At 39.4% G+C, this 72089-nt stretch overlaps 3 protein-coding genes across 4 annotated transcripts in view; 1 reads left to right on the plus strand and 2 right to left on the minus strand.

Moving 5' to 3' along the window:
- zgc:193690 (ATP-dependent RNA helicase DDX19A) overlaps window positions 1-2311 on the minus strand; it is a 12087-nt gene extending 9776 nt beyond the window's left edge. The window contains exons 1-4 of the mRNA XM_031741980.2: window positions 2096-2311; window positions 1887-1950; window positions 1582-1780; window positions 1404-1496 (exon numbers count right to left, since the gene is read on the minus strand). Of these exons, the coding sequence (XP_031597840.1) occupies window positions 1404-1496; window positions 1582-1780; window positions 1887-1950; window positions 2096-2152 (413 nt within the window). The 5' untranslated portion in view covers window positions 2153-2311. The remainder of the gene's footprint in view (window positions 1-1403; window positions 1497-1581; window positions 1781-1886; window positions 1951-2095) is intronic.
- A 5435-nt stretch (window positions 2312-7746) lies between these two features.
- Window positions 7747-37416, plus strand: vwa5b1 (von Willebrand factor A domain containing 5B1). The gene is made up of 21 exons (XM_039604302.1): window positions 7747-7885; window positions 8077-8238; window positions 9282-9501; window positions 9649-9803; window positions 10546-10677; window positions 13481-13605; window positions 16378-16554; window positions 17525-17635; window positions 18887-19089; window positions 20191-20305; window positions 20527-20712; window positions 20963-21164; window positions 23414-23610; window positions 24359-24605; window positions 26399-26692; window positions 27162-27299; window positions 29070-29204; window positions 29806-29877; window positions 30333-30402; window positions 32572-32695; window positions 33472-37416. Exons 1-21 carry the CDS (start codon window positions 7747-7749, stop codon window positions 34102-34104), a joined length of 3837 nt encoding a protein of 1278 aa, XP_039460236.1. The 3' UTR covers window positions 34105-37416.
- A 12402-nt stretch (window positions 37417-49818) lies between these two features.
- mul1b (mitochondrial E3 ubiquitin protein ligase 1b) lies at window positions 49819-55460 on the minus strand. 2 transcript variants are annotated; one of them, XM_031742021.2, is made up of 5 exons: window positions 55307-55460; window positions 53438-53583; window positions 53262-53349; window positions 53046-53166; window positions 49819-51607 (listed from the first exon to the last, which is right to left on the minus strand). In XM_031742021.2, the coding sequence occupies exons 2-5, from the start codon at window positions 53555-53557 to the stop codon at window positions 50878-50880; spliced, it is 1059 nt and encodes a 352-aa protein (XP_031597881.1). In that variant the 5' UTR covers window positions 53558-53583; window positions 55307-55460; the 3' UTR covers window positions 49819-50877. The 2 variants fall into 2 exon arrangements, with proteins under 2 accessions (XP_031597881.1, XP_031597882.1); XM_031742022.2 differs by lacking the exon at window positions 55307-55460 and adding an exon at window positions 55028-55269.
- Window positions 55461-72089: the final 16629 nt, after the last annotated feature.

A 72089-nucleotide genomic window follows, 5' to 3' on the forward strand; every position in this document is an offset into this window, starting at 1 on the left:
TTAAGGTTCCTATATGTAAGGATCTTTTAAAGAGTAATTAAATATTTAAATATTAATAAAATAGTGTAGCTTTTTGGCATAAGGCACCATGAATACAAGTGTGACATCCACACACATCTTTAAGATGAAAAAAGGCAAATGTTTAAAATTTTTCTGCAATAAATAACTTTAAATTGCTGTTAAATAAATCTCTTAGAATATTTATCAAGTTAATTGTTTTGGCACAAATTCAAAAGGAGTGAATATGAACACACAGCTGTGCCAGCACAATGGGCAGCTAGCCAACTAGCATTACCCAGCATGTCTTTTGATAGTGTAATTTTGTAACTGAGCAATTATCAGTATTAAAAATAGGTCTTTTTTTTTTTTTTTTAAATCACTCTGTCCCATGTTTCCCCTGATGAAATGTGTTAGTTTTAAGTTATTAATTGTTGTAATGTAGTAATTTATTTATTTAATATGATTAGAAAAGTGAGAGAAAAGTACATTTAACACAGGACCCCACAGGAACCGTTTCTCAGCCCTACTAGTGGTCAATGCAAAATACACAATAATGTAAACCACCTGAAAAACCACAGTGCACATTTTTTTTTCTGGCCACTGGAAATTATGACTATACGTCCTTTGCTGTCATCTCAACAAACACCATTTGTTGAGATGACAGCAAAGAGATGTCCATTAAAGTGCCATTATTATCAACCTGATAATTTACTGAGAAAAAAAAACTACTATAAATTTTAAAAGAGCACGTAACTGTAACATTTACGAATTTAAAACAGACAGATACTTGGGATTCTCCCCTCAAACAACTTAACTGTTTTCAGTCAATAAATTAAACAGATTTCTCCCTTCGCTACTAAGACAGATGACTAAAAATCTGACTTATTATAGTGTTGCATTTTCTAACTAGTAGTCATTTTCCTTTTCCATTCATTTTTTTCCACTTATCAGGGTCATGGCAGGGCTGGAGCCTATTCAAGCTACCAATGGGCGAGAGGCAGGGTACACCCTGGACAGGTCACCAATATGAGCCAGGGTTAAAACAGCATTAGTCCCATTTTAATTTTGTTTTCAACTGAGTTTGTCATTTTTCACACCGTCTTTGCTCATTTCAGTTTAGTTTTTATTGTTTTGATGTTCGGATACTTGTCAGAGGCAAGATCTATGAGGTTCAGAACAGCAAATACAATAAAACAACACTTTGAGAAGGCAGCTTACTCATTATCACTCACGGCCTCATATAATTAACAAGCATCTCCACCAGAGCCTCACCAAGCTCAACAAATTGGTTAAAAAAACAAACAAACAAACATTAAAAATAAATGGAATTGCCTTGTATCTTTGAACTTCGTTTCATATTTGTATTTGTTGATTTACATGTAGTTTTTTATAAACGGACTTACGGCTGTGCCAACATCATAGGCAAAGCGTTTTCCTGGATCCTGGATGGTCTGTTAAAGCCCATATTGTACACCCCCTTCAGCAACTCAGGCTTCCTATTAAAAAGACAAAAGAAGGTAATTTTATAAAGGTAACACACAGAGCGAACGAGCATGATGGAAGTTTTCCTTGCAGACTCACAGTCTCAGCTCCTCAAAGGTCTTCACCGAGTAAAGTGGAGAGTTGGGGTCCGCCTGCAGGACCTCCACCTGGTTTCGGTTCCTCACCAGTGAGCGGCGGATTAGTTTGTTCAGCAGAGACTGCTCGGCCAGGTTGACTCTCTCCTCTCCCTCTCCCTCTCCCCAGCCTCCAATTTCGGCCTTCCCCGGCATGATATTGCCTACACAGGTGGCAATACCAGCACAAACCATGACAGCGCAATTATAAGTTAGCAGTTAATTTAGTTAGCTGTGATTTTAAGGAGGAAAAACGAATAGTTACGTTACCGTTTATGTCTCCTATCATGTTGCGTGGACCACGAAGCCCACTGACTTTTTTGGAAAAGTCAAGCTAGTGAAAAAAAGACAAACCATGTTTGAAATTTTTTTTGGTGCAAATAACGCAGCAGTGACAGCGAAGTCAGCGTTAAGCTAGCTAGTTAGCCCGCGTTTTGACCCGACAGTTTGGAAGCTGTTGGGTCACCTTTAAAAGTTACCTGTAAGGATGTAGCCTCCTGAACATCCACTGCAGCTGCCCAAGAGTTCTGGGACATTTTCAGGCAGTTTTTGTGTAGGTTTTTTTTTCGAGACGAGCAACCTTTTTTCTTTTTGTGCAAAAGTTTGATGTCAGCATGAGCGATGTGCGTGAGCGCGCCGCTGTCCCGACCTGAACCAACCGCAACCTGCTGCTGGACCACGCGTGTCGCATTCACGAGCGTTGGAACTATTGACTATATTAAAACTTCAGCCCACAGACGCAACTAATCAAAGCAAAAATAAGCTGAGAAGCGGCGCTTTTGCAGCGTCTTTTCGTTTTAAAGGCAATTCTTTGACGTTTCTTTAGGTGAAATGTGTGAGAGAGCTTTTAATGAAGTTCCATCCACAGATAGTTTATAATGTGATAAATATTTCTAGTAACTGTGCCATTTTCATCTTTCTTTCTGTGTGATACAAGAAAGTAATATTTTCCACACGTTTCGAGAAACATTTCGTTTGTTTGTTTTGAACTTTTAACGCTTAAATACAAGTGACGATACATTTACGCACTTTCTGAGAGATACGTGAATGCACCACAATGAACTTACTGACACACCCTTCATAGAAGACGCAACCAATTACTGCGCATCGAAATGTATTTTAAATTTTATCAGTTAAACTGCTAAATGCAAAAATACATCACTTTATAACGTAAACGTGTGTTTACATACGTAATGTTTTAGTGCTAGTTTACTAAACTATTTTAATGTAAATTAACACTAATATTCATTCATTATTTTCCAGCTAAGGTTTGTATTAAAGTTTAAAAATAGATGGCAACGCATTTAAATTTAATTAAGAATGTTTTTTTTTTTTTCACAGACTATGACATATTTTCTAAAGATCCCTGTTAAATTAATGTTAATTTGATCCGTATAGGGTATTAAGGGCACTTAAAGCCACTTAAATTTACATGTTTATATTAAAGGGTTGTTTTCACACAGAAACGACCGTAGAGAGAATCTGCAGTTACCAATTATATGCACTTTGGTTTACAAATTACTTATGTTTTTGATAAATTGATTTCTCGTGAGCCCTACTACAGACTGGCTACCTGTACAGGGTGTACCCCATCACTTGTCCTATGGCAGCTGGGATAGGCCCCCAGTGACCCAGTGGATGAATGGAAGAGGGTGAATGAATGGATGGATTGATGGATGATTTCTCAAGCGTCTTCAAAAAATTTAGAAACCACAGAGAAAGATGTAGCACAAAACCAAAAAATCCCTGTGCCACAACTTTGAAGCTGAAATTAAGGCATTTTTTTTTTTTATTTCTGCTTAATAAACAACGAATTAATGCTTTCATCTTTCTGTCATTTGACAAATTCACTTATCACTTACACTCCAAAGACTTAAGAGGTACAAAATGCATCAAATGTTAATGGAGTTAATAACATGCTTAATTATCTTGTGTTTGTAACCGGTGTGTTCCTGCGTTGTGTCTGACAATGAAAGGTAAAACGAAAGACCTCCAAGTAAATAACTTGCCCCCTCAAGCTCCTATAACCAAATATAAACAGTTGGGACGAGAGTTAGCTCAGCGGTGCCTGTACACATACGTGACACACATGTACTACATATTCACAGCATCTAGTAAGGACAGCGGTAATGATGGTAATAATGAACTAAAACACACAATCAGAAACATCAGGGTGGATACAGATATAATTAATGTTGGAAAAGAAATGACACCAACCTCTACCACAGGGGAATTGTAGAAAAGGGGAGAGGCCAAAGTGGTACCCCAAATTTATAGGGTTGCACCAAAGAAGAAGAAGAAAAGGCTGAGGAGGGCCTCTAACTGATAATGAAGATAATTACAGGTTTGAAGGTCCTAAAAGTCAGGTATACCAGGAACAGTTTGGGGTTTAGAACACATTTTTTGTAATTATAACAATATGTAATTTATGACCCATTTACATGTGTGAGATGGACTATTCCTCTAATTCATGAGTCAGTCATTTAAATAATTTTTCACTGAAATACTAGAGATGGTTTTATCAGCTTCTCAAGTGTGAGGGAGGATTTGCCTATTTTTCTGTATCTTGTGTCTTTAGAAAGTGGCCAAAATAAGCAACCAACATTTGGGATGTTCTGACATCTTTTAGATCAAACAATTAACTGAAGGATTAATCAAGTTAAAAGATGACAGAAGCAGTTTTTATTTTTGCAAAAGAAAAGCTCTGGATTGAAGTGGGGTTTTCCTTTACCATTCATGCCATTTGGATGTGAGAAATAGAGAAAGAGAGGTCGAGAAGCAGATAGAAAGCACGAGGGAAGGGGGGAGGAGGAGGGAGCTTTATTGGCTGCAGGTTAATTCAATTTGGAGGCGGATGTTGAGTTTCAGCCAACCCACCCACACGCACACACGCACACAGACAACGATCTACATGTTTGCTATAGTAAAATGATTTTATAAACACATATTAATTGTCATGGTAACCTCAAGCAGAAAACAGATGGATCAAACCGAGTGATCGCAAAACAGAGAGACAGCCAAACGCCCACGCTGGATTAAAAACATTAAGGGCTTTCCAATCGCACCACAGGAGAGATTCTAGGTGATATGAGGGAGACGTGTAACGCTGTATTTCCCACCTCTCTGCTCCTGGTGTTACAGTACATGTCAGGCACTGATCTCATGTTATTAAAGAGGATACCTAACACACTGTCATCGAGGGCTTGAATGAGTGGGTGGTGCTTTGAATGGGGATGGGAAGGGGGATGTTTGGACCCTGTGTCTCAGTCCCTCTCTCTCTTTCTCTCTTTCTGTCTGTCTCTCTCTGAAACTCCAGCGTCCACACAGTCAAGAAGAGGAGGAGGAGGAGGAGGAAGAGGAGGAGAGAATAAATGAAACAGTTTTTGCAACCACATGTTGCTGATTGAGCCGCTGCAGCAGCTACCCTGTCTTTCTTGTGGCCGCTGCATGTGTAGTTTCCACCACCTGTGGCCACACTCCTATTCCCTCTACGCCACAGAGAGAGAACAAAAAAGGGGCATCTGAGAGAGGTGGAGGAGGAGGATATCTTTCACGACAAGTGGACTTCTGATAGAGAGAAAAAAAAGAGAGAGCGAGAGGGAGCTTGCTGCCAAGTTAACGCAAATGAAAGGTAAGATAATGAGAGATCAAAAAAAAGGGGATCTGCATATCAGATACGTTTTCATGCTGCAGAGTGTCTCTCTGACGGCGCACATCTCAAACAAGCCTGTCATTTGTTTTAAATGAAGAAAAAAGGTCAGCCAGTGGGATGATGATTAAAACTGCCAGTGCTGCGTCTCAGTGTAAACAGACATACTGCGTTTCAACAGGTGGTTTTCCACAGCATCCGCTCTCTGATTCGACACTAATGAGTTCAGAGGACGCTTGCATTTCTGATAGAAAATGTTCAGAGTTGATGGCAAACCCCAGAGCGTGGCAGGAAGATTCATGTGACTGAGTCAACCAGGAGAGAAGCATCCTGGGACTTTTTAACACTAATTACTATAAACTGAGGACGCTAAAGAGAAAGATGCTCACTAAGCGCACTGAAGTGAAGCTTTTTAAATTGACTTTTGAAGAATAAGAACCTTTTCCATGACAGTAATGCTTTATTTCCAATAACTTGTGATTTTATAAATATACGTTGATGTTCATTCTCCTTGTAGTGTTTCTTATATTGACATTTCAATAACAGAAAATGAATCTTTTGCAGTCTTGATTTTTCACTTTCTAATCTATAGAGTGACATATATATATGTGTGTGTGTATTCCTTCTCAGTCAGTGGTTTACTGAGCACATGATGGCAGTGTTGAGACAGACGAACACAAATGCATCTCTCTGACCTTTTCTTCGCCATAAACAACCATGTGGCGCCTTAAAACCTAGTTGGACAATTTCGAATACTGATCAAATCTGTTTTGTGATTCTCACAGGCATCTAATGTAGTCAGAGTGTGTGGAAGTTGTGCCTGAAGTTTGGATTTACTTACCTAATTTTTATACAATTTTATGGTTTGTGTGACCAAAAAGTGCAATCAGCCCCTCTATCACAAATGAATGCACACTTGGAGATGTTACTGGTCAGTCTGCAGGCAAGCAAGCAGAGCTGTCTCTATGGATATTGCTTTCGTCACAATGCTTCCCATCAAGCCTGTGCTAAGCTCTGGTCATGCAGCAGATGCAGACCCTTCACAGCACATAACCAAGATTGCTGGTGGAGGAGACACCATTAACAATGAAGCACAGCCCAAAAGAAACACAATTTTATTGAATACTTACTTAAATAATTAGCAGTGCTGTTTCCCTTTGCGAGTATATTTAAAGCATGTGAAGTTTCTTTTTTCATGTCTCATAGCACACAATACAGTTCCCTGTCTTCTCCAGCTACAGCATATCACTGTTGTGTTGCAAAAAATGATGGTCCTTTAATTCTGTTCTGTTGCTGACCTTTACCTGAAATGTCCTAAACACCTGTGCCAATTTACCTTAGGCTGTGTTTTTGCATCCTATCAAAAAAAGAGAAGCTCCAATCATGTAAAAAATGTGCTGTACTGAACTAACATCTAGGTAGCCCGTTTCAGATCTAGTTTTTAGTAAGAATCTATGATATGTTTTAGTGTTACTGCTGGGAAAGCAAGCAATAAAATATAAGATAAGAACAAAGATAAGAATAGAGAGAACACCAAAGCATTCGAATTTGAGAAATTATTACACAAATATATGTTCTAGCTTCGTATTGGTCAAGTCTTGGCAACTACAACCATATTGAGCCATAGATTTAAGAACATTTTGAATTAATTTCACAAGGCTGCACATGCTAACTAGCAGTATATGCATTTGGTAGTGGCAGTTAGCAGCTAATTGACTTAATTGACTTGTTACTGTTGTAACTAACAGAAGCCAAGTTGCTAAATTTGGTAGCCGTTATTGAGCTTACTAGTTAGAGAGAAGCCAGCTGCATGTCAGGAAAAGCTGGCATGTAATAAAAACATAATGTGGGAAATTCCATCATGACATTAATAATACTAGTATTCTTATTTTCAGCTTTTTAAATTTCAAACCAATAGTTCAGGTTTGAAGTTTGAGGTTTTTCTGTTATATTCAGATACCAATGGAATATCATTACCAGTAATGAAATAGTTAATATAGTTAAGTGGGTACATGTCTATGTACATATACATTCCTATATATTTGCAAACACTTAAGGTGACTTTGTTTTTAAAGTGACTGTAGCCGTAAAATGAGCGTAGAAAGAATAGAGACTTGAATAAAGGTCAAGAGAGGCAGTGGGTGAGGGTCCAGCAATTTCAGTGCAAGGTGTTTAGATTTTCAGCAGCTCAGTAGCCAGATGGTTTGCTGGTAGAAACTGTCCCTAAACATCAGTACAGGAGTATCAAGCAGATCTTGATGCTCCTGTATGAGTCAGTCACATCCATACCTTAATAGGGATTTCTAGCTTCAAATGACCAAAAGGGAGATGTGAAAATGCTAAGCTTCAATATCCATCTATTTTATTACTACATTGCACATAGATATATGTACACACTTACATACCTAATTCTCCTCTTTTGCAAATATTTTATGATTGACAAATGTTTTCTTTTCACACCAGCATCCTAAAACCACCACAATGCCTGGACTCATTAACAAGGAGAACCGGGGCGCTCTGCCACTCAGTGTGTCTGACATCAGTTCCTGTGTCAGGGGTTACACTTTGGCTCTGACAGCTTCTATGACCTATGAAAATATTGAGGATCATGCAATTGAAGGTGAGCGAGACTCATTTGTCACTTCAGTAATTTGATGGCTCACCACTTTCGGCCAATTTAGATTAACCGCATGCTCTTTTAGGCACTTGTAAAATTCATTATTATCGACTGAATAGGAAATGCTTGGTTGGTGTCTCTGGATAAAGCTCTTCCTTATTTTTGTTTTGTGTCTCTCTCTTACTGTCTTTTAGGGATCTTCATTTATCCACTGGAGGAAAATTCTATTGTTGTAGGCTTCGAGGCTATGATATCTAGTCAGATTATAACACTTCAGATCAAAGACAAGGCAAAAATCGACGACTGTTATCTGGATTGCTGCAGCACATCTAATGGAGCTCTCCAGAGTGGCAGCGGTAAGACCAAGCAGCTCTAATCAATACTGTTATATTAGCAAAAGATCAAATGAGATGAGTGAAAGTTAAAGGTATTCAAGTTGAGGAAACCACTGAGAAGCATTACTCCAGTCTGCAACTCCCTGCCAGCTTTGTGGAGTGGTTTAGGCTCATTTATATCTTTGAATTGGTTTCACAGCTGCAATCATAGGGTGTGTTTCGTTATCTTTCAGAAACCCCACAGTTTCCTCTTTGGTAATCCCTACCAGATGATGCCAGAGCAGCTAAAAGCCAGATACTTCCCTCGGGAGCTGGTGGAGACCAAAGCAGAGTAGTTATTGGATTCAAGTCATTAGACCTACAAAAAACAAAATAGGATCAAAATATATCAGTCATGTCACCACAAGGGGTAGTACTTAACCTGTCAGACCGTGTAAAATATGCATGGTACAATATTTGCTTTTGCTCTGGGGGGAGCTTCCTGCAGTCAACAAATGGGCTTCAGGTGCATTAGCATGTATGAGGGGACGCACAATTTACTATGTAACGGTGGATGTAGGATCCAGCTTTGTACTAAGCATGGGAAGTCAGTTTATGCTCCACCCAGCTGCTTCAAGTTTTATCATTCTTTGCTTAGATAACAGAAAAAATTTCTGGTCTCCTTTTTTTCTCCATTGATAATCAAGTGAAGCAAACTGCGTCATTACTTGAATAAAAAAATAGAGATACTGGAACTGACTGACAGGAATTCTTAGATAGACAGTAGTGATTCAATTTTGAAGTAACCCTAAAGATTTTTCTATGCCTAGCATTAGGATTGTGCTTAATGTCCTGTGCTTAGGAAAGGTTTATGTTGCCCTGAAGCTTGTAAAAGGTCAGGAAGTCAAGATTTTATACCTCAATCAATCAGTAGGACTAATTGTTTTAGAAAGAAAAAAGCGATAATTCAAGAAAGTAATTTGTTGTAAGAAAATGGTTGAACAGTTTTGTTTTATATTTTATTCATGCAGGATTGTAGTTACTGTGGTTATTGTTTGAAAATCTGCTGTTTCCCCTTCTAAAAGGACACATAGTGATGGATGAGGATTTTGAGAGGACCGTGTTAGTAGTTAACCTTGGGATCATCCCTCCCATGGAGACGGTCCATATTTTGGTCAGTACCTCCTCCGAGCTTTCCACTCTGCCAAGTGGGGGCATCAGAGTCTCATCTCCACCTGTGTGTACGCCCCGGGTGCAGAGGTCCATCAACGAGGAGCAGGGACTGTCCCCAAACTTCTCCAGAACGTAAGAAAGTTGCAGAACAGCAGAAATCACTGTCTGGTTGGCTTAAGATGGTATATTTCTAAATGGCATCTGGCACTTTAGGCTCTTTAAACTCCAGTTCTCATATTTCTATATGGTTTTAACATATCTATAATTTCCCACTTTTAGGCGGGACAGACAGACCTCTGCTTCAAGTCCTCATGACCAAACTCCCAACACACCTCAGCTTTGGTTGGCTTTACTGCTGGAGGAGGAGGCCATCAACTCCATGGACTATGAGTTTAACTTCCAGCTTGAGATACGAGCTCCCTATCTCCTCGCAGGTCTGTCAGATTTCTCTTATGACAATTTCTTGAAAGTGCTCACATCTGTCTGCAGTAAGAAGCAGCACATTATTATCATTACTGCAGTCAAGTGTGAAAAACGTGTTTGCAGAGATTTGATCTTGTTATATATTTTACCGACTCTTCTAAAAGAGGGGGACTTGGCCTAGCATAGAGTATACAGGATGCTACACAGCTAGCATGGATTTTTTCTAGTACTAGTAATTCTGAAGCTCTCGAATGAGCCTACGAATATTAAAATATCAAGTGGGCACTGGTGTAATGCTTGACTAAATTGTGTTTTTTTGTTTTCTTTTTTTTATTATCTTGGGCTAAACTAAAGTCTCATGAATGAAGCTTCATATTTAATCTACAGATTTGAAATTAGTACAGTTCTCTTATTATGCACTGTAAGTTTTAAAAGAGAACAAATTGACCATATAGTTAATTCAGGCAGGCGACCAAATTAAGCTTTGGACAGTTCTGGCAGAGCCGCTAATCTCAGCCAACATTAGCTGATGGCTCAGCAGGTACCGCTGTGCACATCCATTTGGCAAGTTACAGAGCCCTCTATTTAGGCTGCTGTAGTCTGCCTACAGTTGCAGCACATCTGCAGGCCTCCTTTCATGCTCTATCTGACTTAATATGTTTTGCTACTGATGCATGTTCTGTTCTTTAGTGGCTTCAGTTTAGAGGACTAACAACTTGTTATTTGATCTGCTGTGGATGACGCTCTGCGCAGGTGTGGAGAGCCCTTCTCACGCCATCCGAGCTGATGCAGATCCTCTGGCCCGCTCTGCTACCAGCATTGTAATCACTCTGGCAGACAAGTACACTTATGACTACCCGGTCGTAATCCTCATCTACCCAAGCGGTAAGTCTTCAACTTAAAAACGTACTCGTAGTACAGCCCCGCAATTTTGTTCTTCCACCCTCAAGTAAAAAAACAACAAAAAAAAGTTACTTCAGCTCTGTGAGACTTTTACTGCAGCCCATAATAAGATCAGTGAAAAGGTGATTCACTGCCTCACGTTGTGTTTGTGAGTGCCTCTTCAGGAAAAAGGTCTTCTGTTATTAATGTATGACATGCCAGTAGAGCCAGACTCTGTTGTGTGGGTGGGTATTGTCAGTTTTCTGGTTCTTGTATTTCCCTCACCGTTGTTTTACCCTGCAGTGTGTGTGTGTGGGCCGTTTGTCTCCCAGAGGGAGGAACGAGCCCCGCTCAAACTGATCCAATAGGCCTCTTATGAAGGCTTTGTTCACAAACAGACCTGCGGCCAGAGTCGGGCAATTTAATTCATCTCAGACGAGTGCTGCAGTTTCAATCACAACATGGACGCTCAGCCAGACCAGAGAGATGGAGGAAATTGAGGTGCAATAGGAAAAGAGGAACAGTTGGGTTTCATCATCAGCTTGGTTGATTAATTGCCCAATTGTGTCAACTTATTGCTGAGTTTCTGAAAGGTTCAACCTTTAAATTTAAGGATTTTAATACTTCATGTATTGGAAATTAATATCTGATTTATGACCAGAGAAAAATGCATATTAACAAAAATCATAAGGAATGAAAAAGTATTTCCAAATGTTATTTTCTATCAATACACTGAGCTTATCAGCAGCATGAAATGGATGGATGAAAGGATGGGTCTCTCAACCAAGAAAATATCTAATTAATTGAACTTCCTCATGAATTTTAATGTCAGAAGTTTTCTTTAATAACACAAAAGTGCCTTTCTCTTATTGTCTGCAGAGAGCTATAAAAACATTTTGGGCATTTTAGATATGTTTTAGATATGCTTTTTCAAGACCTGCAAAGTCTCTGCAGAGAAGAAAAATAACAGTCAAAATCCTCAAGATTTGCACAGACGCCTGAGCTCATTTAGCTTTTTTTCTTTTCTTTTTTTTATCTGTCACCTCTCAATCCTAACAGTAATACAATGTGTGTGGTTCAGTGGACGAGGAACCAAACACATATAGAGCAAGTCTAAAGAACACAATATAAATAAATATTATCGAGCCAACCCATCTGAGAATTGGTTAAAATTTCAGCACTTTAAAGGAATAATTTAACCGTGGAAAGACCTCCTACGTCTCTGAACATATATTAGGAGATTTAGGGGTTTTGAAAGAATATAGCCAAACATGAGATTTGAACAGGAGTTGCAGTCTGGTTACAACATGTGGTAGTAAAGTAATAATAACAATATCTCACACATCCTTTGTTTTAAAGTCACGGAAATGATTCGGAAATGGATCCAACATACAATGTTTGACCCAGCTATGTGATCATTTCCAGAGGAAGTGTTTATTTAAAGAGTTACAGTTCATCACTGAAACTGTTCTAGTGCAGGATACTAAAGATCTTTGTGCTTGACCTTGTGCTTGATCTTTGTGCAGCGCAATACCATTGATCACATTTTGCTGCAGAGACAATGAGTCTGCAGGGTTTTGTGCATGCTTCTCAGTATCATATTGTGGTCTTCCTTTTTCCCTCCTACCTAGCAGCTTCATATTCAGCATCCTTTGTTTCATATACCGTATTCACTATCCCTCCTCTGCACATGTCCAAACCATCCTCAACTACCAGCCTTTGTCTCCAAACCGTTCATCCTCAGTTGTTCCTCTGATACACTCATTTCTAATCCTGTCCATGCTGGTGACTCCCAGAGAAAATCTTATCATCTGCAACCCTGCCACCTTCAGCTCAGCCTCGTGTCTTTCTGTTAGTACAACCATCTCCAAACCAACCATCATAACAGGTCTCACTACCATCCTTTCATTCTTCCTTTGCTATCCTTCTGTCACAAAACACCTCTGACTCTCGTCTCCGCCTGCTCCACCCTGCCTGCAGTCTCATCTTTATCTCTTCCTTCATTGTGCACTGTCTATTGCTTAGGTTGTTCCCCTCCAGGGATTTAAACTCATCTGCCTTCACTGTCTCCACTCCCTGCAGCTTCTCTGTTACAACTATACCTATAAAAACAAGATGATGCAAATGAATTTGTTAAATTACAGACATGTCTTAAGGATATAAAAGCCTGTGTGACCTGTAATTTTCAACTCATAGTTTCCCTCTTTTGATTAATAAGCCACTACTCCGTGTCAGGAACTTTTATTATTTCTATCATGTGTGTTTGGACCCTGGTCTCTCTGTACACTCCTTTTCTCTCTAAGGCAGAGGGCAGCCACATTGTTCATAGGAAATCATGTGATTGTTGTGTTGTTTTCTTCAATATTGTAGGATTTTGAGACGACTGCTGTTTTGGATTCGTGCTATATAAATAAAACTTAAAGTAGCACTTATCATGTGTAGATTTGCATATAATGATTTTGATACAGGGACAATAAGCATACCTGCAGCAGTACTTCTTATTGCTTATTGTGAATGATATCATGGAGCATTACTCTGTAAGTGGTATTTTATTTATGCTTATAATTCTAGATGGTGGTGGTTTACATTTTAGATGATGTGTCGGGCAATGTTGTTGCCATAAAATATGAAAGGATAGGGTGATAGAAAGTACGAGACACAAAAGGGAAGAATGACAGTGAAAATCTGTATTTTTAGATTTCCGCGCTTTCCTTCCCTTCAGCTTCAGACATTGTCCATCTGCTTCATAATCTTGTCTGAGGCATTTATAGTAATGTCTTTGTCATGACCAAATGTGCCACTTTAGAGCCTCATGTGCCGCATGTGCTCATTGAGAACGGGGACATGACACAGGAGGAGTATGATGAGTATCTTCACAGCCGGAGCGATTTCATCAAGGCCACCAAGAAGGACTCCAGCAATGAGAGGAAAGTGAGTGTCCATGACATGAGCACCACACCTGAACTGATAAGCACAATATCACACTGCTTTCATTTTGAGCATGATATCACAAATAATTCCTGGCAAAAAATATTTTTTATTTTGCTATTTGTTGCAATTTAGCGCTGTATAATACAATGATATCACGCTCTGCAGTTTCAAAATAGGGTTGAATTGGCTCCTGTGTGACACAAATACTGAAACTTCTGAAATGCTATTTCTGTTTTCATTGGTTTATTTTGATTTTTTTTTATTATGAAACTTTATTAAAGTTGGCAGGCAAACTATGACAGAGATTTTTTTATTTAAAGTGATCTATCAACACTACACAGACAGGTAAAGGAAAACCTCTGCTGTGTTCTTTTAGTTATATTATACGGTTTCTTTATGAAAATTTGTGTGATAATCAACATTGCTGAAAATCACATTATAATTAAATGTATATGTTAAAACATTAAATTTAGTGTTTTAAACCAAGCTTAATGCTGAAAAGCTACTACTCAAAAGCTTAGATGGTAGTAAACACTACATTACATGCAAAAACAAAGCAACACAAACAGTGGCGAAAACTAAGCTAAAAGTTAGCTGTAGCTTTAACCTTTTTGTGTCACAATCTGTGGGAGCAGACTGTGTGTAGAGTGAACATTGGACCCAAACGCAGACGAACGAGTCTTTGTTTTTTTACATTACATGAATTACATTACATGAATGCAAAAACAAAGCAACACAAACAGTGGCGAAAACTAAGCTAAAACCTAAACTGGAAAAGCTAGGAATGAACGTGATTTTGAGTAGGAGGACGAGAGAAACTATGAGACCAAGAAACATAAACATGCCCTGAACAAAACCCTGGAAACCTGACGAGATGCAGTGGGAGGTAACACAGATGACCTGACAAATACTGAAAGAAAACACACAGACTAAATAGACACAGGAGGGGGTCAGAGTGGAAACACACGGGGAAACAGCTGGCACAAATAAACATAATGACACCAAAGGGGAAGTAAAACAAAACACACTGAACATGGAGACTCCTGACTCTTCAAAATAAAACAGGAAAACATTGAGAGACGTAGACATGACAACACAGGCTTGACAACATGAAAACACACAGACAAGAAATACATGAGACTAACATAAAAGAGCTAGGTGAAACATAACTGGACTAAACTCAAGGCAAACGAATAATAATCCTATAACTCAAAAGTTATAGGAGCTGGCAGTTCGTCTTGTAATCGGAAGGTGGCCGGTTCGAGCCCCGGCTCCGACAGTCTCGGCCGTTGTGTCCTTGGGCAAGACACTTCACCCGTTGCCTACTGGTGGTGGTCAGAGGGCCCGGTGGCGCCAGTGTCCGGCAGCCTCTGTCAGTGCGCCCCAGGGCAGCTGTGGCTACAATGTAGCTTGCCATCACCAGTGCGTGAATGTGTGTGTGAATATGTGGATGACTGAATGTAGTGTAAAGCACTTTGGGGTCCATAGGGACTAAGTAAAGCGCTATACAAATACAGGCCATTTACCATTTATAACTCAAAACATAAACTGAAAACGCTGACATTTTGTCACTCATGATTACTTCCCTGCCCTTAAAGCTTTTACACAGTTGGGCGTTCCAACGAGACAACAATCCCAAATGCATAAGAAATGGATAAAGAAGGCTAACATTAAGCTTCTTGAATAGCCTTCACAAAGTCCAAAGAATAGGGTTCTATTAAAAAATTGCAGACTATACTTAAATGCCAGGAACATGGTAGGAAACCAACCAATTTAAATGAATTCTACAATTCTGCCAGAAGCTTGTTGATGACTACCAGAAGCATCTGGTCTAGGTGCAATCTGCTCAGGGACATTTAACCATATTAGTGGCAGTATTTGTATATTTTTGAACCTGTGTGTACACTTTTGACCCTGTGTGGATTACCACCAAATTTTTTTTTTTTAAGTCATTAAAGATGAATGTTGTACAATCATTCCTTTGCTGGAAAAAGAAAAGTCCAACTCCAGCTATGTTGAGCTTTTGCCATCCAGTCAGTTAGGAAGCATCTAATTGAATGTTACTTAGACTTTAAACAATACTTTTTTCATTCCAATATGTAATTAAAGCACTGCTAACTAAATGTTTAAACTAAAACAGACAATATTTTTAATCTGTTTTATTCATTAGGATTCATTATAGCACAAAATCTGGGTCCTTAGTAAGTAGATAAAAAGGCTCATCTTTTGAGTGGCTGCAAATAACTGTTAATTGGTAGTACTAAGTATACCTATACAGTAAACATCTGGTCAAAAGAAATATGCAATTCTTCTTTTGTGAGGTTTGCTTGGAGATAATACACAACATCATTTGCCTCATGCGTGTTTTGACTGTTAGGTAAAAGACAAAGTGTTATTTGATAATGAACAAAGAGAGACTTCACTGAGCTTCAGCTCGTTAGCTCCACTTTCACTGCTGCGCCCCTGGTCATGCATGTGTCCATTCACGTCTCAGCTATGATGAGGTTGTTAAGTGACCAGCAGCAAACAGGAGGAGGAGGAGAGAGCACTTAGCCATAAAAATGTGTTTCTATGGAAACACTCCAAAGGCTCTGCACAGTCTGCCTCGACTTTTCCAGCACATATACATAGAATAATTGATGTGATTCTTCTACTGACCTGATAACTTGTCACCTTTCGTGCTTCTTCAAACCTTTAATTAAAGCCTGAGCAAAATTGTCAGTCAAACCAAACCCCATTTAATTCATGCTTCTGTTTTTGCTGCCTTTATAGGTAGATATAATTCACAAGAGACTCCATAAGGATATCCTCCACAACCCTGTGGTTATGCTGAACTTCTGCCCTGACCTCAAGTCCATTTGCTCTGACTTGAGGAAGGTTCACGGCGAATTCATCTTCCTCATCGACCGCAGCGGCAGCATGAGCGGGGTTAACATCAACCGTGTGAAGGTATTTTAATCTCAACGCGCCATGCGTTGCTATAAAGGTGATCTGCGAGCAAACATTAAGATGCATGCTGATTTACATATAAATTACACACCGTATCACATGCCATCAAGAGTTTTTTCATTAAAAAGTATTACAGTTGATGTCAAACACATCAATATACATTTTCCAAAGAGATTAAATGCAATGTTAATCAATCACATGTCGTTAAGTGCTTTTAAATTGCTTTTTAAACTCAGGGCCTTAGTGTTTCTGCTATCTGTGAAGATTGTATGTGCTTAATCAGCTGTAGGAAGGCATGCATTCAAGGATATTGATCATACAAATCATTCACTATCCGCCCATCTTCCAGTTGCTAGGATTTGAAGTCTAATCGGTCTTCAATAGGCTACCTATAAAGCAAACTCAGGGTCATTCAAGGTGGATATATTTTTTACCATGTTTATTTGGCTGCTTGTGCACTGACTGTGTCCTGCGATGTGATGCTGGCAGGTGTTCATTTGTGACTCATACTCTGGGTTTTATTGAAGGTGTTACTACACAGTCTGGGCTTAAGACCAAGGTGAGCCTGACTGCGATATAATGAATATTTACCAAGAAGTCCTGCAGAATAGCTTTTAATACATCTATAAAATTGGAACATTATATTTCTGTGTGTTTCTGAACCTGAGGGATGTTTTATTGTGCAGTCGATGAGGTATTTGTGATATTCACCTGAACAGAGGTTGAGATAAGTGGTATTCTTCTAGAAACGGCTCCTCTCCTGTAGAAGAGGCGGTGATGGACGAAATGATACTGTATGATGGCTCTCACTCCTCTCAGGCAAAATCTGCCGCGGAGCACTGACAGCTGTGTAGAGCACATGCTTCCATTTAACCACGCATTATTTTATTTTTTGTTTTTAGAATTTCAGATTTCACATCAGTCTTTGTTCAGGTCAGGAACTAATGCTGCTCTCGGTCTTTTTTTGTAGGATGCCATGGTGGTTATTCTGAAGAGCCTGGTGCCTGGCTGTGTTTTCAATGTCGTAGGATTTGGATCTACATTTAAATCACTATTCACGACAAGCCAAAGCTACGAGGAGGTAATGCTGCTCTTTATAATGATAATGATATAATGATAGCTAGTTTATTGGTCATGGGTTGTAGAACCCAGACAAAGCCTTCAGGGGCAGAAAGTAGGGTAACACTGTGCAGCACAGAGTGGACATAAATATGTGTGCGCTTAAAGCCATGTAGTCAAAACTACAGATTCTACATGGAAGATGGACGTAACCTCTGGATCTAACTTGTTAGCTAGCATAACAAGTCAATTCAAAGCCATAAGGTATGAAGATTTTTGTGGAATATGATTAAAAATAAATCAGTTGATGGACAGAATCCCATTGAAAACTCATTACAAGACTAAACAGCAACTGAAATTAGTATCAATAACAGTTTTAAAGGTTCTAACTTTCTTTAGCTCTCTTTGTACTTACTTGGTGAAAAAGCTGGTAATGTTGCATTCAGTTAAAACATGCAAAATGCCTCTCGGGATCAGGTATATGTCCTACTCACTCACTATTGTTGGGATTTAGTTGGCCAAGCTTTAAAGACCAAAACTGTTACTTCAGTCAGGCTGAAAACATGTTTGTTTCTGCATTAAAGTTAAGCATTTTAACACATAAGTCTATGGGACTCACTTTTGGATCTAGCTTCAAGTGGCCATTTGAGAAACTGCAGCTTTTAAGACACTTTTCTGCATTGCCCTTGTTTTTTAGCCTCAGTGGATACATCTTGTGTTTTTTTTCCTTCCTCCAAAGGCTTATAGCTCAGTGCTGTAGCCACCCACCAGAAGGCTATCAACATATTTTGGCTTCACTTCTAGGAGCTGTCATGTCTTGACAGCTCAACAAAACATCAGACATCCCCATACACAATCCACACAAACAGTGTTTTATTTTAACAATGAATCTCATTGTTCTTAACATTAAGCTGGAGGATATTTTTACATCAAACTCCAAATTAGTTTCTCCGTGGCAAAGTCTAACAATCCCTGAATCACAGCCGCGATTAAGCCTAAGGACTCAAACTGTAGTTTACCTTTTATTTTGAAGGCTTTTATGATTCAATTTGAGCAATCTTTATGAAACAGCCAGCTCATTTTAGTTTCAGTGCTGATTAATAACTGCTCAGATCTCAGAAATAATACAAGCCTATCTTCTTATTTTAACACCTCTATCCTTGTGAGCAGTACAAACAGTTTTTTCTGACTTGAATATAGATCTTTGCATTTGTGTGTTGTGTGAGTACAGCAGCATTTTGTCTTGAATTAACATCTTGCTTTCATGATCCAGGATGCCCTGGCCATTGCTTGCGAGTATGTTAGAAAGATAAGAGCTGACATGGGGGGCACGAACATCCTGGCACCGCTCACATGGATCCTGAGGCAGCCTTTGATCAGTGGACACCCCCGCCTGCTCTTCCTGCTCACAGACGGTGCTGTCAGTAACACGGGCAAAATTATCGATCTGGTCCGCAGCCATGCACGCTACATCAGGCAAGCATTAATGTTAACACACGCTGAATTTTAGACAGAAAAATGAATAGCATTCTTAGGGATATCACTGTAAAACCTGTTCTGGTTTCCAGACATATACAAGCAACCCATTTGATGCTAAAGACACTATGCTGTTGTAATAAATCCATGCTTCTTATGCAGATAGCAAATGTGGAGCTTGCCTATACTATAAAATCACATCTCAGGCTTAAATGCAGGAGGGGGCTTAAATGCAGCACCTGATTCTGCAGCTGTAATCCTCTCAAAATGAAATCTGGCAACATGCAGCTTGTGTTATTTCATTGTATATCATCACAGCGAACCTCCCACAATTGTACAGCTTCGAATTCTGATTAAAAACCAACAACAAGTCAGTGTGAATGAGGAATTAAAAAAGAAAGAAAGGAAGCATGTGAACACCAGCTGCTGAGTGAGAGGGAGCACCAGTGGAACAATAGATCTGCAGTATGCTGGGAAATCATTTTATTTTGCCACCTGCATCTAAGTCTCACACTGAAAAAATCCTGTCCTGAGTCACTCTGGACATAATTGACTTTTGTCTACTCCCTTTTAATGGATGCCTCCCCCCAGACGATTGCATTAGGCACACAGAGCTTGGCCAAACCATCAGCACTTCCTGGGCCGTAATCGCTCTATGCTTGCAAATAAGAGCCGCCATTCAGAGACAGGCACAAACAACGATCAATCTACATTTTTGAAAATCCACGATGGATTTTTAACTCTGTCGAGGGAGAAATTTCTTTTTTCAGTCTGCACTCTCTGATTTAATTAAAAATGCAAGCTGGTGCAATGAAATTAGGCAGCTCATCCCTCTGTGGTAAATGAAATATGAATTGTAAAATCGTTTGCTATCAGCCAATCTGCCTGGAGAACTATTTCGACTTCAGTTTCACCAGAAGACATTGTAGGCTTTTATATAAAGCTATTGAAGAATTATATTATTTCTAGTTCATAAATGTCTTTGCAGCATCTCGTTAGTTGTCTTTGTGTTGTGCTCCCGTTTTGGGAAGACGCTTGTTGCCATGCTCATGTGTTTCGTGAGCTATCCACGGAGCTGCAGTGTTTAATGTCTTTGTGCAGATGTTTTACGTTCGGCATAGGACAGAATGCTTGCAGGAGGCTGGTGCAGGGGCTGGCGACAGTTTCCAAAGGAACAGCAGAGTTTCTCGCTGACGGAGAAAGGCTTCAGCCCAAGGTACTAATTTCCAGCTTTGTGTTGCTTTCCTAACAACAGCCAACTATTCCGAGGGCCGCTGGAGAGCCATTATGCAGAGGTTTCAAAGCACCAAGTGTCTGCCACTGATACCAATTAGGAAATCATATCTCAGAGACACAATTCACTTCATGTTTTGGTCAGAGAGAAGCTGGCTTTTATAGTGGAAAGTCTTTTTTAGTTGGCTTGTTTTCACTCCACAGATGATAAAGTCCCTGAAGAAAACCATGACTCCTGTACTCAGCGACATTTCCATCGAATGGCTCTTTCCTGAAACCAAAGAAGTGCTGCTCTCCCCTGTGGGCAACACCTTTCTGTTTCCAGGGGACAGTCTGATTGGCTACAGCGTGGTTTGTGATACCACCCGCTATCACGACAACCCCAAATCTGTAAGACACCTCTTAAAAAGTGACAAATGACAGCATGCGTGGTGATGTTCTGTTTTGTAAACACTTCAGAAAAGGAACATCAGATCACACTATGTGTTTTTTTTATGTTCAGTGTGATAAATCATTTAATCATTGAAGGAAATCCTGATGGAGATATATAAAAATATAAAAGCTGCTCTAAAGAAGCTTTTAATCAAACCTTGTGAAAAAGTCTTTTTTTGCATGTGTCACCTACTCAAAATCGAAACAGGATAAGAGGAGGCGATACAGCATGATGCGGTCTGTTGAGTCAGCCAGCTCAGTGTTTTACCACTCTCAAGAAGAGGACCCAGTGAAGACAGCTGGTGACAATCTGGGTTCACACAGGGAGGGCCATTCTGGCGCTCTGTATGATTCCTACCAGGACTCCATGATAGACAGCAGCCCTGTCGGCACAGACCATGACCCTATGGGTAAGAACTTACAGCAGAAATGAGTGGTTGACTCCTGAATGAGGGGATTTCTGTTTTTCTAAACTATAGGTTTGCAGAATGTCAATTTGTGTGCTCTTATTCTTGCAAATTGCTGTAATTTAGGTGTAACTATGATTTCCATCCCAACTGCTGAAGTGGTGCGTTGGTCAGACTAAAATGTGTGTTATATGATTGACGGGAAATTTTGCGCAGGTATTCACGGAACCCACAGGATGAGTCATATTGAATTTTATGATCCTTTGACATTTTTCATCCAGCGCTGCTATGAGGTTTATATTTGTGGTTTTCATTGAAGTGCCTTGACAGCTGTTGGATGGATTGCCCCCAAATTTAGTGCAGAAATTAATGCCATCCTGAAGGTTTTTAATAGCTGTAGGTGTCCTTTAACTTTCTATAAGGTTAAAAAAAATTTGTCTACTACTTTGCCTTATCACCTAAAACCTGCAAAACTATTCCCAAACCCACCAGTCTAAATGTACCTCGAAGTGTAGGAGGTGAGTGTGCTGATACGCTAATCTAATGGTTCTCAAATGTTTTCTGGCATGTCCCACTTTGGAAGCTGAAAAAAAGTTCATCCCACACGCCACAATTTTTATTGATTGCAATGAACAAAGGATCCATGTTTTATTACATTTTACTTAAATAAAAGTGCAAATCAGCGCAGACTCACCTTAATTTCACTTTATAGTTTTTACCTGGCTGTTTATGATGGCTGCCCCACAGTTTGAGAACAACTGCATGAATAATCAAAGCATGGTAATATTGCCATTTTTGGCATGTTGCTATGTGGGTGTATTTTTTATTTTTTACCATTTGGCCTCAAGAATCTCTTGAAAATGACTTAGGTGGGGCCCTCTTAAAGATGTGAGATTTGTCCTACTATCACTGTTAAATTTGCACATTGATTGCTATGCATGCTAATCAGATGTGTCTGTGAAGGTTCGCAGTCATCCAGGTCATCGTAGTCTAAGGAGCTTGGAAAGAAAAGCATCTGGTCTTCTTTAAGTTTTCTTGAAGATGTTTCACTTCTCATCTGAGAAGCCTCTTCAATTCTAAGTACAATTGGTGGAGAATCACAGATTTTAAGCCCTCAAGTCCACAAGAGGGTCATGTACCCCCTATTGATCCTCTACCTAACCATGAGCTAACGTGTGAAAACGAGTGTGGGTCACAATCAGCCAAGGTTTCAGGTGAACCCATTGTGAAACCTTGCCCAACTCCATCATCCGATGAGGTCAAAAGGCCCAGGATGTTAGTGGGCGTTGAGGTTTCTTGGAAGGGATCTCAAAACTGGATTATAGATGGCAGACAGTTGGTGTCGTAAGCCACCGCTTCAGTTCAAAGATGGTCGTTCACAGTGGATATAGATGGCTTCTTTCACTCCTCTTTCAAACCATCTGTCTTCTCTGTCCAAAATGTGAACATTGGCATCCTCAAAAGAGTGACCTTTGTCCTTTAGATGCAGATGGACCGCCGAGTCTTGTCCCGTCGAAGTGGCTCTTCTATGTTGTGCCATGCATTTATGAAGTGGCTGTTTGGTCTCTCCAATGTAGAGGTCTGAGCATTCCTTGCTACACTGCTACACTGTACAGCATATACTACATTGTTAAGTTTGTGAACTAATCAGATAGTTTTAAAGAGCTCAAAGTAGGGCGGTTGTTCCCAAACTATGGGGCCTAAAACCTGCAGCAGGAGGTCTGCAGTAAGGCTAAGCAAGAATGATGCATTGCCCTGCACTGCCAGAAAGGCAGGGAGTAGTTTGTAAAAGGAATGCCAGGTTAATGTCAAGCAGATCATGAATCATTTTACAAATACCAAAACAAACACTATAACATATGGAGAGCCTTATCTTACCATTGGGCTACCCACACGGTGGTTAATGAAGAGAGAACACAGTGTGCTCAGTCTCAATATATTAGCTTCTGACAGCATAAAGCCGAGAAAGGTAGGACCGCAGCTGAAGACTTTATTTGCTTATTTTTTTTCTAAAGTTGTGTTTCATTATTACTTTACAGTGAGTGCTTTGTCTATAAATCAGGGAGTTTGCAACCAAGGATGTAAGTGTGTTTAGGTACATTGGAAACAAATGTGTTGAACTTGGCATTTTGATTTAGTAATTACCATTTCAGTGTGGTGGAACCTACAATTATGTGTTTCACGGTGTTGTGAATTCACTATCTTTGTAATTTTGCGGGCTTGCCTTTTTTCATTTTTGAACAAAACATCAGGTTTAGATAAGACATCACCGAGAAGGCGTGCCTATAGTACCAACCAGATATCAGACTACAACCCAGCGAAGAAGGTCTACACTCCCAGTGACCCCAGCTCTGTGGCGGTGAAGAATCCACTGAGGAGAGCCAAAGTCCAGGAGCTGATAGGCCAGATGAGCCCTGAATATGATGCACAGTGGAGGAGTGACTACCAGGTGAGCTTTAACAGTAACAGCTTCCTTTTTAGTTTGCATTTTAACTGATTTAACGGCTAAAACATGAGCACAAAAATAAACCACTATCAGCTATAGAGGCAGGAGACTTTGATGATGATGGAGTTGTCATGCTGTCATTGTATAGAAATTGATATTTATATTCAGACCCTGCTGACAATTAAACAGCCATCCAAGCCTTGTCTGGACTGAAGTATAATCAAGGACGCACTAATGCGCTCTCTTCAGTAATGAAGGGCAAAATTTATGAATTGCAATTAAGTCCGACTATTACTCGGGGAGCGTGTCAGTATAACTAAGCAGAATTCACTGGACTGTAAAGAAATTATCTTCTCTTGTGAATCCAGTTGAGGATTCAATATATTCTTGCTTGATTAACTGAGTAAATATAGCAAATTTCAATTTTCTGTACAAATTAAAAGACTAATATAAAAGATTTGGAACCCTCAGGCTTTTTACACTAATCAAAAACTCAATGCTGTGATGGCCATTCTTCCTTTGTTACGCTGACATTTTCTAAACTAGAAAATTGTCAGTTGCCCTGTTGCAATACACCGCATGGTTTGCAGAGTCCTTATGTAATTATTCACTTGAGAGCCCCCTGAAACCTGAGCCTGAGTGAGCACACAGAAATGACCAGAATTACAATTAGTAGGCGAGGTTGCAAACCTTATTAGACCTGTGATAGGACCAGGGTCTTTCGAATTAAAACTCCTTCTATTGTTTTCAGCCGCAGCTGGCAAGTCTGGGTACCACATCTACCAGGGGGCGTTCTGCCAGCTGTCACAAGCCGGTCCTTCAACAGGAGCTCTTTCTGCAGCATGAAGCCGACTCTGAGCATCATTTTCATCCCCAGCCACAGGACGATCCTCCGCCCAGCGGCGGCAATGTGACGCCTGTGTCTCGCAATGCTGCCAGGGAAGATGGATCCAGATCTTCCACAGACAGCCCATCTCTTGGGAGCATTGGCGACACAGGTGAGAGGGAAGGTAGAACTGATTTGCATTAATAGAATTCTCTAAAAGAAAGTAAACATTTTGAAGCTGGCCTGATTTTTATACTGTAGCAGCTAATGGGTTGAATGCGGAGTGCATCGTTTTAGAGGGCTAATTACAAATGCACTGTAGCAGTAAAATAACAGAGTTAGAGAGCTAGAGGAGAACATAACCTCCATGTGTACAAATATATGACTTACAGTGAGAAATTGGCTAGGGCAGAACGGTGGTTAGCACTGTTGCTCCACTGCAAGAAGGTCCTGGGCTTGAATCTAGAGCTGGAGTTAGATAATCGGTAAATTGGCTGTAGGTGTGAATGTGAGTATGAATGGTTGTCTGTTTCTGTGTTGACCATGTTAAAAAAACTTCTTTTTTTAAAAACATGTTTAAAAGGGGATGTTCATATTCAGAGGCAACCTGTGCCACCTTAAAAAGATGGACCTGTCCATAGTATACTTGGACTGTGGTACACATGTAGTGCCAGCACAGAGCTCCAGTGCTGCATCAACAACAGTTTAAGCCATAAAAAACACAAAACAAACAAACAACAAATCTATAAAAATGTCTTTATTAAGTAATTAACAAATATGTAAGAGGTCAGTGTGTCACCGCTTCCCCAATAAAGCCACAAAATGCTGAAATGCATGAGATCTATGTTCTGTAAGAGTCTGGGTTGGCACCAGAGCTGGATGGGTGATCGACTTTGATAGAGGGACATTTGATTCAACTTACTTTGCTGTTTCATTAAAAAAGAGAAACGTGAGCACAATTTTAAAAGATGCATGTCTTAAAAAGCATAGTGTAAAAACAAGAGACTTTTGTAGATTAATGAACTCATCACATACGAGGTCACTGACTGTGAGCACTGAATATACTCAGAATATTAAGATTTGTTTTGCAATTTTCAAGTCAGATCATGCTGTAAAGCCAGCTGCACAAGCTGATGAATAGCCTCTTTTTAGTTCCAAAGAGACATATGAGGGCTACTTCCCAAACTCTTGACTTACATAGGCCCATCCACTCCAAAAAACTCCAGTGTCCTTGTCAGTTAGTGACCACAACTGGAGCACATGTACGAAGCTGCTATTACCCAAACAATTGACTTGAGCTTGAGCTGCAATACCTAATCAGCCATGAGGGTGTTTTAACTTTTTCATTATCAAAACTGTACTTGTAGTTGCAAAAGTATGTCAGTAGGATTCAACCGAATTCAAAAAGTGACCTTTTTTGGATAGGCTTGGATCCCAAAAGTCCACAATGTTGATTTTTGCTAGAGTGCATTTAAAAGGCTTGTGTGTGCACATGAAAGAGAGAGGGATATACATATATGAAATGTGCTACAAAAGCTGAGATGCTGAGATGTGACATGTTTGCAGCTTGGATTGTTAAGGGCAGTGTCAACACAGGCCAGCAGGGGAGTCAGGAGAATAGCATGCTCAAGCATGGTACGAGGTAAACATGATCGTAAATTTAAGCTGGATCTAACTCTGACACTCAATTCACGGGAAGAGCAGGAAATGTTTTTCTATGTCTGGGGACAAAACACAAAATTATCTAGGAGATGAATGATAAACAGAAGAGGTAGAGTTTTAGAAAACAGTTATTAAAGTAGAAAATCAAGCAGACAGAGAGCTTTGGAAACAGGAAATAAATTAATTCAGCACAAATCCAGTTCCATACGAGCAGCAGCAGGTAATAAGCTTAAGGGAAATAAGAGATCCTCGCACGGCGGGATTGATAAATCCACATCAAATCTTGCTGCTGTGATGTTTCAGATGGTTATGGACACCAGTTGTGCCGAGCAGAAACCCCACAGGATACCCATGCTGCACATCTGGGTGCTGCCAACCAGCACAAAGGTGACTGCAAGGCTGTGGTGTCTGGACTGCTGTGCGGAAAACCAATGAAGTGGGAGGTTGTGTTTGATATCGAGCCCTTTCTGAATGGCCGTGAACGTGAGGAAAAGGTTCACGAGGAGCTGTGGAACGAGACCTTCCACCACCTGGCCGGCCGCTCCATCATCAACGACTTTGAGCACATGGCTGATAAGGAGTGTGAGATTGAACACGGTGAGCTCTATGGGGATTCCAGTGTTTAGAAGGAAACGGGGGTAAATTTTAAGATTAAAAGATTTTGCCGCAGTAGGTCTCCTGCTAATTCAGATTTGATATTTGGCTGTCTGTCGTCTGGTTTTGGCATTTTAGATATAAAACTTTTCACGAATAGTTTGACATTTTGGCTTTCTCACTTTCTCACCAAAAGCTTTTAGAGAGGACTAACATCACTGTCGTGTCTATCCATTAGATACAGAGTGTTAGGTGGTATGAGGTCCTTTAGAGATCCTGTTATGTGGATTTTTTTCCCTTTGCATGGAGCCAAGTGAGCTGTTTCTTCCTCTTTCCAAAGTAGTGTAAATTTTCTCATTTACTTCCTAACTAGAAAGTAAATAAGTATATGTCATTTATAATTTACTAATGTTTGGAATGATTTTATTTGATGTTATATAATATTATATATAATGCTCATTGTGTTTCACAGGGTCTGGCAGGAAGTACCAGTTATACGGTATTCACACCAGCAAAGCCTGCAATATACTGAGCAAATACACAGCGTTTGTTCCCATTGACCTGGACACAAATGAGTATTTGCAGACATGTATTGAATACTTAAACCCTGGTAAGTAACACAAATTAGGTGTGACAAGGTTCCCTTAAAAAATGTTCAATCAGCTGCTTATTTTTGAAAAGACTGCTGTTGTGCCTGACACAGCAATCTGAAGTGTGATATTTTTAGAAATGCCTTTTCTTTTCTTTTGCAGAGGATTTAGAAGAAAATATCAATGTCATTCTAACGTCTCGCTGTCAAATATGAAGCGAGAGATGAAAAAAGGGAAACTTTTCTTTTTTTCCTAAAACAGTCTGAAAGAGCATCTAGCCTTGATATGGGCATGTCAGGCACAGCTCATTGACATAGCCGCATTAACATCACACACTGGTTTCAGTATCCGCATTTTGAGGATTAAGCATTAGTATTTTGGCTGCTATCATATTTCTTTTGGAGCCAGACGCCTGTACAATCCACAGAGACCAAAAATATTTTGTGTACCAAGCTGTAAATATGCTTTTTAGTGCTGTAAACAGTTTAACATGTAGCCTTGGAGCCAGCTTCAAGTGACACCTGAGGTACTTTAGCTTTTAGCACTTCTACGGTGGCTTCATTTTTTTCATCTCCTGTGGTTGCCCCTTGTTTGAACCTTTCGCTTGTGAAAAGCAGTCAGTCAGAAGAAACCTGTCTTAAAGGAATCTTTGCCTTTTAAAGGAAGACGTGCTAACACGACATGTTTCAGACAGTCGGTGACCTGGAGAGCTGCACTAAAGCTCACTATTGGGTTAACTGGGATTAACTTGAAGTGTGAATTATGCAAAGCTGCTCCAGGAGAGTCCAGAGCTGGAATTCAGCATGATAGGCTCCCAAGAGCCCAGAAGCAATTTGGCAAATAGAGATCATGAAATATAAATTAATGTGAGTGGCGTGTAGCAGAAACAGACAAACAAACAAGTGTGATTTAAAGTGGGTGGATACAAAGTAACTAGGTAGCCTCAACCAGTCAAGCATCTACCAATGGGAGCAACAGATATCTTTAGTAAACATAGGATGTCATGTAAAAGAGGGCTGCTTGCACAACCAGAGTGACGGAACAGGGAGTGAATAAATTTGTACATTTGTGGCAAAAGATTTTGTGGGCAACAATCTATTAAAATAATTCAAATAATAAAAACAATCTCTACTTCCTCCAGTTAAACATGGTAAATTTACTCTTATTAAGCAAAACCACTATGAGTGACTGGGGCAATGTATACCATATTATTTTAAACTTGTTACCTTGTTACCTAATTATATATACTTTTTTTCTTAAAATATCTGTGTGTATCTATTATACTGATACTGTTTCTTTTCCTTTTTCTGTAAAATGCACAAATGTAATTTGTAATTTACTATTTTCATTCATTTTTATGCAGAAAGAGATCATTTATAATCTATAAATACAGGATAGAAGGCCCCAAGACTTCTGCAATAATAGATTTTGTTAGCCATGACTGACTGCGAGACATTCCAATGTAATAATTCAAAGTTGAAAATTACAGTAAAATCAAAGCCTATAATGTTGAAAAACATATTGTTGCCACACCACAGAACCAGCATGTCCAAAAGAAAACAAAATCTGTGAAGTAGGTAAAAAAAAAAATGGTATAAAACATTTTCATGATTAAATTTCATGTCTAGAGTTTAAATCGCTCTCCTGGTTACTTAAAGGTTAAAATGTGTCTATGCAGCTTAAATGATCCCATGTTTTGAGTAAAGTGCAGATTTCTTTCTGTCTGAATTACACAGCACATGCCCACAGCAGGCTTAAAAAATGTCTCACGATCAAAAATTTGTTTTCAGGTGATGGTCTGAAGAGGAACTCTCACTCCAGCTCTCGCTCGGGGAGCAGGAAGAACAGAGGTTACTCCATCGGGCTTGGCCGCTCTCAGTCTGGCGGCATGTCGGAGGAAGTCGAAGATGTCCTGCTGCACAACAGTAGGCTGCATTTTTTATTCTTGGCTCACATTTCAGTCCTAGGGAAGGTGCTTTCATTTCTGGATCAATAACCAGCTAGAGATAACGTAGAAAGAAATGAGACACGAAGAGATCTTTTATTCTGATGCAAGCATGGAGTATATAATCAAAGGAAGCAGTTACAGGAGCATTATTCATTGAGGAAAGGATAAGAATCATATTTATTAACTGAAATCTTGGTTTATTCAACAAGGGAAAGGTTTCGATCTTGCTTCACCAGCTCTGGGAGCTGTGAGATGTTGAGCTCGGAAAGCTGAGTGCTACTTTACATTAAAAATAATCCAGCTTCAGCAAAGGGTCACAACATTTTAAACTGATTTTTCAGTGGTGGCATAGCAACAGCGGGAGCTAAGACGAGCACGCCACTCGAGCATCTGCTTGGCACTGCTGGTTAAAAAAGGAACGTGCACAGATACAGATGAGTTGCATCAGCATTATTAGACAGATACCACCCTTTTTCCACAAAAGAATGTCCTCTTAGGTTTGGAATCATAAGAAATAAAACTGAGCACAGGTAACAGTTCATTTTTCATCTTTTTCACCTTTTTCATCATCGTCTCAGGTGGAGAAGACGGTGTCTCTCCGTGCAGCACCCCCTCCTCCGCCGGCTGGGAGAAGTGTAGCTTTGCAGAGGGTAAGTGTAACACATCAAACGGTCAGTGAGTTTGCTGTGCCCCCTCAATTTTCCCTCCACGAAGACCTTTGACATGCACTGTCTGGCACTCTGTTGTCGTTTTCTCTGCGGCGTGGCTGCACTGGTCCAAATGAGAAACATGAGATTATTGACATTTTTAGTCCCTCTGCTTGTAAGTGACGACAGAAGTCGACACAGTTTGGTGGCTTGTATTGACAAATGCCGTCTGGATCTTTTTTGGAAAAAAATAAAGAAACAAACAAGAAGAGTTTCACCTGGAGAGGAGGGGCAGCTATGTCTTCTGCTGTCACTTATATATCAGTCGGTGTTTTTCAGCCATTTATTATTTCACACTTAGGAGGGAAAACTAATTAAGGTGAAAAAAATGCACTCCCTCACTTCTCTCTGTTTCCCTTGGCTAACTCTGCCTCTCTTTGTGTCTTGCTGTCTCCAAGTCTCCCAGAGGAGTCCCTCTGTGACCTCCGACCAATCACAGAAATCGGTGGAAAGCCTTTTTTCTGCCAGGTGGGTGATTGGAGGCTTGCTGGCTGAATTAATGTGCTGAGGCTGTGCTACCACTACATTAGGAACTAAATGGGTATTATAATTCGACTGCTTCACAGGGCAGAAAATATTCTTAACATCATCTTTATCCATTCCTGTCAGCTGATTTTGGCTTTTAGCGTAAGATGTACTGAGGTTAATGTATCAGTTGAATGCAGGGTATCATTAGCTGTGACCCTGAACTGGTGAGTTACAATTTCTTCTCCTCAGCACAAAGAGTCCACAGTCATGCTTACAGCTCTGCCAGGATGTGTTTAGGGCTAAGAAACACCTAGGTTATACAATGTGCTGATGCCTGAGCAGAGTGAAACACTGTCCAAATGAATGAAAGAAAGAGGCCAGATGGCATAACTGTTAAAAAATATACAATATTTTCAGACAGTCTCTAATGGAAAATCTCCATAGCACTGCATGAAAATTGACTGATTGAAATAGCTGAGTGAAGTCTCACCTTTGCTCACCTCGTCACAGGCGGCCAATCATGTTAGTTAAAAAAAGTTTTTAAAAAATGTGTTTGGCTGGAGGAAGAAAGATTTGGAGGTTTGCTGAAGGTGTTACTTCAGGTAGAGTATACCACTCTTGCAGGTAGAACATATGTGCTGACTGATGTGTAGAAAGTATTCTCTGAATCAACTCAAATTGTGACCTGATTTTGGTGTTAAATAACAGGTTAATATAGAAAGTTACTTAGATACAACCATACTTAATGGACAATGGAGATTTGTTAAAACGAGCAGTCAAGTTCAACATGTAAATATAACAGATTTAGCCATACGGGCAAATTTTTGTCTGCAGTCGCTTCCAGGTTAACATCATTCATTACCAGTAAAGAAAAACCAAAAGTACAAAAGCATCTGAGCACAGATAAGAGACAAAATCATGTAAATGTTGAGACATTTTGCAAAGAAACTCATTTGAGATTGTGTATATAAGTCAGATAAAGCCACTGCTACATCACTCACAGAACCTAAGCTGAGCATGTTGGCCTCAACCATATTACTGTAGTTAGATCAAATGTTGAAGCTGATGGGTGGATATGATATACTGCATTCTCAAATGAAATAACTCTGAAATCATAAGGTAGCCGTGCCCTAAGGCATATCCTGCTTTATTGTGTCTATTTTTTTGACCTCACATGGGTACAGTAAGTTATATATGTTTTTTTTAAAATACATAAATATTTGGACAATGGCACATTTTTGGTAATTTTGTATCTCTACGTCCCCACAGTGGAAATTTAATCAAGAAGTGCTTGAACTTAAAGCTTTAATTCAAGGGGTTTAACAAAAGTACTGCATGAACGATTTACAAATTACAGTCATGTTAACACACAGGCTCAAAAGTAACTGGACAAACTAATATAATTTTAAATGTAAGGATTGTTTTTAACACTTGAATGAAAATAATTTGCAATCAGTAGACTGCATAAAGTCTAAAACCTTGAAAACCAGTCTCTCTGCCTTTGGTTTTGTATTTAATAACTAAAGAGGTGGTCTCTTTGTAAAACCCAAAGGTGAGAGTGTGCAGCGTTTGATTTCAAATCCACAATGATGGAGACAGGGAGGAAATTAGAAATGACAGAAACACTTGTGTACCTAAATGTTTCACTAAGACTTTAAACTAGTGATTGAGACCATAAACTCATTAGGACAGTGTTTACAGACCTCATAAAAAAGTGAGTAGTGTTGTTATTTTCTCATAGATTTCTATACAGTTGTAGTACTTCAGGGGTTGCCCCCTAATGGTCATGTAAAGGAATGCAGATATAAGGCAATTCTTCACTGATTTGACTTTTTATACCTTGAGGCTAGTTCCCCTTAAAATGTATGTGGTCTGTGCAGTTTCATAGCAATCCAATAAACAGTCATCGGAGATATTTCTGCATAGACGAAGACATTTTCCATCCCTAGAAATGGAGATGCCCAGTGGCTAAAAAAACCTCATTACCTGTAAAAAAACAATTTTCCATTTTTTATTGGGTTATAAAACATGTAAACTTTTACATAAAAGAAAAGAAAGAAGTTGTTGCCATTCTTTTCCCTCACAATAAGTGGATTAAACCTAATGGTGGTTTGTGCTTCACATACTTTACACTGTAATTTACTTCTGCACCCCCCTCTCCTCTTTAAGGCTGGCCCTCAGCAGGACTCGTCTGCTAACTCGAGCTGCCAAAGGATTCATGTGTCGATCTCACAGCAAGTCTGGTGATTCAATTGGAGAGAGCGACAACGAGAACAAAGACTACATTCCTCTGGTGGGCTGCAAATCTTTACATGTGAATGTTTTTTTAACGTACACTAACTCGAGCTGACAGAGACTGTGAATCTGTCAGAGGCTGTTTAGACAGAGCGAACAATGAGTTCGCTCGTTTAGGCTGCTCTGAAGAGCCCTGAGGCGTAAGGTGCACAGCACGTAAGCATGCTGTATTGTAGATTTAAATGTAGAGTCTGCAGTCAGACATTATTTACACTCAGAATAAAAGAGTCTTGCAAAAGGAATGGGTATGATTGATGGATTAATATGGTGCTTATAATATGAGCATTTAATATTATAAGACCATGACCCTCGCTTCCACTAACAAAGACCTTAAAGGGAGCTCTAATTGTTCAGCACATGCCACATTGTCCGTATATTGTTTGGCACGTCCCAGATTCAGTGGAATAAAGTATGTGTCAGAAATGAATAGCTGTAGAATAAAAAATATGCAGAATAGCTGCCCATGAAATGATTTCCTCTTCTTGTAACAGCGAGGAATCCTGGGTCAGAGCGCCTCACAACAAGCTGCTGATTGGAGCAGAAAAAAAAAACCACATTGCAGAAGAACAGCATGAATTTGAATCAGCTGTGGACTTGCTCCCTTAGTCCTTATTTTTTATTGATACGCAGAAATAAAAACACACAGTCTGCCAACTGAAACTTTTTTGGATGCTCTCCAAATACATGCTGCCCTCTGCTTCACTGCTGAATGATTAAAGGCTGCAGTAACTAAACAAATTAAATAATTTTCTAATGACTTCTTCTTCTGTACAGGTGTTGTTGCAGTTGGCTTGTGGTGCATTTCCCCTGGACGCAGCTCTGTGCGATGCCATCAATGTGCCCATGGACAAGCTAAAGTGGACGTCCCCCTTCACCAGCCACCGCACCAGCCTGGGCCACTTGTCTCACTCCAGCAGCCGCCGCACTGAGAGTGCTGATGACGGATGCAGATCACCGTTTGAGCAAGAAACATATCAGCAGCCTGCAGATCACACTGCAGGCATTCACAGCCCGTCTCATCTGTCCAGGAGGACCTGGACGGATGCTGGTCCCTCCTCAGTAGCCAGCCCATCTGCCGCTGCCAATCCCCCGCTTTCCACACTCTCCCGGGTGGACAGTGCACAGAGTTCGGGGTCAGGGGGCTTGGAAACACCATCGCCTGTAGAAAGCATGGTGTGGGCTACAGCGGTGGCCCTTGCCTGGCTGGAGCACAGCTCTGCCAACTATTTTATAGAATGGGAACTGGTAGCCGCCAAGGCCAGCATGTGGCTGAGTGAGCAGGACATCCCAGAGGGCCGAGATTTAGCATCAGTGAAGGCTGCTGCCAATCAGCTCTTCATCATCCTCAGACACTGGGATGAAAACCTGCAACTGAACATGCTCTGTTACAACCCTAACAGTGTCTGAGGCCTGTCAGTCCAAGACTGAAAGTACTCAAACCCTAACGATACTATGCTAACTGAGGCCATGCTATTCTCTGATCAGCAGTTTGTCCTCTGGAGTCTGATTTTGCGTTGCAGTTGTGAACAATGTGTGTTTTCTTCTGTTTGTGTGCTGTTCCTCCAAACATATCATAGGCTCTTCAGAGGAACTACAGTGTGTGCAAGCTGTTACCTCGCTGGTGCCATATGCTGTATCTGGATCACTATTAGCAATGGAGCTATCCGAGTTATGCCACTGATTTGAGTTTGAAAGAGAAGAATGCCAGTGTTAAATTTGTAGCATGCTGGACCATCATCATCTGAGAAAAGCTATTACTGTCATCACATTGATGTAACAAGGAGAATGCTGCAAAACTATGGTAAGATCAACTGTTCCACTAATTAGTACACACCATTTTTACAACAGTACAACATTTTCTGAATTGCTTGGATTGTGCTGAGGGGAAACAAATGTTGAAAATAATAATCTGGTTACTTGCCCTCAGTACTGGCACTCTTTTCTAATGCTCAATGCCATTACAGTGTTAGTACTATTTGCCATTTTTGCAGTTTAATTGTAGCAGAGAAAGAAAAATATGCAAAAAGCTAGAGAAAATATGACATAGGTTAACACTTTGTTTAAAAAAAATATGTGGTATATGTGGGGAAATGTATGTATCTCTCTAGCATGTGATTTACTGTCTATATTTCATACAGTTTTTATTTTCCCGTACCTGATTATAACTGTTTTAGAGTATAAGATTTATTAATTATTTAATTTTTACTTAAAAACAAAAACACAGATGTGGAGCTGAATGCACCAGCGGTTTGCAGGTTCAGAATTATCCTCATTATAAGCTGAAGGTTTGCTAAGTAGTAAGGAAATTTACACTAATTTAACCCTAATTCACACAGAGATTTGTTTTTTTAATATTAACTCCCTTCATTTTTCTAAATGAAGCTTCTCAAAAAATAGCACCAAACCTGCAGAAATTATTAGGCTTTTAGTACTAAGGACCACAATTGACTTAAAATATATTAAAAGCATTATATAGACAAAAGCATTGGGTCATGCCTCTTAAACTTTGAATTCAGGTGCCTTTTTAAATGGCTCATTCTAAAGAACCCACTGAATTCAAGCATGGTACTGTAACAGGATGTCATATCTGCAATAAGTCAGTTTGTGAAATTTCTTCCCTTCTAGCTGATTCCCAATCAGCTGTAAGTGGTATTATTGCAAAGCAGACGTGATTAAGAGCCACAGCAACTCATGCAAAGTGGCAGACCGTCTAAAGATGCAGAGTGGGGTGGCTGAGTGCTGGAGTGCATAGTGCATAAAGTGGCAAACACTGTGCTGACTTAATACCTGTAGAGTTCCAAACCTCCACTAGCATCAGCACAAAACCTGTGTGCTGAGAGCTTCATGGCATGGTCATGATTCAATGACCAAGGAGCTCCTGTAGGTGTAACAGGGGATTTGTATTTCTGCATTGATAAATCAGTGCCGTACATGCATCATAACCGCGAGCTGTTCTGTAAACCTGCGCTGTAACCTTTGCCATAACCTGACGTGCAGCTTCCTGGAAATGTAACTACACGCCCCGTTGATGTTGCCCTCCCCTGTTGTAATTGGTCCGTTCCTCCCCTGACTTTCCGGTGACCTTTTTGCTGCGGTTTTTGAATGAATCAGTGGAGCCATGTGCATACAACCACGGTTGTGGACGTCGGGCTCTACCAAGATTCACTGCAAAAGTCTAAATCAGTCTAAATCAGCCGTAATGTGTAGTTGGCCCAGTCAGTTCTTTTGTCCATGTTTTGTTTTAAGGATGTAGGAAATACAATAGTAACAGGAAGTAGTATAGTATAACAAGAAATAAAGAAAACTAAAAGTTATTCTGCGATACTGGCTGGAGAACACCTGTCTTTAAACATAGCCTTCATCTTTATTTCAGTGTTATAGCTCTTAATTTTCATTATTGGGTCTTGCACAGTTGCAAACTGAAAAACTCGGACCATAAAAAGAGAGACAGACAGATAGAAACAGCCAAATTACTAGAAATTAGTTGCACATCCTGCTGACATCATAATTACATATAGACATATCTATATATATGCACAATTAAATTCAATACTTTTCTTTCCCCAGAAAGAGCTTTACTTTAAAAGTTATGTTATTTGAATACAGATTTTTATTTCAAATAGTTCACGTGAACAACTCACATTTGAAAACACTGTTTTAATATGAAATCACCCCCAAAACTATAATACAGATTCTGGAGAGATCCCACTGTGGACTACAGGTGGATGCTGGGGTGTTTTAGAGTTGAAACCAGTAGACATCAATGCAGGGTTAGATGGTAAGTTCTGCATCTTAAATGGGCTGCCAATTTGGGAGTATGTGTTTGGTATATGATGGGAGAGCGAGGCATGTTATGTGTGCACGATGCGTTGCAGCTTGACTTGCCTGCCTAAACGAGTTTTCAGGATTTAGTCGACTTAAATATTTTTTTTATTGGACACTATTTATTTGCACATTATAAAGCAAAATCTAAAACAGTTAAACCCACTTGTAATGATCTAGAATTTAATTATCACTTATGTTGGACCTTGGATTTGCAAACAGCTGGTGCCGCCTACTCCCCAATAATATGTACAGCGACCAAAAGTCCTGCTCTTGAAATCAAAGATGAATGGCCCCTGCTAATTATCACTGTCAAAGCTTCTTTACCTCAAGTGCCTAAACAAGGTTTAAATCAGCTAAAAATGTAAAACCTGTTCATTGCAGTAACAATTGGTTCATTTCAAAAAATATACACAGTCGATACCCTTCTTTCTGCCTTTTTTATTCTTCCTTTTCAGTCCATTTGAGCATGTTTCAGTATTAATTTTCTATTTTCCCCCCTCGTTGCAGTGTTGCTTTACTCAGGTATTCCTTTTTTCACTCAGGCTGAGTTGCATACGTCCGTCTGCATGAGCACAGGTGTTTATGTTATGGTGTTTGATGATTCAATTGCCACATTGGAGCCATTAGTGCAGCATTTCCCTCTCTGAACTGAGAAATACAATGTAGATGTCATATAGTAATATTTTTGTCCCGTAATTGCAGTATTTAGTGCAGCTGTAATTGAAATAAGTATTTTTTATGTACCGAGTCAGGTGTATGGTGCAGTATCTTTCAACTTGCTGTTCGTGCCTTTATAAATGATTGTTAACTGTTTGAGGCTGCTGAAAGCTTTTGCTGTGTCTTTATAATTGTTGATGCTCTGACCAGCTCTGAAGGTGCATGTAATAAAGTAAGTCTACAACCAAAGAGCTGGGTCTCAAGTCATTATTGTTCCTCTGCTACCCTGAACGCGGACCTCATGGACTAATACTGTGACCCTTGTCTTTTTAAGACAGCTTCTCCTGCTATGCTGATAATTCCAGGTTTACCCATCGGTGTGTCTCACTAATCTTCCTCCAAAATGAAGGAAGCACAAATGTCAATTACCAGTGAAGATGTCCACTTTGCATGCACTTCATGGTGACTGGACAGTAAGTGCTGTGGGGCAAACAAACATGAACAATTTTTATGTTGATATATTGGCCAGTAATGGCTTTAGAGAAATGTCATCAAATCAAATCATATCATGTAAGTACACCACAGAGAGCACTAGATGAGCTGAGGGAAGCCACTGATTTCCTGGGCTTCCTACCCGCAGGAAATTCTATATTAATAGACATACGATTATTGCCAATATTATAAAAACGTAACCTGTAGTCAAGTACCACAATAAAGCTCTGCAGAACATCTTCAGTCACATTGGTCTCACAGCCCTGTCTGACTGTGGCCTGCTGTTTATTCAGTACATCAGAAAATTACTTGGAAACATGACACCACGGTGGCCATAAACCAGCTGTGAAATGGAGAGATTTTATTAGCGAAAAAGGATACACGTTGCACAATGTGAAGAATTAAACTGGGAAAAAAGTAACTCTGTATGTACCTCTAAACCTATCAGAATATTGATCGCCCAGCCACAGGTAAGAGCCCCACAGAGGTGCTCTTCAAAAGGAAAATCAGGAGGAAGCTCCCAGAAATAAAACCATCACAAAAAGATTTGAAGACAAGACACAAAAACCCTTAAAAAAAAAAAAAAAAAAATCAATGGTCTACACAGGCAACAAGACCAGAGCAAAAATACTCACCTACAACCCTACAACTAAAACACAAGATTTTACACCTCATACATATGACCAGGATGCTACACCTGATTAGATTTCATAAACACAAACAAACCTAGAAGCTAGAAACCTTTCTGGTCATGCACTATAAATGGTGTAATTAGAGGTCACTTATTTAGAATGATGGTCCATGATGTTACTTTTATGTGTTCATCAGTTTTGACAAGGTCTCCAACACCACTGGATGAAATGCAGCCCCAAACCCTGATGGAGCCTCCACCATGTTTCAAAGATCACAAATGTACCTAAAAATATCTAATTTTGGATTCATCTCATATTCATCTGAGTTGTTTTGTCATGTGGCATACTTCAGCCTTCTCTCTTCATTTTCCATTTCAGTAGATGGATCAACAGAAAGACCACATGCATTTCTCAGGTCCTATGTCAGGTCTTTGCTGGATCTTCTCTTATTTCCTACATTCATGACTTTCAGATACAATTCATCTCCTGGAGATTTTTAGGGCTGCCATCTCTTATCCTCCACTTGTCCAAAGTACAAAGGACATACTCACACATCACATACCAAATATCTATATCTATATCTATATCTATATATATATGTATACGTATTTCCACCTGATAGCTCTCTTGGGAATCACCTTGTTGCAAACATCCTATTTGATGCCTGTCAAAATGTGTTATTTTTGACACTTTTTTTGTATATTCAGCTAAAGAAATTTGAACAAATTATGTGCAGGCTGCTAGTAACAAAGATACAATTTATTTAATTGGTTGTTTGCTAAGTTGCTTGTTATGTGTGTTATCTTGAGTTAAGTGCTTTTTTAATGCTTGCATTATTCATAGGTCAGTTTTAAGTGGTTTAGCAAACATGGAAACATTCCTCTGAAAAAGTTTAAGGACAGGACTGAAAATAAGTGATGTTACAAGAAAGCCTGGCTCTGTGGAAGCAAAATCTAAAGAAATGAGGGGTGACTTAAGACTTTTAAGTAGTACTATGTCAAATTACAAAAAAGACTTTTTATGCACACTTGACAGGAGAAAAATGAGAAAGTTTGGAGAAAGGGAGCAAAGTTGTTGGACTTCATGGTAAGTTTGGAGAACATGCTTCTGTAACTTGGTTCCAGCTGATAGCTGCACTCATCCTGCTGGTTGCTAGGGGCTACTCATACTCATTTGTATGAGTAATGATACATTCACAACAACTGGAAGATGAAACTTTGCTCTTGCTTTGAGTATAAAAGCACTTTGTAAACTTAAATTGTGATGCTGGAGAGTTTGGAGAGCAGACTATTAGAAACTCTTTTGGCTTCACATTTTACACACACACGTCTTACAACATTTTCCCATCACTGAACTGAAGTCAAGGTGACCTGAGCTACACTGGTTGTATTCCTTCCCCCGAGTGACACGGTACAAGTATCATTAACAACAAAAAGCAGCCATAATGTGGGTCCTTGAAATCAAAGAGGGTGATAGTAATTAGGATGACAAGGCACCATTTACACCATCCACCCTATTACAAGGTAAGACATGCCCGGCGTGAGAGGCAGAGGTTTCAAAGGGCGAATGAAGGAGGAATGGGGGGAGAGAGGGCCGGCGAACAGAGCACCGGGTAAGAAAAATGAAAGCTCATTACTGCTGCGCTAATAACCATCTTCACCCGTTTGAGAGATCAAACAAGACTCAAAGAGTTCCTGACAGTGTGCAGTGCTTTGAAGAGCTTGCACACAAAAACCCATATTTAGATTTATATTTTCTCAGGTGTGTTGTGATATTACGCAGCACGCCTTGATTCCAACAACACACACACACACACACAAATTAAAATCACCTTAGAAAAGTTTGGACTGCGTCCTGTTGCTAAGCTACTGACTATAATGCATATGAAAATGTGTTGTTTGAACTAATCTTCTGTTATTTCATTTACAGTCCTATATATAGATTAGAATGTAGCATGAAATGATCAGTGAGAACAGTGGTGGGTTTTACAAACATAACGCTGATGGGAACCAAAGGTTAATTTAGATTCAGGCTGGAAAACATCAAAGTGCTCATTTAGCTCGACACGCACATCCATCTTCATGTTTTTTCCCCGCAGGTCCATTTACTCGGCATCTTCAGTGACAATTATTCTGTTACATTCCAGCTACTTAAACTCGTCTGGCTTTAGAAAGGAGGCTTATGTCTGATTTAATCCAGGCCACTATATCACAGCAGTTTAAACTGGACATAAATAGCATACAGAGCAAACGTAAGTAATTGCAGTGTCGGGCTGACTGCTGGCCTAGAGGCAGGTCGTGGGGCACAATAAATGACTAGTGTCTCAGCTTTGGGGTGCAGAACTTAAGATCGCGATTAGCAGTTGCTGTGCTACGTTTTCATTGCATAGCAACTGTTAGTCAGAGTCTATCTTTTTCTCACTAATTTATGTTTATTAACCTCAATGTAACAGTCAATCTAGCACTAAACTTTGAGCCACAGTAGAGTCCCGCTGTCGATAAATTATTTAATATTTATTAAATGGATTATTTATTGTTAAGATGACCACATGAGGAAACTAAATGTTTATGTATACACACATTGCAAATATCTAATTGGCCTATCATGGTCAAGATGACCTACCGAAATTCAAACCAAGCATCAGAATGGACAAAATTGGATTTAAGTGACACTGAATATGTCTTGGTTCTTAGTGCCAGATGGCCTTGTCTTAGTATTTCAGACACCGCTGATCTACTACAACCATCTCAAGGGTTTACAGAGAATGAGTCAAAAAAAATGAGCAGTAGTTCTATTTGTGAAAATGCCTTGTTGATGTCAGAGGTCAGAGGAGATTATCCAGACTGCTTTGAGGTGGTAGGAAGTATATGGGAACAGTAACTCAAATAACCATTTGTCATTTACCAAGGTACGCAGAACGCACAACATGTCGAACATTGAAGGAGATGGGTTACAGCAGCAGGAGTCCACACCGAGTGCCATTCCTATCAGCTGGCAGGAAACTGAGGTTACAGTTCACACTGGCTCACTAAAATCGGACAAAATAAGATTGGAAAAATGATGCCTGGTCTAATGAGTCTCCATTTCTGCTGGCACATTAAGAATTTGGTGTAAAAAATCATGAAAGCATGGATCCATCCTGCCTTATATGAATGGTTCAGGCTGCTGGAAGTGGTGCAATAGTTAGCACTTTGCAAGTGAAGAACAAATATTTTATTTGAATGAAACTTTCTCAACTCCTCTGCTAGAACAGTACATTAATGACAAAGGTAGATTTTGATTTCATAGCCCTGAAATCCTCATATTTTCATGTCCCATTTTCTGTCCCAATAACTGATGTCAGATGTTTTTCCAGCTGATATTCTCTGTGGTAGTGATCCCTGAATTTTAGCAGGAATGCACTGATTGGCACATTTCTTTTGGAAGCACTTTTCTCGTGAGATGGGGACGTACTCTGTCATTTCATGTCATATTCTGCTATGCGCATGATTGAAAAATAACTGCTGAAAAAATTTCCCACCCACTTTGTCCATTCTTAGTCTTTATTGTAACTGCTTTTGCCATTCTTTGGGGTGGTTTCTGCTATTTTCTGCGAAACTCTCCTTTCAAAGTCGGGAAAAATGGGTTACAGGTTAGCCTCCACTTAGGCAATGATGACAGCCTTCCCCGTTTTTCTTCACAGCCATTAGATACAAACCAGACTTTAGAAAAATGTCTTTCCTGCAGTCTTGACTCTTGAAAACTAGACTCAATCAAAATCTGGGACAGTGTCTGAGAATAAGAGATGTGTGCAGAATAAGAGATAGAAATGCTGCGTTCCCAGCGATTTGATGTAACCCTGACCCTTCATGAAAATGATCAACAAAAAGTGGTGCAGGTCATTTCAATTTTAATTACAAGTACATTAATAATTTCACACGTTGGTAGTGGTTAATACGCTTTCCATACACACAAAAGATCCTTGTTTTGAGACCCAAACCCATCCTCCACAAATGTCTCTTAAATTTAGAGCTGATATGAACATCACGCTGCTGTAATAAAATCTGCTTCTTGTCGAGGTGTTGCCTTGAATGAAAATACATTTTTAAAAAAAGCTCTTGAACATCAAGTTGATGCACTATATTGTTCGATCAAAGTGTGTCTGTGGTTCACTATGGTCCAGTTTGCATTAGTAATGCACATCCTTGCACCGCCAGCCTCTAGGCATGATTGTCATTAATTATTTAATACATTGAGTGAAGGGATGGATGGAGGGAACCTTACTTTGGTCAGAGAAACACTAAACAAGGATGAAGAAAAAACGTACATGGGATCATCTCTCTAGCAGGAAAAAAACAACCAAATAATAAGCTGTATGTTCCTTTTTCTTGAAAATTACAACCTTTCTACTGAAATTTTATTTCTCATCAGAAAAATGAAAAACGCAGATTTTGTAGCCCATTTCTGAGGGTTGTAGTTTCAGTATGGTAAATATTTGTTTGTGGCTGACAAAGAACAGCACAGAGGCTCTGAACTTGGCAGCACAAGAACAGCCCCTAAGCAGATCCATAGGGGGAGGCATCAACCCCAACCACAGGTCCCAAGACTGTGCAAAGGTGCCCCAGAGAGTGTCCAGCACATGTAAGATGCAGTTGGGACAGTCTACATCGAGTCACAACCCAAAGTCTGGGATAGTGGTAAGTAAATGGCAACTTCTAATCCATATGTGGCAACATTTGTTCCACATATGGATCAGAAATTTGAAAGGTGTTATGGGAGATGGTACCAAAAATGGCTGAGAGCAAAAGATCCTTTGGGACTTAAAATTCGAGAAAGACAAGCAGCTGGTGGCCAGTCAACCAGAAACAGTGGTGACTGACAAGCAGCAGAAGATTTCAAGTTGTGTTCGAAGTGGCAGTCCCAGTTAACTGGAGCAGATGTGGAAGGTAAAGTGCAAAGGGATAATAAATCACACCAGGAACCAAAATTCAACAAGAATCCAGGAACATCCAAATTTGGGTGCGTTAGTAATAATAGGAGCAATACAAAACATAATATAAAGCCTCCATTCATTTGAAAAGTACTTATACTTTAAATAACTTCAAGTTTATTAAACTAATAATACTAAAATTCATAAATATTTACGTAAAACTATAAATAGAAGATTTCACTTTTATTTGAAAAAAGCGTTTTTGCATTGTGCACAGCACTACCTCATGTATTAACTGTGAAACATACAGTAGTCCCAGTACTGTAGTATCAACTTGATATGAAAAAGGAAGAAATAGGAAGCATAATACAAATTACAGAAATCAGAATAAATCCCAGACAGAAATGATTAGTAAATCTCTCTCATTTTGAAGTGCAGAAACCATGAAAGTTTTCAATTAACCTTGTTTTTATTGCCATGTACCAGCCATGTACTGAGAATTTGATTCTTTTGATGTAGAGCACTCAAATACTTGAACTGAACAGTGTGTCACCATGTCTGGAGGCTAACCGCATCCTGAAAAAAAGGAGAAATCAATCCACTGCCTTCCCAGTTAATAACACTTCTCGGAAAAAAAAAAAGGAGCGCTAAAGCGATTCAAGGTTTCCTCTCTCTAATAAGGCACTAGCAGAGAAAAATGCCATTTCCACTTATTATAAAGAATAAAAGAAGTTTTATGAAGTACAAATGTGATACTCAGAAGTCTAGGGTGTAATTTGTCTGATTAATCATACTGTCTGAGAAAAACATATCAGACATGTTATTTGAATCAGGGCCAGCTGGCGCCTGAGCAGGAAAACGTGATATCTTTTAAATGGCAAATTTCATTTATAAAATCTACTCTTGGCTGCTCCCTTCTTCACATGAGGCCACACCAGCAGGTAGCTCCACATATTTGATTAGGCAGATGCTTACACTGGATGCCCTTCCTGACACAAGGCGTTTGTGACTTCTCAAAGGATCAAACCAGAGAGCTTTGGTTAGTTAGGGGAATGTGTAAACCACTGCCCGGTGTATCCTCCCACCTCAGAGTGCAGCAATCATTTCACTTCCATCAATAAGCCTGTGTGAAGCCCTCACGGTGCACTTCTTGCACAGTCCTCACGCCGCATTGACATTCAAAACTCTTAAGTGGGAAATAATAGAAGGAATGTCTTTGATGGTTCCCTCACTGTCAGAACGGTGACTGCCCCTGATGCTAAAAGCACTGCACGACTCGACTGATGGGTTTCCATGGTGTCGAACCAGCGCTGCTGCTTTCATGTTTGCAGCATAAAAGAAAAGGGTTGTTTGTTAATGTACCACTATTAGCTGAACAATAATATTCTTACAGATGTGATCTTTTGGTATCATTGCTTGTTTTTTTTAATCTACATTTAAAAATAAAGTCTGTGTTGTTAAAAAAAAAAAAAGTCTCATAGCGACGATTTAAAACGAAAAAGTTCAGAGAAATAACAGAAGATTTTGTCTTTAAGTCACACTGAACAGCAGTCTTTGGCAGGAGGATGTGAACTGTTAGAGCTTAAAGTGTTAAAAGTGGGACATCTATTAAAGCGAGAGCAGCATTTAAGATATTTAGCTCAGATGTTCATCCCAGCTGTGAAATGGTCATTTCAATGATCTTTGGTTTCGGTTATTTCTGTTTTTGAAGGTTTTTCCCTTTTCTGTCCTCCACAGACCCTGTTTAATTGTGATTTTGAGGCTCCTCTGAGCTTCCTTCCTGTTTTATTTTGAAGGTTAATTCCTCATGTGTTTATAGAGCCTTCCTAATGTCAGATCAAGTTCACCTGTACTTTATTGTCTTATATTACCCTCTCTAGTCCTAGTTACCCCATCTGAATGCATCCTCAGTTTCTCTCCTCTTTTTGTATTTCCCTTGCTCTACAGATGCAAACAGAAGAGGATGTGATAAAGGAGATGAGTCGAGGCAGTAAGGTTTTTAAACATTTTAAACAAGAAAATTTGGCATACCTGCAAAAACAATTGTTTTGGTGCTTTTTTATATATATAGATACATATATATAGTGCCAACGGGGTGTAATGTGACAAGATAATATCGTTTTTAATCACATAGATAAACAGTGTAGGATCCATGGTTTGATTGTCTTTCTGAAATGAAACTATGTGTCTAAAAAGTGCAAGTTCTTTAAAGAGTTGCCTTCTCCCCTTGGTTTTTAAAAAATACCTTTCATATCCTGTGAAGGTAAAGAATTTCTTTTTAAAGACTACACCTGTACATCACCAACAGTGCTTCTCTTGACAGTCCTTTCTCCTCCAGATGCATTTTAGGAATTGAGATATTATTCAAAATGGCATACTGAGATGAGGAAGGAGGAGAAGAGGAGGCACAAATTAAAGAAATGAGAAAAGCCTGCAGTCTCTGATCTTTCAGTCTTTCCATTCCTTGTTTTTGATTTTCTGTCATCTTTTTTTCATTGATCCTATTTGCATTTTTGCGCTGTGTTTTCCCCTGCCATTTCTGTGCAACACTTTGTTCCGCGTCAGTAGTCACTAAAAAGAACACGCCTCCAAATGTTTCCCAATTTAAAGTCTAAAGAAATGCTTTTTGAAAACAAAGAAATAATCACCCTGTGATTTCTGCAGAAAAATATACCATTTCAACAATTTTGTTCATGTTTTCCCACATTCAGTAAATACACTTTACTTATATGACATTATATTATATTATATTAGAATTTGTAGATCACTGTGGATGTAGAAAGAAAGAAAACCAAAATTTGTGCCACTAAACAAAACCACACTGGTCAGCTGCTATTCACTGGTAGGATCTGTCAAGTGTGCCATATTACCCAGCAGGAGCTGAAAGTCTAATGAGTCTAATGAAGGTCTAAATCAAACATTATCATCCCTTGCGGAATTTCCAAATGATTTTCAAGCAGTTTGGTTTACCATATAACTGATGTATTGTTATTATTTATACAAGATAGTTGTTTAATTGTTAATTGTTAAATTTGGGGTTTTTATAGCCAAATAACAGTGATTGTTACAATGTGTACTCTTAGCTCAAATTGCAAGCCAGAATAAAAGCAGAGACTTGCATCAGGAAGGCTAACCGGTGTAAAGTCTTTGCCTAATCAAACAGGTGGCTCATCTGTAAGATTTCCATACTGGATCAGTAAGGATATCAGTTAGGACAAAAGAGAGGGGAAAGGCATGTTTAGAGGAAGTGAGTGAGAAGGTGAAGTATAAACGTGGAGGTGAAGGCTTCCTTCTTGGTCAGCATCCTCACAGTGCATGACGATGTAAACATCACTGTTGACAGTAATGCTGGTGTTCAAGCATTTTCCCATTGCAGGCTTAAGCCTTGGTAGCATCTAGTCCGACATATCTAATACTAGAAAAACTAATCTTTATGTACTTGGTTATTCCCTTTTTATATTTCAGTTACTGTTAAAACCAAACTCTTACCTACTACTGCTGCATCCACAGATCAAATCTTATGAACCACATTTACTGTGATGTTCATTTTTGTAATCAGTCAAAATGTGGAATATAGTCTCAACACGTGATTGGGGGAACATGATAGAAAAATGCTGTGGGGTCACATGTAAATCGTTTTGGGCACCAGGAGTGTCCAAACTAAAACTTACAGCACTGCCAATCTGGACTGAACCAAAGCTGTGCACTGACAGAAAAACTGACAAACCTACAATCGCATTCCTGCAGAATCACACTGCAAACATGTAAATGTCAACAGTAACACTGCAAGAAAAAAAAAATAGCATCATGAATATTTTTAAGCCAGTTACAGGCCGGGTGGTAAAGTGAGCTTTTAGGGGCCATCAGTACATTCAGCAGGAAGGAGTGGATAATGCTCTCTCTGCTCAATTACACTGTATGTCTGACATTTAGCTCAGGTTTCTTTAGAGACCATCCAGCATTGGCTCACTCCTTGAAAATAAATATCTGTGGACTGGCTGCTGAATACTAATGTAATGATAATGCCAAAACTCCAATCTAATGTTAAATAATACATTTGAGGTTTCATGGCATCAAGTAGGAGGACACAATTTGATTTTTTTCCTTTCTGTGAATAATACAGATTCATTTGAAAACACAAAGGGCATTTTTATGTGCTCAAATTGCCGTAAGATGGCTTCCTCTGGAGGCACATATGAATCCCCGCTGGTCTGAAATTGAACCGTGCACAAGCATTTTCTCCTACTTCTGATCTAACATTTTGATTTTCAGTTTCACTGACTAAAATTGAATACAGTCATGCATTTGTCAGCAAAATGATAGTTTCATACCTTTACCTGGCCTCAAGATGAAACCTTTTGGAGCTCTAAAGTGAAATAGCCAAATGAATAAAGGCATGATTCATCTGGTATGGGGAGGCAAACTGAGAATCCTACAAACTGCAGCTGGATTTGTACTATTCAGAAAATAACTATAATTCAGGTTTAGCAGTCACATTTTTATGCCTATTCATGCTCTTTAATTCCAAGATCTGAATCACTGGTTTCCCTCACAGGCCAATACCTCCCTCTCCTGGCAGAAATCTCCGCCTCCCATAAACAGCTGACTAATAACAAAAGTGAAAGAGCCTTTTGCTTTTGCTCCTTTTGTATTTAACGAGGTTTCAGCTGCAAACAGTCAGCAAGTTGATTTCAGCTCCAGCGGTCGGTGGCTATTATGTTTTCACATGTTGTCCCTGCACTGTTCTCAAGCTGCCACTCTCTGTACTGTGGCTGAATGCACTAAAGCCCGAGCACCCGCTGCACACCTCTTTATTAGCAGGCATCCAGAGGAAAGCAAAGAAAGAACACGACAGGGTCAGCTTGAGCCCAGTCTTCAGAACAAGGACAGAAAGTTGTACAATTATCCCCCCCGTCACCCACCTTCCTCTCTGCGGTGTGAATCACAGCCTTTGGTCTGCCTCCTCCGCACAGATCACAACCTGGAATGAACTGCCAGACCTTACCAGTGCTAAAACAATACGACTTTAAAAGCGTCCTGCTATGCTTTTCCTCATCTACTGTCATAAATGTGCTGTTACACCAATGGGTGCTGGTATTAAACATGAGATCAATGTATGTGCAACAGATCCCAGTGAGCTAAAAGCTCAGCCAACTGCTCTTAATGCTCAGCTTCAAACTGTTTTTTCTACTCCTGTCTCTCTATGGAGTCCCAAAAAGCTTTTCAAGGAAAATATTTGATTTTCACTGGAAACTGTGCGACTCTTCTTCGAATAGTACCCCCTACCCCAAACTGCTCTCGAATGACAGTGTGAAGTTGTACCACACTTTATCTGGCGCCGTTTGCACTGGACCTAGTTTATTTTTAGTTTCTGCAAGAAAACGTTTTAATAGCTGTACTTGTCTTTAGACTTGCACGTTTCTCAAGTTTGCACAGTAACATCTACAATCACTACATCTCACACGCTTTGAGTCACACGCATAGTTTAGAAGGTTCAGTATGCTGGATTTATAAATATTACTTTTTGTCATATTTGCTGAAACTGTAGCTATGTTCCAATAGTATGAAACAACAGAGATCACCTCATATGACTCCTCTTGAATACCATTTGCAAGGATCAACCATGCCTGAATGAAAACAACCAATCACAGAGGTACCTCCAACACACTATCAATAACTACTTGTGCCCATGCAGAGCAGCGCCCCCGTGTTCAGCATATGGTCTCACTCAATCTAGTGCAGTATCTGAAGTGGGAGAAAGAGAAGTTTCGGAAATTCATAAGCTGAAAAACAACAGGCAGCAGTGATGAAGTCTCTGCAAACAGCTTGTAGGTCCCTTATCACCACCTTCTGGCAGTAGTACTATATTATCTTCTACCAGGCACCCATAAAAACAAGGGGAAATACATAAAGTATTACTGATTTTAATACTACATCCAGTTTCTTCCTCTTATCCTTTCTCAGGGTAGCGGGGGGGGCTGGAGCCTATCCCAGTGACAACCAGTCACACTAACATTCACACCTATGGGCAATTTAGAGTATTCCCAATTAATCTTTCCCCACTAACTGCATGTCTTTGGACTGTGGGAGGAAGCCGGAGTACCGAGAGAGAGAACCAGACCTTCTTGCTGTGAGGCAACAGTGCTAACCACCGTGCTGCCCAAAATTACACCGCGATGTAATTTAATATTTTAATAGCCAAAAAATCTCGCTTACAAGCCAATTGTAAGCAAGATGGCTAAAAGATACTGTAAAAACCTTATAAATGAACTAAAACTATCAACAGAATCCAAAGAAGCTTTGACTTTATGTCCACAACATGTTTGTTTTGTTTGGAACAGATAAGTGAAACTTTCCTAGTTATACTGGCAAACTGGGATTAGGACTTGGTGGGAAAGAAAGGTTAAACAGCAGCATCCACTATTAAAACACTGCCCTCTGGGTGGTCAAAGTTTTCTTTAAACTTGTAGGGTAATGACAAAAAGTACCTTTATAAAAGACGACAGCTTTAAATGTGGAGGAGCTAAATCAGCTTGTTTCCGACAGTGAAGAATCTGAGCAGCTGCATCAAGGTCCAGTATGAGATAAATAATTTTGACCATTGAATTATGTAAAGCTACTTTAATAAAGCCAAAGAATAAACACAGAGCTAGAAATGACCACAACACATACCCTTAAAAAAAATGCTAGCAGGAAAACAAAACAAATTAAGATAAGCAAAATGAGCCCGTTTCCCAAAAGCACCTTAAGGCTAAGCTTATTGGATTATCCACACCATTAACAAAAAATAAGTTTCCCAAATGCAAAATAACTTACAAACATTCTTAGAGATACTCAAACATTGAAGTGTGCCTTCTGCTCTGGCTGTGAAAGGCTGCAGAAGGGCCTGGGAGGAGGTTTAACTGCAGCTTTTATTGCTTATGCTAATTTCTAAACCCTGTGATGATCTTTCAGAGACTGCAGATGGAAAGCAGCTATATTTTGTACGACGCCCATTTTCTCTTTGTGGCAAATTAATGTAATAACGTGAAACAGAATCAAACCGTAACTGGTGATTGACACTTTAAATTTGACTTTTCTGGCTAATATAACACTTTTTTGTTATGTTGAGTGTCACATACTTACACGAATGACAGGAAGATGTTGATAATACGTGCTCAAATGGATATATTTATAGAAGTGCTGTGACTTAATCTTAACTAACTTCCTAAGGGTGTTGGTGTAATTTGGCAACAAGCAGAGAAAGCTGTTGACAACTGCACTTTAAGCTGTGTTTTCTCACTGAACAATCACAAATGTTTCTACAACATTCAAGCTTTTTAACTGATAAACTCCATTTTTATCAGCCTCAGAAAATGCTTTCAGAGACTTAGTTAGATTATCAGGAACCAGGGCCAAGATCTGTGAGAGTGTGAGCACACAAAGACCTAATTTTCTCTCTGAACACGACAGGAGGGAAATCCATTTTCTCAATCAAGATGAATTCCGGTTTTCAATTTTGATTTGAACATTTGATTGGAGCTGTAAATGCACTATTATTCAGCACAGAGATTTGTCGCAGGAAAAGCAGAAACAAGTGCCCGTTTTGAGCCTGAAAAGGCAGTTTTTGAAAGATAATCTTCAAGGTATACAATGGCTGCAACAGGCTGACAGGACTGTTGCACATTAGCTGTTGTAAAGAGGCACCACCCTGTCTATAGATGCCCTGCAAATGGGGCATTTCTTTGGCTCTGGCAGGGCCTCGTAGCACTGGCTGCAGGTACACACATGACCACACTCTAGAAACACGCAGGAGCGATCCCGGCTCAGGCAGACAGTGCAGGTGGTGGGGGATATGCTGCTTTCCTCTATGTTAAGTTCACGCAAACGCTTCCTCTGTTGTTCCTTGAACTCCTCAAGTATGCTCTTCTCCTTCTTGCTCTGTCTGCGATGGATGTATTGCTTCCACAGGATGTAGAGGAGCGTGGAGCAGGCAGCCATGCCGAACACAATCGCCAGAATCTTCCAGAGTCTAACGCTGTTCCCCTGCTTCCGCAGGAGAGACTCGTAGTCCAGCCGAGTGAGGAAATAACAGAAGCCCTGTTTGGGTGGTTGGAGCTTGATCAGGTTGTTATCCAGGACCAGCTCTCCGACTCCTGTGATGCTGTCACCCACACGCAGCATCTCCTCGGTTTCGTGGATGCCTTTTGGTCGCTCCCCGCTGATGAAGTGACCAATAACACTGGACAAGGATTGGACTGTGGGGTGGAAGTTCTCGTAGGTGGTCTCCAGATCCAACTCTGCTGCATCTAACGGGCGTATAACTCGGACTGTGGCAGCGATATCGTCATCATGTGACCCGAGGGCAAAGGGAACCGTGTTAATGCGCTGATGGATGATTTTCTCTGTGCTGTTCCTGTGTGGAAACATTACAATGATTTATAATTACTATCCATGCATCAGAAAATAGCAACAGTCCAAAGCTCATCTTATAAAGACAAACAACCATATTTTGGGCTTTTTGTTTTATTATCAGCTCTTTATTTAAGCTGTAGTGTATTTTAAATAGTTTCTTTGCATGACAATAATAATCTCAGATTATTCACAGATTTTCTTATTATCAAATTATGAAAAACTGCCATACAAACATTTTTCAAAGCTTTTAAAGGAATATTTTAAAAAGGTATTTTTAAGAGTTTCAAGTGTGAATGACTTTTTAAGTTATCTTTTCTTTGTCTTGTTTTTTCCGGAGTGTAGGGTAGCTTTAATAAGAAGAATGTAGGTCAGTAATGCACAGTCATTGCTTCTGCCTCAGCCTGTCAGTCACTGCTACATAATCTGAGGACCTCATACGTTCTTTGCACATCGCCTTTGTAATATGCAACGACCTAATGAACTTAAGGCAATTTTGGGAGATTCAAGCTGGGATATTTTCCACAGTTACTGAAAATATTCAATTACTTCGGCTTAACAGAGCATGCATGCCCAACACTTGCTTTTAATGCACTGCACTTTTACCCCTTGCAGAGTCCGGTATGCTTTGGACAAGAGATATCTGAGTGTGAAGGAAAGACTGGATTTTACTAGTCGATCAGCATTCCTGCTCTCACCTGTGACCGTGACATGTGGGCAGAAACTGAAAGGATAAGAAGATCGTGAGAATAAGAATAAGAAGGAAAAAAGCTTTCTCTGCTCTGACTCTCTTAGAGACAGGGGAAAAGAGTAGAGCTGCAACTCCTCCTCAATGAAAAGAGCCAGTTTGAGGTGGTTTGGGCATCTGACTAGGACGCCTTTTAGGTGAGACATTTCAGGCAAGTCCAACTGCGAGGAGACCGAAAGGCAGACCAGGACATGGTTGAGAGATTATGTCTCAAAGCTAGCCTTAAAAGGGCGTCTCTGCTTAGACCGCTACCCATGCGACTCAGTTAAGTAGCAGAAAACGGATGCTGGGACTCACTAAACAGTTGGCAGCAGTTTTTCTTTTCCCTGAATATTTGGTTATGCCTGTGAAAACAAGTTATTAGAGAAGAGGATGACTTCAGCATGAAATAAGCTAAGTTGCCTGCGTCAGCGTTACCATCTGCTCTCCCTCTAACTACAACACTGACGCAACTGTTTTTCCCAACAGCGAAACATCAGCACGTAATCCTGTTCTCCGTCTATGTTAATGAATGAACTTGATAACTGCATGCCATCATTAAACCAAGAATCACTGAGCATAAATAATTCCCCCTTTTTTTAAATTAAAAAACAGATGTTTAGCGTGGGAGACAGAAAATGTTATTCATTTCAGCTGAATAACAAAACATTCAGACTGTCTGTAAAAAAATAAAACACATTTTTTAACCTCTTACCATATGTGAGTGGTGCGGTTCCACACCATCTTCTCCTCCTTCAGCGTCAGCCTCTCAATGACACCTTTGCAGTTGTCGACAAACTGGCTGTTCAGTGTTTCCTTCACAGATCTCACCACACCTGCAGTATGCAATAAATAAGTATCAAGTATTTTTCAGGACTCCCAATAAAAATAAAAGATCCTTTATTTAGGTTTTCAGCATGGCTCAGCAAACCTTCTATGACGGCGTATGGGATACATCTTCCAGGAGTTTCAGACAGGATGGTTTTCAAATCTTGGTCAAGGGAGACTTTCTTTGCTTCCTGTAAAATAAAAATAAATATGTACTAAAAACGTAAGGAATTTTCGCCCTTCATATGATAAACAGAGAAATGCAGAAATATGTCTGACCTTTAATCTGGCAACTATTGTAGCTCTGCTTCTGTAAATGGAATAGAAGAACGCGGTCAGAGCCGAGCTTGTGGCTAAAACCACAATCTGTGTCGTTGAGGGCTTCCCACTGGAGTCCATCCTGAAATCTACAGCATTCAAGGTCGCTGTGAGAGAGGAGATGAACACATCAGAAAGTTATCATTGATGTCAGTCCAATAGGCCACAACTGTCAGAGTTTGTCCTACAAAGCACTTTCTGGAACTCACTAAAAGACACTTTAGCCACAGAAAAATCATCAGCAGTTAAAAGTGTCATTTACTTAAGCATACTGAAGATGAAAAGAAAATGCATAAATTTCTGTTGAATAAAGCAACAGACTCTTTGCTTTTACTTTCCACAGTCCGATCAACCACAAATGTTGGAAACTGTCATTTACACAGCCACCACAAAGTGCAATTTCCATTTTCTGCACTTGAACTCCACATTTTAGGATACCATTGTTTTTACTCCAAAATATTCAATTAGACTCCACAATATGGACATCCTACAAATAGTTTTGACTGTGCAGCAGTTCAAACTACACATTTACTATGAGATTACAAAGAGCAGCAAATCCTCCCAACTCAAAATTTTAAAGGAATTTTCTGCCAATCAATCTCAAAGGTCTTGTTTGTTCTAACAAAAAAAATCTAAACATATTAGGTTTATACTCATTTTAAATATATATTTAAAAAATATTTAAATATTTAAAGCAATATTTAAAAAATAATGCATGGCATGGATGCTGCCTCGCCGGCCGCCACCACCACCACTACAGACATCTACACCAGCAGACTCAGTAAGACAGCCTCTTCTAACTTGAAAGACTTTTGTGACCCAGTACACACACAGTTTGTCCCCCTCCCCTCATGCTGGAGGCTGTAGAGCATCAAGAGCAGAACCACCAACTGAGAAACAGCTTCTTCCTTGAGGCTGTAAGACTACTGAACTCTAGTGGTCTCAGCCAAAGGTAACAAACATGAAAAACCACTTGTGTCTTTGAACTATACACTTTTTGTTTTTATTTATACAAACGGACACTGTTAATTTGTTTTAGGTTCCTTGCTTCTGTTTGTATTTCATCTTTTCTCTCATTCTTGTTGGCTTTTAACCTGGACCTCAGCGAAAAATTTCATTTCACCTCATGTGAGTATGTGTTGCAATGACAATAAAAATCCGTAAATACATATAGGCTTTCCCCGCTGCTGTTGCTAAAAATCTACCGAAACAGGAACGTCAGAGCAAAGGTTGCGTGGCATCTCGTTACAACTTAGAGTACATTTCAAATGGGATCATCTCAAAAATAAGGCATCATTGAAACTACCTATAATTTAATGTGTATAGATAAATACTTTTGAAAAAGTCACGTCTGCGGTTCCTTAATGTTTTGCTTTTCTCCTTGTCATATTTAAATGGACTGGAAACCGCTCACAGCCTAAACGGTAAATATACAGTTTATGGTTACTCCAATCTGGACACTAAAATAGCCCCCATTAACTAACACGACAAGCAAGTTAGCTTCAGCAAACACATCATTACTCAGTGCTAACAATTAAATCATCAGCTTACATTGTAATATCAGTCTTTGCCAGTAAATATCCTTTCGTTTAAAGCGAAGTCGTTAGCTGGAGTGTTGACTGAAGTTACCATTTCCTTCACTTCCTTAACTGACATTACTAGCTAGCTTGGCTAAATTAGCTGTTGGCTAGCTATGCTTTGACTGGAAATTAAAGGACGGCTGAGACATTTGTTTGAAATAAGCTGCAGCCGTCACATAAGGAGACAACTAACAACAGCTTTAACGGACTGTCCAGCCACACATTTACACTCGATTTCCTGTCAACAAACCTGAAACATCAGCAGAGTCTCCACAGCTAAGCCAACAACCAACATCGGGAAAGACACTGACGTGCACTTTGCCTCCCCACCAGTAGATGGCAGTGTGGCAGCGTACATCTATTCGTGAACTTGACAGCTATACCAGCTCCTGTCCAAGGTTAAATAAAACTAAAGTAAAAACTAGGCCTGAAAAAGACAAAACAAAACAATAAAATAAACAAAAACATTTTAGATAACAAAATAAAAGAACAACAAATAAACGTTGAAACTCAACAACAACAAACTGAAATTATATTAAGTGCTTACAAAACTAGACAATATAAAAATAGTAAATGATTTAGTCTTTATCAGTGTAGCCAAATCTGTCAAGCATAAGGAGGCTTTGGTGCATTTCTTTAGTGAGACTGGAATGTTTATATGACATTAAAAACATCTCATCTAAATCTGAATCTGACTTCCTCCACATTATAGTCATAAAATGCTCAAAATAACACTGAAATTGGACTTATTTAATAATAAAAACTAAAATGAAATGCGCATAGCCACTCTGGAAATTAACAGAAACTAAACTGAAGTGAAAATAAAAAGGTCAAAATGAAATAAAATACACTTTTAAAAAGTGATTTGAAAAACATGCTAAACACCCCCCAAAAAATCATCTACTCAAGAGGTTAATTGAAACAAAAAGCCAAGGTTACACTCAAGAGCTAAAATGTCAATAGACATAATTCTATGCAAATGAAACATTAAAATCAATAATAACAAAAAAAAACCCATTAAAATGAGAGCAACAGAAAAGGCACATCTATAAAAAACATGTTTTAATAAGTGAAGTTAATATGAAAGCCTTATCTCCAAAAGCAGATTTTCCCATAGCTGAGGCAGAAGCAGGGTCACCTTTACATTTAAGTCCCAGACAAGCCCCACTTGAGATTCAAGATTTCTGCTTGAGAAGTGATCAGTGAAATTTTGTGCAAAAAAATTCTAAAACAAACAGAGATCCAGTGGAAGGAAGCCAAGATTTGGATGTTTGAAAACCCAGTAAGAAGCTGAGCTGCTGAATTCTGTTTGAGGTGAGATCGAGAGCCACTTTTCCTCAGTGCCAGAAAGAGGGAGTTGCAGTAGTCAGACCTAAACAAAAGAAGTATGTTAGCAACTGTTATGTTTTTACTAAACATTGTGTTTACCTTAGCTAAGGCACTGAGACCTATTTTTCTAGCAACAAAGTGCAGCTTTGATTTTTTTCCCTTTTTTTTGTAGAGGGACAAGCAGCACTGATGGCACTGATGCCATCTGATAGCCACGGGTCTTTAAAATGCATTAAAATCTGCAACAAACTAGAGACAAACAAGCATGGACTACATACATGCATACACACATAAGCATAAAACATGGGACACTACACAAAACTCAAACCCAGATTTAATAATAAAAAAAACAAACACAAAAATTCATTAAGGACAGCATGACAAAACTAGAGCTTTCACACAATTATCATGATTGAAGAATTCATAATAGGTACCAAAAAAGTAATAATCTGTGTTTTTATTTTGGCAAATGAATTCAATTCACAACAAAAGTTAGAACATATTTACAAAGGTTTACAGAAGGAGTAATTATTAGATAATGATAAATAATTGACACTTTATATTACAGTAGCACAGGTAATTTATGAGTAATTTTCCACTTTTCTTTCACTGCATGCCTCTAAAAAAGAACTTTTCTGTGTCTCATGTCTCATGTTTCAGGTCTGCTTCCTCCGTGATTGAATCTAACTGCATCCAATTGTCTTCCTTTTCTATCAAACTGTGTTTTCCTGTTCTGTTTAGCATGTACTCACTGTTCCAGCAGTTTTCTGGTATTAGACATCAGTTGTTTTTGTCACACTTCTATTTCCTGTTTGGATTGATCACCTGTGAACCAAACCCACCTTTACATCACTTTCACTTTGTTATTCTGTGTCTTACTGGTTGTTACAAATCAAGGAGTCTCGGTTTAATCTGTCCATTTTTCCATTGTTTGAAGCAGGGAGGAGGAAAGGAGTCTTAAATACATGCGCACACACACACACACACACACACACACACACACACACACACACACACACACACACACACACACACACACACACACACACACACACACACACACACACACACACACACACACACACACACACACACACACACACACACAAAAAAAAGCAACACTAACAACAATGAAACTCATCCTAGAACCTAAATATTAATACAAAAACTAAAATCTTAGTCATCAAACCCAGGGTCCATGACAGCTTTGGGCGTGCCAGTCATGCAAATTCTAAACATTATAATGAATGTTAGTTACAGATCCTCTCATTATATTTCTTTTAGGCCTGCCTAACAGGGCTTCCCTTCCAGTTTGGGAACCGCTGATCTGATTTCTTTTTTAATGTTCCTGGTGTTCTTCTGCTCGTCTCTTTTAATTATTCTGCTGCACCATGAACACATTCTAGTGCTGCTGCAGAGGACATAAAGTCAGTGCTACAGTTAAAAAAAAAAGATATATATTCCAATCCATAAAGATGTGAAGGTGTACCCAAAAACCTCCTGGAGGGTAGGAGGGCTTCCTCGCCCTGGGGTGACCCTCTCTGCCTGCAGTTTATCCAAGGCTGCATACAAATTGTGTTTTCTCTGCTAGCATTAATGGCACTCTTTAACCATGACTTTGGGTCCTCTTATAAATCACTCCAGTATACACTCATGCACACACTTACATTTGGATAAAACAAACAAAACAAAAACAGAACGTGGCTGTCAGACAAAATTAAGTCCAGTGTGAGTCAGTAGATTTATAATAGTAAGTCCAGTAGAATAGGTACGCCTTTTGTTTTGATGGATTTCTCCTTAAGAACCATATTTCAACTAAACGACCAAATTATCTTTTGTTGCATATTGCCTCTTTGCACTTGCCCATTGCATCAGGTACTTGGTGTATTTCTTGTGTGTTGTGGTTTCAGCTGGCACAGTTTGTAGCAGGAGGCTCTTTAACCTGAAAAGCCATGCCCTGCTTACTCAAGCTGAATCTATCAGATAAAGAGAAGAGCTTTGATGAGGCACAAATCATTGGAATTAGGTGCAATACTGAAACTTAGTGCATTGGGTGTATTGAATACATTTATACATTTTCAGATCATTTTTTGGCTACACTGTATATCTCTAATCATTTCTGAGTCTTTGTTTTTAGTCCAGGTCAACCAGCTGTCAAAACCACCCTGTACAGCAATCCATTAAAATGGTGGTACTGCACAGTGTTGGGAGTGAATTGCCTGAAAAAACAGCAGCCAGTTTCACTCAATAAAAGTGCTGCTATCAGAGCAAGCAGAGCTTTGGATTAAAAAAAGAGGCTGTTTTCACATGTTTGATGCTGCTGGTTGAAACAGCATTTTAAAAGAATTTGGGTCATGCTGGGTTGAATAAAGTGGAAATCCTATGAAAACAGTGAAACTTAAGAAAAGCAGTTGATTTTGTAAACACGGCATCAGAACACCTTAAAGGCGTTTTTTTTTTTTAACTACTTTTATGATGTCTACCATCTCAAATATAAATTAAAGCTGCAAGCAGCGTTATGAGGGCCCTCGCACCCCGGCGTGTCGAGCCAAGACCAACACCTAAAACCAGCACGTCCGATCTGATGTCACATTGATGGAATTCATGCATTTAACCACCAGCTAACATTTCATCTCATTCAATCATGATTATAGTCGTCCCACTAGGTGGCGCTCTAACCATTACTGACAAATGGCATAACAAACATTTGCCAGCTTGAGTCACATCATGCCTGCGACCTTTGGGAGAGATTGAACATTTTGTTTTTGAGTGACAGCAGATTACTGCTTTTTGGCGAGTGATTGAAACTCCACGTGCCGCCATGACCACCCCGTTTCCCTGAACGTAAAAACCTTCGCAATTTAAGATCACAAAGGTCTTTAGATTCCACACACAGGAGATCGCATCAATCTGATGAAATCCCTTGGAGGAGTTCGTCAAAGAACGGTGCCTGAAAAGAGGGGAAAATGTCGCCAAAATTACACCTTAATTTTAAAATGGCTGACTTCCTGTTGGATTTCGGATATTGCTCCAAGAGACTTTTTTATACATCTTGATATCCTCCATAAGCTTACCAGATTTCAGACTCATACATAAAACAGAGAGCAGGGGCTGATGTTTTGAATTTTGTAGGGGGCGCTGTGGAGCCATTTTGCGCTATTCAATGAAAATGATCAGATAACACGATAGCCCTCATCACATTGGAGGTGTGGGCCAATTTTCAAGACTTTTGAAACTTTCCAAGCCCCTCAAAAGCCACTTCATCTTTCATGGTGAACCGCGTTGCCACCAGGGTGCGCCGTTCAGTTTAAAGTCACAATTTTTGCACAGAAGCATCATGGAGGATGGATGGTGATATTCAAGGCTTTTCAGGTGGCCACGATGAACCTGTGAAAATCAGTACAACAAAATGAAAGACATGACATTTCCTGTTGCCACTAGGTGGCGCTCTGCGTATTCCTGACAATGGGCACATCAATCTGTTAAGGGCGGGTCTGACACTATCCCTGTAAAGTCTGGTACTGATCAGACTGGATTTCATTGAGTTATACTAATTTGTTTCTTTATGGCGAGACGTCAAAGTTCGCCATGCTGCAGGGCTCACACCCTCTCGCGAAAACTCACAGTTTTCAATGTAACCCAAGACCAACTCCTTAAGGCTTTCCTGGAGAAATTTGAGGCTGCAGATGTCACCGATCACAATACTGTACCCCAAAGTGTAAAACATGACATTTCTTGCTTCCACTAGGTGGCGCTCTCCCTGATGTCAAATATGGCAGTTGAAATATGTTCAGGGGTAGAGCCTTATCATATGTGTGCTCTTTGGTCCACGTCGGACCATGTATGAGGGAATGAGAGACAATACGATTTTCATGGCGAGTCATCGAAATTCGCCGTGGCGCCACGGGCTCACCGTATCCCGAAAACTCAAAAGCTCCGCAATTTAACATGGCTCAGGTGTGTAGTTGACACTGACCAAATATGAAGCTTATATAATCAAACCCCAAGGAGGAGTTCGCAAAAGTTCGAGGCATGGAAATGGCAAAATTAGAGCCAAAATGTCACATTCACTTCCAAATGGCGGACTTCCTGTTGGGTTTGCGTCAATGGGCCCACAGACTTTTTTGTTCGTCTTGGCATGATACACATGTGTGCCAGATTTCAGACATGTAGCTCAAACGATGTGTTCGTAGGGCTGCATTTAACAAGCAGGGGCGGATCTAGAGAAATTTTTTTAGGGTGGCATGAGGGTGGCAAAGAAATCAAATAGGGTGGCAAAATCAAGGCTTTTTTTTTTTTTTTCAAACACATATGCAGGTGGTTATATATGGTTAAAATGATTCAAATGCAGTAAGTATACACGTTTTTCATATAAATATAGTCTATAACTTAATTATTGTCTGTAGCCCACATAATTACACACTTTAGTTACATAAAACATGTGAGTTTTGATCTTATGTACTGTATAGCCTGTGTAATAAATAAATATGTAGCCCAATAAGTATAAAATCCAGAAAGCTACACAACATGGGGCGGTTCATTTACAAACACAAGTCTAACTTAAGTTTCACACTGTTTTTTGTTAGAAAACAATCACATTGTTACAGCTTAAATTACACAAAATGTCAGAAATCTGCACTGTCATGAACAAAAATTTAAACCTAATTTTTTCATGATTTGTTGGATTAACCCACTGAGGTCTGAAATACAACCGGCCACTTTTGACTCCTTTTGAGTTTACGTTTGTATTTCACCCTCAAATTGTTTAATTTTGGGTTTTTTTCCCTTGCCTTGTTTGGTATCATTCTTTTCAGCTCAACTGAATTTAGTTGTTTTTTTCACTGACATACTGCATTAGTACTACTATTACTATTAATAGTACTATTACTGATCTGAAATCACACAAAGAACTTTAAATCCTAGTAGTATTTTTAACTGTAAAAAAAACACAGACATGTTCAGTAAATTTTTACAACTTGAAATGCAAATATAAATTGTACATTTTGTAAAGATATAACTATTTCTCTAAAAATGCAGCCAATACACCTACAACCATTTTAAAATATTACTAAAACTAAAATGAGAGAACAATCAGGTGTCACAATAAGATGCCCCACAAATTATGTGTGCCAGTAAAAAAAAAAAAAAGTTTGTCCACCAAAAGACAGAGGAGAACAGCACAGGGATAAACCTGCAGGCCTGACAACAGGTGGTGTATCACTCCGCTGGTTTTCTACTTAGTGACAGTGTTTACGTTGCAAATGTGCCTTAGTGACATTCATTAGTGCCCTCACTGACACACAAAACAAAACGACTACACAACAGAACAACTACACAAGACAACACAACACACTAAGTATACACTCCACACTAAACGTCACAAATCTCCCACATCTAAACTCTCTCTCTCTCTCTGTCACTCACTCGCTCGCTCTGTCTCGCTGCCGTTACCGTCACTCCCAAAACTCTCCCCTCTTCCTAAACAACAAAATCCCACATATTACCGCGGAAGCACTAGCTGGTAGTCGGGCCGCACGCGTGTCCTTGTGCAGTTGAACATAATCCACAAAGTCCGCTTGTAGTTGAAAAACAAACAGGCAAACATTTATTTCCACAGTCTTGAAACACAGTAATCCGTTTGAATGTTCAGTTACACTGCAAACACGGTAAGAAAACTGTTTGACTCCACAGCTAGTTAGAGCCCCATTACGCCACACTTTCGGTCGTGAACGCTCCCCCCGTGCAGTTATCATGTATTCAAGGAACAGTACGTAAAAATTAAATAAGGAAAGAAAATACAATGTAACTGTAAATATTACGCTAAACAAAATTATAAAGTAAAAACTGAAATTACCCATTATCTTACACTTATCCTTATCCAAAATAATTCAAATTATTAACAAATATACACTCTGTGCAATCCGAGTAAAGTAAGAGATGATTAGACCTTTATCTTATACACCACATGTTGACTTTTTTTTAAAAAATTGGTCGACATGGTGCATTTTTCCACCGATAGGAAACAGGTGGCTTTTTTTCCTTTCTTTACCGTTTTTCGCGCTGTTCTTAGAAAACGCTTAAAACAGACACACACAAAAACGTGACGACAGTATTTAGAAAAAAGCGTGGCTTATATATATTATCATAACTCTGGATTTACTGGCCTGTAATTAAAATTTAAAAACTTTGAAGTCCGAACTTCCAATGTGGGCTGAAATAGAGACTCAGCGTGGCTGCAGCTTGTTGCTATGTCAGCTTAAAATAGTCATGTGATTTGGAGGTGCAGCATGTCTGTGGACCACAGAGGGTTAATAACACTCACCTTCCTTCCATTTCCAGAGTGTAACATCCAACCACCTGTGTAAAATCCGAAATTCCCATGGTGTTGTTCAAAATGTGCTCTGGCACAATCATAAGCATTGCTTGCTACTGACAACAAGAAAAAAGCAGGTCCTGCTATGGGCTGAACCATTTGTTAATGGTGGTGGGGGGGACACTATGCAATATATTCAGTTTTAGCATTTATATTCACTGTTGACTGTAACTATGGTCAAACTGTTAATGCTGTCTTATTTTAATAAACAACACTGTCATATGCAAAACAGGGGTGGCACTTGGGGTGGCAAGGGATCATTTTAGGGTGGCACTTGCCACCCCATGCCACCCTTCTAGATCCGCCCCTGTTAACCCTTAGATGCACACGTGGGGTCAAAAATGACCCCAGGGGTTGTTTTTCTTCAAAATCTTTAAAATGCAAAGTTGTAATATATTCATATTCCAGGTATTCCTCAAAAAATATGTTTGTAACATGAGGCCATTTGCATTTTATTTATTTTTTCATTAATTTAAAAAAAATGCAGTTTTTGTATCACTACCCCACTCTTCCACAAGTGGGGTCAAAAATGACCCCAAGCAGTTCCTATGGAATCTTATATGAAACTTTCATTCTTAGCAACTCTGACTGTCCCACTTACACTTCTGATGGATCAAGAATTAATTTTTACACAGTAACATACATGATTTATAGTCAGGGCTGCACATAAGTGGTCCGCAGGTGTGCATTCACTGTCAAAATAAAAGTATTCCCGGAAATTCAGAGAATATGCGCTTCTTTTGCGGTGGAGGAACACCAAAGTAATTGCTTACGGAGCTTGCTTATTCGACATCTTTAACAGTTCTGAACAAATGTCTGTCCTCCTCCAGAACATCTAATGTACGCAAATGAGCGTTCCAACTTATCTGGTATGCGTCTTTTATTTTGACAGCAAATGTGCACCTGCAGACCATTTATGTGCAGGAAACATTGTCCTTTCTGATGTTTTTTTTAAAATATTTAAAGTAACATGGCTGCTATGACGCCAGCTAGGATCCCTGTGGACTTTGCCCTACAAATGATCCAGGACGGATGGGATGAAGAGCCCATCGGAGGCATTGACTCAGAATCTGACATCTCAGATATAGAGGAACCAGACTATTGTCCCCCCACTGAACAAGGCCAGTCAGATACAGAGGAGTCCTCTGATGAGTCCTCTGAAGAGGAAATGGACATTGAGTCTAACAGAATGAGCCCTCTTACTGCTCTAGCCACAATATTCTGAATTAGTCGGCCAGGGCTTGCACCTGGATTTAGTACTGTCTCCCCAATAGATGCATGGAAGATGTTCATGTCTGATAATATAATAGAAGAGGTGCTGACATGCACAAACATGGAGGCACGAAGAGTAGCCACAGACAGGGGAAAAGAGTGGAAAAATGTAATCGAACATGAGCTCATGGCCTCCATTTGACTGACCATTCTTGCAGGAAGTGAGAAGAACTGGGATGTACCAGTTGGTGTGTTTTTGGGAGTCCTCTGCATAACCCATTGTACCAGGCCACTATGTCAATTCAAAGATTTAAAGATATTCGCCGTTTCTTGCACTTTGATGACAAGAGGACCAGAGCCTACCGACTGAAAACAAACCACATGGCAGCTTTCCGCTACATATGGGGCCTGTTCCTGGTCAACTGCAGGCAGAAATTCATCCTCAGTGATTGTGTTACAGTGGATGAACAACTTGTGCCTTTCAGAGGGAAGACCCAGCTTCTGCAGTATATGCAGAGCAAGCATACAAAAGTGATACAAGTGATGCAAAAACTGCAATTTCTTAAAATTAATGAAAAAATAAATAAAAATGCAAAGGGCCTCATGTCACAAACATGTTTTATGAGGAATACCTCAAATATGAGAATGTTACAACTCTTCGTTTTAAAGATTTTGAAGAATAACAGCCGAGTTTATAGCAAAATGCATTGTTTCTATTTGGGGTCATTTTTGACCCCACTCGTGGAAGAGTGTAGGTATTGGTAGGTTGTGCATCCAAGGGTTAACAAGGCATAGGTGGCGCTCTAGAGCCATTTCCCAGTGCTCATATGTAAAACCAATAAAATACAAAATTTTTCACCAGACCTGGCATGTGTGCAAAATTTCAAGAGTTTTTGAGCATGTTAAAGCCCTCAAAAAGGCCCTTGTTTTGCCTGAATAATAATAATAATAATAATAATAATAATAATAATAATAATAATAATAATAATGATAATAATAATAAGAAGAAACGGAGCAGATACAATAGGGCCTTCGCACTCTCGGTGCTCGGGCCCTAAATATGAACAATGATAAAACGTTGCAAGATAAAATCCCTGCTGGTATTTTGGCCTTTTTAGATATTTGGTTTTGTTTCTTACGGACGTGATGTCACTCAGAGCTCTGCCCACTCAGTAAATGCACATCTAGTGTTTAATCCTGTTTGTTTTCACGGTCTCTCCTTGCCTTCGGGATGTTTTACGACTTCTTCATTTGTGGGAGACTTAACCTCCTAAGACCCGAACTTTTCCATGGCATGCATTTTTAATTTCTCTTTGATATTTTGGGCATATTGGTATTACGATGAACGTAAAAACAAAGAATCACCAGATTTTTTTTTTTTTACCCTATTTTTGTTTCTAAGAAAAATGAGAGCCACAATGAAGACATTTGTTTGAAAATTTTGATACAACGGAGGCAGTATAATGTCCTCGTAAGTGGATATCAGGCCCTTGAGGAGCAAAATTTAGTATTTTGGTCTAGACAACCCAAAATGTGATGTCCACGTATGTGGACGCCAGGTCCTAGGAGGTTAATACAGTTATTCTTGATGCCTCAGCCTCTTACTTATAATAACCTTCTGAGAAAAACAAAAGCACACTCCTTTTTCTGATTTTGTTGTGCCATTGTATCCCAATTTCAGATCACAGACCTGCATTTACAATATGTCATGAGCTCAGAGAGGACTGTATTTCTTAAAGAAACTAAAGCAAGGTAAATTTCAAGCTCTTGTGAACTTGAAATGTACTTTTTGGAAAACCCAAGACAAGCAGTGAGAGAAATTCCAGCTCCAGTTTACCTGGCTCTGTATAAGAAGAAATGGATGTTGCCACCACGATGTCACCCTTTGGCTAATTATTTGGTTGGTTAATAATACAGAGAAAACCCAGAGAAAGCAATCAAAAGACCCCCCTAGGAGCAAGTAATTGGTGACAGTGGAAAGGAAAAACTCCCTTTTAATAGGAAGGAATCTCCAGCAGCCATCTGCTACAGCTGGTTGGGGGTGAGAGAAAGAAGACAGAACCAAAGGCACACTGTGAAAGAGCGCCAGAGCTTAATAATGTTTACTGAAATCATAGAAAGGGAATGTAGGTATATTTTTTTCATGAACTTTGTTACAACCGGCCTTCTTCTTTGCAAGTCACCACCTGCTGGCTTCATTTTTTAGATCTGAAAGCTACATTTATCTTTCATACAGTCTTTCGTCTTATAGAAATAAGCAACCCAAACTCCTGGGCTCTTTCTTTCCTCTGTTCAGTTACTAAGAACTCATCCTCCACACTCCAACATGAAAGATAGCTTTCTTCATCCTTTTACAATGTATTTATATATTTATGTTTAGTGAAACAAAGGTCTGCGTTTACAGTTTCATTCTGCAACTTTGTAAGTCCGAAGTTAAAATCTGCCTTCTGCCTTCAAATAATGTATAATTCTTATTCATGCATTAAACCACAGCAGTCGCATTTGCTTTTAGCCCATGTGTTAAATGTTACTGGGATCATCTTATAGTTGACCCAGAGCAGGTCAAACACACACACTTTGTCCATTTAATTAATGCTGTGACAGCATTAATTTAATTCTACTGTGGCTGATATTCATGGGCTAATTTCTGTGAATTAGTCTACAATTGAAGAAGCTAAAAGCTGAAAGAGTGCATTGAAAAATCAGTTCCTGTTATCTTGCACTCAGCTCATTTCACATCAGTAATTATTTGCCAGATACACCGCACAGAAATGCTCATTGTAATTACTCAGATCGACTGTTTAAAATGTAATGAATGAAGGAAAGCGGCAGGTGCAACAGCCTTTAAGGGTGCATTTCTTTTTACTCGTCTAATCTTTACATTCACTAACTGCATTTACTTCTTGAAATGTCCCTGAAATGCACTTCATCCTTCAGTGGCCTCCTTTCTTAGTGTCCCTTTTAAAATCTTAAAAATTCAGCAAAGTGAAAGCAAAATCTGTCACAGAAAACTCCCGTGGCTGAATCAGTCTGACATAATCAACCTGACATCTGAATGATCAGCCTTCACAAAGTCAGGGAGGTTTGCTTCTCTCGGGAAAAGTTGCAGCCTTATTTTCAACCTCAACAAAAGAGCAGGGATGTCCTGGGGGGGTTCTTTTCAACATTAGTCACCTTATTTTGTGGAGAGAATCTACCTTTCTATTACCCCCCTCTGCCCGTGAAAGACTACATCATTCTGTTTGTGTCAGTCAGAGAAAGACTTCCGTTCAAATGCCAGCCTGACACATTCACATTAATTTCAAACAGACAGAAATAGAGATAGCAGATGGAGGCAGCAGCTTTATAGGAGGAGTACTAGAGGCGAGAAGAACATTGTATGTGTCCTCTTGATGCTGCACCGCTGAAAGGACGACATTAGGAATTTGCTGCGACTGATTCAGAGAAGCCTGGCATTTTGCCTGCCTGTGCAAAATCCACAACACCCTTCCTTTTCACTGTTACACAGCAGGCACATTCATTTATTGTGATACTCTTTCAAACTTACAGTAACTTACAGGTGCTGAAATTACAATATACAACTGCAGAAGTAACCACTGGACCTTTGAAATGTCCAAATACTCACATGTGGTTGGAGGAGTATTAGTTTTCACTTACTGGGTCAGTTTGTTTGATTTTTAACTTTAAATTTTAAAATGGACACATGCCATCTCACTAAATTGAAGACAATATCAATTAGAAGTCTTTTTCTTTTTACTCTTCAGTAAGGTGCCTTAATTGACAAAAAATAGCTTATCAAAATAAGCAAACAATCAAAATATTTGAAGAATTTAAAATGTAAAACATGTTTGGAATACTAACTGCTTTTACTTCTGCACATGCATTTCAAGCTGCTTATTCACCCACTGAAAAGCATATTATTTGAGAAAAACACTGAAATGAGCCGGAGGACTGCAGCCGGAGGACTGCTTTGAGCATTACTCAAGAGGAGCACAGGATGTATAATGAATGTGGCTGGCAATGACTTTATTGTGGCGCCTCACATATTCTGCCCTTGAAAGCATGAAAAGGTTTTAGCTGCAACATGCGATGAAACACTAGTATTCCTGATACTGCTGAATATACTGGTATGCATAATGTGCAGTTATCACAGTGCGAATATGAGATGAAGGAAAATGCAACATCCAAAATGTGGTTTAAAAATAAATGAACATTTCAGGAAAATGCTGCATGTTTATGTCCATATTACAGCTAACATGAAGATCAATAGCAATCTTACACACTCACGGGACACTTTATTAGGTACAACTGCATTTTAATGCAAATGCATCAGGGACGTAGGCATGGTTTAAACAACCTGATGAAGTTCAAACTGAGCACCAGAGTGAGGAAGAAAGGTTTAAATGACTTTGAATGTGGCATGGCTGTGTTGCATGTGTCACAGGCAGGCGTTAGCTGATGCAGACACTGAAGGAGACGGAACTAAGTTTCAAACAAAAAGCGAGCCTTTTATTGTGGCGGATAACACGAGAACAAAAATAAAGCGAAAGGCAAACAGCGAAAACTAAACTTAAACCTAAACTGGAAGAAGTATGATAACAGACCAGGAACATATGAAAAACTAAAACATGGAACATGACCTGAGCAGAATCATGACATACATGAAACTTGATGGAGGAAACACAGACAACATGACAAAGACCGAATGCCAACACACAGACTAAATACACACAGGAGGTGATCAGGGGAAGTGGAAACACATGGGGAAACAAATGAACATAATGACACCTCAGGGGAAGAGTAAAACTAAGCACATTGAACATGGAAACACTAGACTTTCAAAATAAAACCGGAAACATTGAGAGACTTAGACATGGAACACAAGCTTGACAACATGAAGCACGCAAACAAGGAACACATGACATATTGACAGAGAAGACAAGAAACTATGAATGAATCAGGAATTATAGAAGAAACAAAACTAGAATGAAACACAACCAAACCCTAACTAATAATGGCAACATAGGAACTAAGCATATATTCAATATAATATAAGACATCAAAAAATACAAAATGAACTCAAAATGCTGGGTCACAGCAGAAACTCAAATATCCACTTGTTACAACCAAAGTATGAAGCAGAGCATCTCTCTTGCTGACCGTGTGTCAGGGTCTCTGAGTATTGGACCACAGTTCTAGGTTTTCTGTAAATTATTATTCTGTTAACTTCTGAGAATCATTTCTTTTGAGTTTTGCATTTTTCTAATAATAATATTTCTTTACATTTATATTTCTCTGGTTTTAGTTCTTTTGAACATCCAGTTCTGTTAATGGTTACAGTTTTGGTTTATATTCATTGAGTTTCTATGTATTCCTGCCTCTCATGTGTTCCGTGTCTTTAGTCTCTGTTTTTGTGTTTTCGTTACTTCCTGTTTTTATTGTTGTCGTCTGGTGTCTTTAGTTTACTTCCTTCTCAGTCATTATGTTAAGTATCCTCAGCTGTGTTCCCACCTGCTACTTCCCCCCTCATTATCTGAGGTGTTGTGTCTACACATATTATTATGTGTAAACACAACACTGGTTAGGCACCATTTTTATGACTGAATGATTCACAGGACAGTGTTAAGTGGATGAGACAAATAAATGAAAAACATTCCTCTAAAAATGGACAAAAATGAGTAAAAAAGCAGCCAATGCCACAGAAAATCTTTGAAAGACTCTCAAAAAGTCTGTTGCTCAAGACCACTTTAAAAAACTTAGAAGAAAGTCTAGCTCAAAGGAGCAAATATAATGGTTCAAGACTTTTCCCCAGTGTTGGATATAGCAGAAATTAAAGACATACATTATAGGTCCCCTTTAATAAGCATATGAACAGATATCAGACTCCTCATATGTCTCATTATTTATTTATTTTCTTGTGCTAAGAATCCACATCCAGATACTTAAAATAATTCCAATTAACATGCATTAATTAGCCCTTGATTCTAATGTCTTGGCTAATTGCCTCATTATTTTTGCCTTATTTTTTTTGTTGACCTTTAAAACAACCACTTACTGCAGCACAGCACTCTTCCACTTCTATAGTGCAGGATTAAACGAGGGGGAGTTGACCTGCATGTCTCCTGTGACTGTCCTCTTCTACTGAGCAAGGACGGGAACGAGCCTCCTTTCTATAATGTCCTGCACGTTCCCTCTTCATTAAACTATGATTCACTTGAACTGAATTACGTATTCAGCCAAAGCTAGAGAATCCATAGTATGGGAATGAGGTGATATTGATTTTCATCCCTTGAGGCTTTTACTTCCTGTTTTTGTAAACAAAGAAAAGGCTTCGGCTCTACCAAACGTTCTGTAACGCTACTTTGTCATTTTTTGTCAGACTAATTTTTGATTGGCCGTGGGTGTGTTATTGATAGCGGCAGTCTGATGCGTGAAAAGCACAGCAGCCTTTCTGTCACTATTCCCTCTCGCTCGTTCTTTAAGCTACGCCGGCCTGCATTGCTGCCTTGCTGTCGCCCTCACGTACAACCATAAATCAGCCATGTAAGAGCTGGGCCCCTCTCTGCCAGGCCCTGCACATTGATTACACTGCACTGGGTAAGTGTAGCGTGATGAAGAGAGAGCCCAATTCAATTAGGCTGCCTTGCTAGACAGAAATACGTAGAATATGTTGGCCTGGATAAAAGGATGTCTTTGAGAGCAACGAGACGAAACTGAGGATAAGGAAAAAGAATTTCAGAGGTGAGGCAGGGATGTCGCTTAGGGAAAGTAATTGGTTTGCTACGATAACCTTCTGCACCCTGGATTGCTTGTGAGTTGATAACTGATGCAAATGTTTTCAAGGGTAGAAGAGAAAGTGATATGATGAGGACAAAAGATTTGTTTTTTATTTCCTGCAACTAACAGCGAATAAACACATTTTAATCAACCTTAGGTCAAAGTCTGCTTGCAAATCTTCTGACTTTGTCGATCCCAATTTAAACAGATTTCAAGAAGATACATTGTAACTTCTTAAGTGAACTCAGCTTTTTTCCTCTTGTACCACCAAGTTGATATTTGTGATTTTGAGAGCAGTGCCAAAAACTGCTGGATGAATCATACAATGAAAATGGGCACAAACACTCATATACCCCTTTGGATTAACTAAAAAGGAAAAGATAAATTATAAATCATTTTTATTAATTACATTTTTTCCATAACTTGTAACCAAATAACTGTGTAGCCATGACCGAAGTATCAAAAACTTCAGTTCCTCAAACTGCTGCTTGAGCTTGGCTCCAAAAGTGAGTCATTTCCCACAGGCCCCCAAGTTAATAGCATATTTACAACTTGGTGCAAAAGCTGTTTTTACTTCTTTTGATGGTTTGCCCTTTTATAAAAGCTGAGTGTGTTAAATCTTTATAACTCATCCACCTGGATACTGGAGTTAGGGGCATGGTAGGACTGATTGACAGGTGTCCAGATAAAGGCAGCTGCATACAGTGAGCGTCTGCTGGCCCATCCACCTATCACTCCATTTTCTTCTGCTTATCAAATTCAGGGCAGCATAGGGGACTGGGGCCTGGAGTTTTGCTATGTTAAATTCTAGGGTTTTATTAGTACATTACAAGACAGCTCACTTGCATTACAGAACTGGACCTCTTAACCATGTTTAAAAATTTGGAGCAATTTTAATGCAGTGATTAAAACAAGACTTCTTTTGTGTTTAATTGTACAAACAGTCCATCCTCCAGTTTTGGTAAGCAATTAAAAAAAATGATTTTGGGACTTTCTAGCTTTCAGGGTGATAGAGTAGAGGCATGAAGACAGGAAAGCTGGAGAAAGACATGCAGCAAATGGACTAAGGCACGTTTGAACTTGGGTCTCTGGATTAGCCTTACGGTAAATGGATCACCTGCTCTACCTGGGAAACTAAACCAGCACCCTCGGTGAGTATTGTTTGTATTCTGTTTGAACTAATTATCAGTCTGTGCACTTGTACCCCGCTAACCATGCTTGTTAGCATTACCTGATCAGTTCATTTTGTTCCACCCTGACACTAGGGAGGTTAAAGGCTCATGCTGGACTGATATTTTGTCATAACACCGTTACTTTGCATTATCCAATAAGTATAATATTA

Source organism: Oreochromis aureus, linkage group 20, assembly GCF_013358895.1.
Source record: "Oreochromis aureus strain Israel breed Guangdong linkage group 20, ZZ_aureus, whole genome shotgun sequence".
Taxonomy (NCBI): domain Eukaryota; kingdom Metazoa; phylum Chordata; class Actinopteri; order Cichliformes; family Cichlidae; genus Oreochromis; species Oreochromis aureus.

Bases quoted from the DNA above. Each gene is read 5' to 3' on its own strand.
- vwa5b1 (XM_039604302.1), top strand. From the start codon at position 7,747: ATGCCTGGACTCATTAACAAGGAGAACCGGGGCGCTCTGCCACTCAGT. The intron at 26,693-27,161 runs GTGAGCTCTATG...TGTGTTTCACAG, and splicing joins GGAGTGTGAGATTGAACACG to GGTCTGGCAGGAAGTACCAG. The intron at 29,878-30,332 runs GTAAGTGTAACA...GCTGTCTCCAAG, and splicing joins GAAGTGTAGCTTTGCAGAGG to TCTCCCAGAGGAGTCCCTCT.
- mul1b (XM_031742021.2), bottom strand. From the start codon at position 53,557: ATGGACTCCAGTGGGAAGCCCTCAACGACACAGATTGTGGTTTTAGCC. The intron at 53,350-53,437 runs GTCAGACATATT...TTTATTTTACAG, and splicing joins CAATAGTTGCCAGATTAAAG to GAAGCAAAGAAAGTCTCCCT. The intron at 53,167-53,261 runs GTTTGCTGAGCC...TGCATACTGCAG, and splicing joins CCCATACGCCGTCATAGAAG to GTGTGGTGAGATCTGTGAAG.